This window comes from Nicotiana sylvestris, chromosome 4, assembly GCF_000393655.2.
Source record: "Nicotiana sylvestris chromosome 4, ASM39365v2, whole genome shotgun sequence".
NCBI classification, from domain to species: Eukaryota; Viridiplantae; Streptophyta; class Magnoliopsida; order Solanales; family Solanaceae; genus Nicotiana; species Nicotiana sylvestris.
The window spans coordinates 89,371,165-89,443,253 of NC_091060.1; the positions used below are offsets into that span (position 1 = coordinate 89,371,165).

General features: G+C 38.5%; 1 protein-coding gene across 7 annotated transcripts; it reads left to right on the plus strand.

Annotated features, from left to right (window-relative positions):
• The first annotated feature begins 25,885 nt into the window (after positions 1 to 25,885).
• On the plus strand, positions 25,886 to 39,876 carry LOC104222834 (uncharacterized). Of its 7 annotated transcripts, XM_070172067.1 has the most exons (11): positions 25,921 to 26,048; positions 26,145 to 26,442; positions 27,929 to 27,999; positions 31,980 to 32,039; positions 34,252 to 35,043; positions 35,121 to 35,368; positions 35,620 to 35,817; positions 35,917 to 36,009; positions 36,111 to 36,215; positions 38,394 to 38,784; positions 39,626 to 39,876. In XM_070172067.1, exons 6-10 carry the CDS (start codon positions 35,351 to 35,353, stop codon positions 38,778 to 38,780), a joined length of 801 nt encoding a protein of 266 aa, XP_070028168.1. In that variant the 5' UTR covers positions 25,921 to 26,048; positions 26,145 to 26,442; positions 27,929 to 27,999; positions 31,980 to 32,039; positions 34,252 to 35,043; positions 35,121 to 35,350; the 3' UTR covers positions 38,781 to 38,784; positions 39,626 to 39,876. The 7 variants fall into 7 exon arrangements, with proteins under 7 accessions (XP_070028173.1, XP_070028171.1, XP_070028168.1 ...); XM_070172066.1 differs by lacking the exon at positions 27,929 to 27,999; XM_070172069.1 differs by lacking the exon at positions 27,929 to 27,999 and having other exon boundaries at positions 26,145 to 26,232.
• The last annotated feature ends 32,213 nt before the right edge of the window (positions 39,877 to 72,089 follow it).

The window sequence follows — 72,089 nt, forward strand, 5'->3', positions numbered from 1 at the left end:
AGGGACACTTCCCTTCTAAAATTTGTTTCCTCCTTTCTTTGTTTTACTTTTCTTCGAATTCCTTTCATTTTTAACCCCAGGTTCCAGATATACTGGAAAGGATAGGTGGCAGGATTGGTTTCACGGAGTTCCGTTTCGTAAGGGAAAACACCCCGCTTCAGTGGTACGTTTGTCCAAACCCGATGGATCATGATGTTGACTGCATTCGAAGTAAAGTCACAAAAAAAAAATCCCCACAGGTTTCTCCCTTTGTACAAATCCCCACAGGGCTTCCCTTTGTAAAAAAAATCCCCACAAAGCCTCCCTTTGTACAAATCCCCACAGGACTTCCCTTTGTAAAAAAATCCCCACAAAGCCTCCCTTCGTAAAAAAATTCCCCAGCGAGCCTGCCCCATCCAACCCTGAACTGAACTTTTTCCATTTAGCCAGCATTAGGGCTCCAACCCTGAACTGAGCATTGTCTGTTAGTCAGCATTAGGGCTCCAACCCTGAACTGAACTTTTTCCATTTAGCCAGCATTAGGGCTCCAACCCTGAACTGAGCATTGTCTGTTAGTCAGCATTAGGGCTCCAACCCTGAACTGAACTTTTTCCATTTAGCCAGCATTAGGGCTCCAACCCTGAACTGAGCATTGTCTGTTAGTCAGCATTAGGGCTCCAACCCTGAACTGAACTTTTTCCATTTAGCCAGCATTAGGGCTCCAACCCTGAACTGAGCATTGTCTGTTAGTCAGCATTAGGGCTCCAACCCTGAACTGAACTTTTTCCATTTAGCCAGCATTAGGGCTCCAACCCTGAACTGAGCATTGTCTGTTAGTCAGCATTAGGGCTCCAACCCTGAACTGAACTTTTTCCATTTAGCCAGCATTAGGGCTCCAACCCTGAACTGAGCATTGTCTGTTAGTCAGCATTAGGGCTCCAACCCTGAACTGAACTTTTTCCATTTAGCCAGCATTAGGGCTCCAACCCTGAACTGAGCATTGTCTGTTAGTCAGCATTAGGGCTCCAACCCTGAACTGAACTTTTTCCATTTAGCCAGCATTAGGGCTCCAACCCTGAACTGAACTTTTTCCATTTGGCCAGCATTAGGGCTCCAACCCTGAAGTGAGCATTGTCTGTTAGTCAGTATTAGGGCTCCAACCCTGAACTGAACTTTTTCCATTTAGCCAGCATTAGGGCTCCAACCCTAAACTGAGCATTGTTTGTTAGTCAGCATTAGGGCTCCAACCCTGAACTGAACTTTTTCCATTTGGCCAGCATTAGGGCTCCAACCCTGAACTGAGCATTGTCTGTTAGTCAGCATTAGAGCTCCAACCCTGAACTGAACTTTTTCCATTTGGCCAGCATTAGGGCTCCAACCCTGAACTGAGCATTGTCTGTTAGTCAGCATTAGGGCTCCAACCCTGAACTGAACTTTTTCCATTTGGCCAGCATTAGGGCTCCAACCCTGAACTGAGCATTGTCTGTTAGTCAGCATTAGGGCTCCAACCCTGAACTGAACTTTTTCCATTTGGCCAGCATTAGGGCTCCAACCCTGAACTGAGCATTGTCTGTTAGTCAGCATTAGGGCTCCAACCCTGAACTGAACTTTTTCCATTTAGCCAGCATTAGGGCTCCAACCCTGAACTGAGCATTGTCTGTTAGTCAGCATTAGGGCTCCAACCCTGAACTGAACTTTTTCCATTTAGCCAGCATTAGGGCTCTGACCCTGAACTGAGCATTTTCCGTTTAGCTAGCATTAGGGCCCCAACCCTGAACTGAGCATTGTTTGTTAGTCAGCATTAGGGCTCTGACCCTGAACTGAGCATTTTCCGTTTAGCCAGCATTATGGCCCCAACCCTGAACTGAGCATTGTTTGTTAGTCAGCATTAGGGCTCCAACCCTGAACTGAACTTTTTCCATTTGGCCAGCATTAGGGCTCCAACCCTGAACTGAGCATTGTCTGTTAGTCAGCATTAGGGCTCCAACCCTGAACTGAACTTTTTCCATTTAGCCAGCATTAGGGCTCCAACCCTGAACTGAGCATTGTCTGTTAGTCAGCATTAGGGCTCCAACCCTGAACTGAACTTTTTCCATTTGGCCAGCATTAGGGCTTCAACCCTGAACTGAGCATCGTCTGTTAGCCAGCATTAGGGCTCCAACCCTGAACTGAGCTTTTTCCATTTAGCCAGCATTAGGGCTCTGACCTTGAACTGAGCATTTTCCGTTTAGCCAGCATTAGGGCCCCAACCCTGAACTGAGCATTTTTACCTTTGGCGACATTAGGGCTCCAGCCTCCGAGTTGCATTTTGTAGACTAGAGTTTTTCCAATCCCCTCATCAGGGCTGTAAATTTTCATGACAATTAACTCACGAAATTTTCCTAGTGAAACTGGGGCAGAAAATTTCGTTTGTTTGTTTTGTTGTCTCAGCAGGTCTGACCCTGAGGTGCATGGATCGAGACGACCTACGGGATGAGTCTCAATCCAGAATAAAGAAAAGAACAAAAGAACAAAAGAAAAAAAGAAGATGTTCCCACATATTGGAACAAACAAAGGGCAGGTCGCTCAAAAATTGGATCAAATTCCCGAGCTCCTCCAATCCCGTTTCATTCAATACTGCAGAAATAAACAAGCGCCTACAACTTGCAATCATCAAGATTCGGATCGAAGTCTACAAGCAGAATCAGCTAAGACCCAAGATCAAGTTGCAAAAGAATTATAGATAGGAATTTTGTAACTAGCGGTTGACAGGCATAAATAGTTAGTTCAGTTTCAATTTCCTTTGGTTGTAATAAGGAGGTCAGTAAAGCAACAGTGGCAACAGCAACAGCAGTAACAGCAAGCATTGCAATCCCATGGTAGTCTCAGCTACCAAAATTTCCCGAACTACATTAACCTGATTCCCCTTTAGCCAGGGATATGTAGGAAACCTTTGAAGCAAAGGTTCGGTTAAATCTTTTTCAAAAAAATGCTTCACACGGAGTACTCGGATGGGCAAAAATCGCTCACTTTATCTTTGCGCGAAAACCCTTCGTGTCTTCGGGCAAAGAGGGTAGCTGTAAGCACGTGATTTTTGCCCTATATGAGAATTACTCCCAAAAAAATTCAAAATAAAATGATTTTCCTTGGTGTGCAATTTTGAGTATTTTTGTGACATTTTTGGATGATTATTTGTATTTTTCCTTGCATGTTTATTTGTTAAATTAATAAAAATACAAAAATATGTCGCATTTTACATGTAGGATTTAATTCTACAATCGTTAGTAATTAAGTTTGTTTTACAAAAATTAAAAATTACAAAAATAGGCATCTTTTGCATTTTTAGCATTTAATGTCCAAATATACAATTTTATGCTTAATTATTACTTAATTGTGCGTTAATTATTATTGGGAGTTAATTTGCTCTTTTATAACTTAATTTAGTTCTTAATAATAATTTAAGTATTTTTATAATTTAATTTTAGAAAAATAAAAGAAGAAAAGAGGGCAAAAATACAAAGAAAAATCGGATTGGGCCACTTCTTCAATTTCAAACCACAGGCCCAAACAATTGTCCAACCTTCCTCATGACCCGGTCCACTTCAAACCGGGTCGACCCGGTCTGCCCCATTAACCCAAATACCCAACACCTCTTCTTCATTTTTGTCCAACACAAAACAAAACAAAACAAAAAGACAAACACAAAAACCCTAAAAAACTAAAAACATCCGCCCCCTCTCTTCATCCTCTCCAAACACCAACTTCCCCATCAATGGCTACCTTCACCTCTGCAAGACCAGCTCCCATGGTTGCCCTCACTACTTCCCTTCTCCCTCACACCTCACTCACGCACACACACCACCAAGAAGCCCATCTTCTCCACGTCGAGCTCAAAAGCTCGTCCATGGCTGCTCCCCGTCATCGAACCTCCAATGGTCGCCTCCTCCACCTCGCTTCTTCTGCTTCTGCAACGTCCCAATAGAACCCGTTGCTGCGTCTTCACGTTCATCATCTTCAACACCAACCTCCCCAAGACTGCCCGTCATGGCTGTTTCATCTGCGTCTGCTGATGTTGCGCCCGCTGCTATTCCGCTGCTACCTCGACGCTGCTATTCCAGCTTCATCGAGGTTCATCGCCATGGCTGGCTTCCTCCGAGCTGCTGCTTCACTTCATCTTCTTCGAGCATGAGCTCACCATGGCCAAGCTATTTCCGTCGCTGCTTCTTTTGCTTTCATCTTCTTCGCGCAAGCAAACCAAACGCACCTCCAGCTGCTTCTGTTTCATCACTACTGCTTCGGCGTCAACTTCTTAAATACGTGTTCGTCGTTGTTTGTTCGAGCTTTGGTCGAGGCTCGTCAAAACAGTCTGTACATATTTCGTTTCGATCCGGTTAGTAGATTTTGAGTTTTATGTTTGTCCGTATTTCGTTATGATATTTCTCGAATCTAAAATCGGTAGATATTTGATTTTTTGTTTTGTTCATGTTCATATGTTTTGTTGAATTAATTTTCAGACTTCAAATGGAAATTTAATTAGTTGTTTTTCATGTTTATTTCATGTTTGCTTTATTGTTTAGGTAAATATTTGTTAGTTTAATGTTTGTTAGATTCAAATTGAAATTTAATTGATTATTTCTTCAATTTGTTTCATGTTGTTGTGTATTTTCCAAAAATTATTAATGTTGTTAAATCATTTAATCCGTCATGTTTGTTGTTTAAAATAGATTTTAATGCATGTTTATTCATTTTTTGAAATTCGTCCAGTAATTTAATTTGAGTTTGTTTTGTTTTTGATTTGTTGATTTAGTTTGAATCATGTATTTGTGTTGTTAATATTATTGTTTCCTTGCTCATCCATTTTTTGTCTAAGTTAACCAGGATTGGTTCCCGATATGGTTAATTTATTTCCATTAATTTGGAGTTGTGTTGTTCATCATGTTCATATGATTTGTTGTTGAAGATTGTTGAGAAATTGGTCATCTTGGCTATATTTTGGTTGAGTTATGATTAATTGATTGTTTAGAGCTGATGGGGGTAGTTTGGTAAATTGCAGTACGTTCAGGGGTAAAATGGTAATTGCAATAAGGTCGGAGGGGTAGTTTGGTAATTGAACATTATTGTAATTCTTTATGTTAAGTATGGAGGACAAAATATAATGGGGCGGGGTTTGATATAATTGTTTAACATAATGGGGGACAAGACATAATGTAGTGGAGGGGAATATTGTATTTGTTTATGTTAGGCATGGGGAACAAATTGTAATGGGTTGAGGTTGATGTATTTATTTAATGTAGTGGGGGACAAAGCATGCCATTAGGGAATATTTGGGGCTAGGGTCTTGCTATATATAGAGTCATTCTTGACATTAAAAGGGACCAAGATTTAAAAGGGGACTTGAACATAAAGAGAGAAAAGTAAGACTTGAGAGAAAAAACGGAGACTAAAACTTGAAAGATTTTTTAGGATTATTTTGAGAGAGGAACACATTCCGAAAATCTGAAGAGAGTGCGATAGAGTTTAAAAAGAGAAAACAAAAAACAAAGTGAGAAACGAGTTTAGTTTCGGGTTTTAATAAACGCGTGGTTTGTTGCTGTTTAGTTGGTTTACAAACTTTGGGTTTGTTCTATTTGAGTTGTTCGATTTTTCTTCAAAGTTTTCTGGGCCTTGAATCTGATTCGAATTGCTGCTGTTGGGTTGCTGTTGTTGTTGTGTATTTACACTACTGCTGCTTCTACTGATCTTCATCTTCTTTCCTTGCTTTCCAAATACCAGGTACACAAACTGATACACTGGTTCATCTTGTAAGCCACTCGAAGCATGAATGCAAAAATGAGAAAGATTTGAAGTTGTAATTTAATGTAGCATTTTCTTTCTTTTCTGTCTGTATGTAGAATATTCTATGCGTTGCCATGCAAACTCCTTAAACAACTCACTTTTGGAACTTAACCATAATAACTCGAAAGTATGTAAATAAAGTAGGACCTTATCTTCATTTATTTTAGAAAACAAAAAAAATAGAAAATGTAGTCATGCTAAGATTATCCTTTTAAAAATAATGAGACGAGCCTCGCCAAATAAAAATGCAAATTGAGGGGCCCTCAATAATTGGTCATAATAAATACTTAGAATTTGGGATGGACTGTTTAGTGAATTTCACTGCCTTCCCCAAAGATAATAACGCGTTAGACTCTTTAGGCGCAACTTAATTAAATTACATTCTTAAATTCGGGTGCGCATTTATGTGACCCAAATTCAAATCTCAACGGAGTCGAAATGTGTTAACAACTACGGGTGCATTGATTGTGATATGGTTCGAGATGCATTTTTACGACGTTGCAATTCTATAAAAATAAATGATAATAATAAAAGCGGTTTAAACCTAATAAAAGCACACAAGTCATAACATGTATTAAAATCAGATATTTAGCCATTATAACAATTTAAGCGACCGTGCTAGAACCACGGGATTCGGGGGTGCCTAACACCTTCCCTCGGGTCAACAGAATTCCTTACTTAGAATTTCTGGTTCGCAGACTTCATTTGGAAAGTCGAATATTTTCCTCGATTTGGGATTCAAGATAAACCGGTGACTTGGGACACCAAAAGTCAAACCTTTCCCAAGTGGCAACTCTGAATTAAATAAATAATCTCATTTCGAATATTGTCACTTAAATTGGAAAAACTCCCTCGCGCATTAACCCTTCGGGGCGGGCACGCAAAAAGGAGGTGTGACAAGATCTATAAGCGGAATTTCTGGTGTTGTTCCCTATAGGCATGATATCTACTTGTTTAATACTGATGTTAAAGACTTGCAGGCATGATGACAAATAAAAACATACATAAAAACTTGTTATAACAGAAGCTAGATTTGGATTATATCCTATATGCATGACATCTACTTGTGAAGCTGATTTTAAGACTTATAAACATGATTTCTATTATGGAATCACTTGAAACCTATAGGCATAATTTCTAATATGGTGAGACAAATATGACAAGATGTAAAAGTCCTATAGGCATGTTTTCTACCCGTATTACCCCACAAACATATAGCTACCCACCCTTTTCACTAATTACCCCAATATTCGCTTACACGTTATTATAGACCATACGAATGAATTACATAAGTAGATAAAAAAAATAAGAAGTTATTCTATAAGGATCCTACAGATAGGCCCGGGTTTCCAAAGCCTCCAATAGCCTCAAATGCCCAAATTCCATAGACAATGTCATAGTCTAGGTGCATCAAAGTTTCCTAAGGATCTCAAGGACCCGGGCACCTAAACTTGGTAACCAAAATTGAATAAGTGTAGTGTGGAATGGCCAGCCTCAGTATGCCAGAGTTCAGAGGGTTCTCAAGAGGATCCCAAGGCAGTACGCATACTGGAGGGGGCAGGACCTATTGACTTAGGAGTAGAGTGAGAGTGCTTGACACAATTTGAAAGATTTCAGCAGGAAAATAGCATAAAGAGGAGGTTTGTTTGAAATAGTTTGCGGAGTAAAAGAGGGAGTCATGCAGTAAAACAATTTTGAAAAGAGAGTTGCATGATTAGACAATAGTAAATCAAACATGGAGTCCAAAACCACATCAACAATACTTAAAGAGCACATAACCAAACATAAGGAACAAACCTACATACAGGGGTGATAGGGATTGGGGATATATGGAACACATGATGGTAAACACATAACAGGCAGAGGTAATTGGTACAGACATGCTCAGAAACACATGATCAGACATAGAGGGGGTAACATGTTTACATTGATCCTAAGGAAGGGGAGTACATGACATGCTAATAAGGTAATCATACTAACTGCAAGTTTCACAGCAAAACCATAAGTAAAAGAAAACTAAAAACAGGATGAACTGAAGCAATAAAGAACCATATTGTTTTTGGAACTTGAACTAAAATTAGAACATACCAGTAAAGAAGACAGTAAGCAAACGTGAAAGAGTAGGAGACCACAATAGTTAGCCTTGGTTTGCAGTCGGCTAACTCAGAATAGTAGCAAGTAGCACAAAAGAGAGAAAGTAGAAAGGTTAAGTGTGTGAGAAAGAGATTTTGAACCAAAGTGTTCGTGTGTTTGTGTTAATGAGGGGGTGTGTATATATAGTAGTTTGAAAATTAGGTAAAATAAGGCAAGAATCATAGTAGCATAAAAATTATGGAACTCAGAACTAATTAGAGTAAAATTAGGACAAGTACTCCCTTAAATTAAGGGAATCAATTCAAACAGTAGGAACAAGTAGCATATAAGGAAAATCAATGTATGACTAATAAGGAAAGAATCAAATTCAGTAAGTATAAGGTAAACAATTAGGGCTAAATTTAGAAAGCTCTAATTAAGGAAATAGTCAGCAATAATAAAGTACCACAACAGATAATGTAGGCGAATCAGTCAATTTGAATAGAAGAGGTAGAAATTGAGGGTTTACGGGAAGGCCTTTCAATCAAACCATAAAATAGGAAATCCAGAATCAATCAAAGAGGAAGTCATGATTCAGTACTCAGCATATAAATAGAGTAAAAATAAGAATAACCAGTCATAGCAAACATGCAGGTTAAATAGTATCGATAGAAAGAGGCAAGTCTGAACAATGAAGATGAACATAAACATACAAAGATGATATAAGTTAGGCATAATAAACCCAGTAGAAACACATTCAAAGTGGAATAGTCACAAAAACTTAAACAGGAACTGGCTAGTCACAAAATCAAACGAAGAAACCTAGAAAAATTAGGGCTTTCAACATAGGCAAGTTGAAGAGGTAGTAAAATCATAGAATCCGTCAAAATATGCAAAAGATAGAAGTTTAAACATAAAGAATCAGTTTAAACAAGGTTTTAGAAGAAGTTCCGAAAACCCTAATTTTAGAAGAAGGTGAAAACACTTTGAAATCGATGATTCTTGTAAAGAGTTACAAGGATAGTGTAAAACATCAAAGAAACAGACTCAAATCACTTAAAAATCGTATAGATCTAGGAGATATAAGCAGAAATTAGGGTTTTCAGAAGAAACCCAAGTAGAGATGAAAGAACATGTCTAAAATCTCAAGGATCGTAACAAGCATAACATGATTTTGCTCGAAATCATACTGAAGTATCCAAGAACAGACCAGATGGAAAACCCTAGATGCAAGTCGGTGTGGCCCAGGGCCCTTGAAGACCTTAGAGAAGGCGAGCATGACAATAAAGAAGTCATTGGAGGCTTAGGAGTTGAAGGGAGATCACCGAAGAAGATCGGATAAGAAGGTTGGCATTTGAAGGAGCTAGGGTTAGGTTGAGTGGTTGAGAAAGGAGAGGATATGAGAGAATACAGAGGCGGCAGTCTCTAAATAATGAGCTAGGGTTAGGGGTCGTTTGGAATTAAAAATGGTAAGAACGGAAGATCAACGGCTAGGATTTAATATGGCTTTGGGTCGGGTAGGCGGGTTCAGGGTTTGGGTCGGTTATTTTAATATGAAATTGGGCTGGGGTTGGGTTTAAATTAGGCTACAATTGAAATGCAAATCTGGCTATATTTTAAATAGCTAATTTTGCCCATATAATTTATAATAAATGATAAATAATTTCTAAAAAATAATTTCATGTACTAAAATAATTTAAAATAGATATTTAATATTTTAAAAAATATAGGAGATCAATTTTACACATATAAATGTAATTATACATTAATAGGGCTAATATTGCAATTATATGCAATTTAGCTTTAAAAATATAAAATGCAATTATAAAAATGCATACAAAAAATTTAAACCATATTTTGGCATAAATATAGAAAAATAAATGACTAAATCACCACAAAAATAATTATAGGGATAATTATTGGGGATTTTATGAATAAAAGGGAAGGAAATAAATCAATTTAAATCCTTACAATAATGGGAAAAATTATAAAAACCTTGTGCATGCTTATATATGCATATATATATGCTATTGTGAAGGTATTAGTGCATATAAAAAATATAGAAAAAAATTGGGTATCAATAGCAACAGTTAGATGTAACAATTTAGGAGGCTGATGAATAAAATTTGCATGGAATTGGAACGCCTTGCATCTTCTAGCATAGTCCAAGCAATCTTTTACCATTGTTGGCCAATAATATCTCATTCTTTTTATATGGAAGTGGAGCTTTGGTCCAGACTGGTATGACCTACATACCCAGAATGTACTTATTGCAAAGCTTTGAGTGCTGCATCTTCCCCTAAGCATCGTAAGAGTACTCCCTCGAGTGATATTTTGTATAGAGTATCTTTGTAGTAAAGGAAACAAGGTGCATGGGATTTTAGTCCTTCTAGGATTTTCTAGAAGTATCTCGTAGCTTAAGTAATCGATAATGGGTTGTCTCCATTCTTCCTTATCAGCTTTAGAAACAGCGACAAGATGCTCGAGTTCATTATCTTCACTTTCACCCTCATTTGGTGATGATACTACCTATTTTTGGCAGACAGTAATGTGTGCTTGATCAGGCTGGGTTAACGATGAAGTTATGGAAGCTAAAGTATCAGCCTTCTTATTTTCTTTCCTATGCAGATGTTGAATAGTCACATCACCGACCACCCCATCAATTTTTTTTAGCATAATCATGATATGGGCGTAGTTTAGATTTCTTGACCTCGTAATTATCCAAAAGCTGGTTGACACTAACTAAGAGTCGCCAAAGACTTGCAATTGCAACTGTTTTATTTTGACAGCCATTTCAAGTCCAAGTATTAATGTTTGATACTCAGCAATATTGTTGGAGCAAACCAAACGAATAGGGCAGAACCTCACCTTGAGAAGCGACAAATAATATGCCAGCTCCAGCTCATCCACGATGTGCAGCACCATCAAAGTACATCTTCTATAAAGGTTGAACTTCAATGACGATTGTGTCTTTATCAGGTAGTTCGTCAGCTAGCTCCCAATCATCAGGTATAGGGTGATCTACCAAGAAGTCCGCTAATGCTTGTCCTTTTATAGTTTTTTGAGGGATGTACACAATTTCAAATTGTTGAAACTGGAGGTACCACATTGCTAGTCGATCACTAAGTACAGGTTTTGACATCACGAACTTGGTGGGATTTGCTCTAGAAATAAGATGAACGACATGAGCTTGAAAGTAGTGCTTTTTGGATTGAGAAGACTAGCACCAAACATAACTTTTCGATTGGTGAATAATTCAGCTTATTTGGTATCATCATCCTTCTCAAGTAGTAAAGGGAGTTTTCTTTCCCTTTATTATTTTCTTGGGCCAACAACGCTCCAACAAACCTTTCTTGTCCTAAAATATATAGTATCAACGGCTTTCCAAGTATAGGGGCTGCCAAAACTGGAGGCTTCATCAAGTAAGTTTTAATACTTTCAAAGGCATTGCTACAAGCTTGGTCCTACTTAAAAGGAACGCCTTTCTTCATGAGGTGACTGAATGGTTGGCACCTCCCAACTAGGTTTGAGATGAATCTCCGAAGGTATGCTAGCTTTCCTTACAGACTTTTCAATTCATGAATATCCCGAGGCTTAGGCATTTTTAAAATGGCATCCACTTTGGCTTGATCACTTTCGATCCCTCGATTTTGGAAAATGAAACAGGAACTTTCTAGAAGTAACTCCAAAGGCACATTTCAATAGATTCATCCTAAGTTGGTACTTCCGGATCAACTCAAACACCATTCTCAAGTCTTTCAAATGGTCGCTCATCTTTCTTGATTTTACCATCAAGTCATCAACATAGCATTCGACATTCTTGTGGAGAAGGTCATCAAAAATATTATGCATAGCCCTTTGGTAAGCAGCACCAGCGTTCGTCAAGCCAAAAGGCATTACCTTGTAGCAATAAATACCCTTGGGGGTGTCGAATGCAGTAAGTTATTCATCTTTTGGTGCCATGTGAATTTGTTTATATCCCGATGAACCATTTATGAAAGACATTGCCTCATAACCAACAGTAGGATCGATCATCAGCTCTAGGATAGGAAGTGGAAATTCATCTTTGGGACACGCATTTGAGATTCCTGAAGTCAACACACACTCGAATCTAGCCATTCTTCTTCCTTACAGGGACAATACTTGAGACCCATGTTGGGTATTTAACTTTACGAATAAAGACATCGTCGATGAATTTGTTAACTTCGGGTTCAATCAGAGGAACCAAGTCCTGCCTAAAATGCCTTTGAGCTTGTTTAATAAGACGAGCACCATTCCTAACTGCAAGGTGATGGACTGCTACTTTGGGATCCAAGCCAGGCATCTCTTTATAACTCCAAGCAAATACATCCCTATTCTCCTTGAATAACTCAATATAAGCAATTTCTTCATCAACTTCTAGTAAAGTACTTAGATAAGTAGGCCTTGGTTCTTTGTCTACTTCTTTCAAATCATCAACTGTTGCCTTTACCCCTTCGTCAAGTTCAGGTAGAGCATCTTTTGCATATTCATCTTCTTTAGGGTCCCCATCATTGAAGGATATGTGATAACATAGTGAAATATCCTCCAATTTTTCGTCATCCTTCATTAGAGATGAAACACCATGCTCGCCTTGTGAAATAACATGATACGAAGAACCCACTCTTTCTTAGTCTTCATCACATTCTTTAGTGTAGACCATAATGTATGGATTTACCTTCAGTACCTCAACACATGAAACCATGATTTTTGTTTGTCGCCTCATTCTAGAAGGAACTAGACTTTAGAAATCCTTAGATATCTTCTAGATCCTACACAAAATGGGTGTTCTTGTATTTTGATAATTTCTCCAGAACTTGTTCCCCTTATTTAATGGACCTAATCATTCAAATATGGAAGTCCTCATAGTTGATTTTCCAAGTCGATCAAAGACAGAAGGTGTGTTAGAAGCAGTAGATTCATCTTCTACAATGATAAAATTATTGCTTGCCCTTCTTATGGAGATGCACACTAGTGAGGGTTGTTTATATCCCAAACCTTCACGTGTTTTCCTTGTAGCAGCTTCTGATGGGAGCTTTCCTAACTTTGACAGATCATTGGGATTGTATCCATCCTTTGCAAATAACTTGTAAGCATTGGGATCAAAACCATCATCTGTACGCTTCGTAGGAAGTGCTACATTTTGTGGTGAATTCTGGGACACAGACTTTCTAAGTAGCTTCTAGGACAACTTTATCGCCTCAATCGATTTGATTGGAAGAGTTAACCCCTTTGGAATGTTTATTTGGATATTAGATGATTCACATTCATCTTTCTTCCTTCTAGGCACATATTAGAGCGCAGAAGTTACTTTCTTGCCGTGAGACACAATGTTCCCTTTATAAGATCTATTTGGGTTGAGGTGTACCTACTCAACAACAGCTTTGGTCTTGTCGACAACCACCTTAGCTCTCTTAGTCGTGGAATCATCATTCTTTCCATTCATGACATCATTAGCTTTTAGCTCTTTCACAATGCGGTCCTTCAAGTAGAACTTTGCATCGGCGAAGTGTGACTCAGCCTCGGTGAATGGCTTATCGTCAACAACTATCTTCTTCTCGACTTCACCCTCGTAGTACTTCAAACATTGATGGTAGGTAGATGGAACCACTTTATTCTGATGTATTTAAGGCCTTCCAAGCAAGACGTTGTATGAAGTCTTTACATCGTCACATGCATCCATGCACTTGATTGCATATATTCAGTGGTGGTCCTCAACTTGATCGTGCCTATGGCTCTATGCCCCCTTGATTGAATCCTTGGATCATCACAGGACTTTCCGAGAGTTCGTTCATGAGAATGCCAAGTTCTTTCACAGTGCGAATTGGCAAGATATTCACTGAGGATCCTCCATCAACCAAAATTTGATTTACTCTTTCATCGCGTATATAGCCAACCAGGTATAATGGATGGTTATGAGGAGTGTCACCTAGTAGAAGATCATCATTCGTAAACATAACCTTTTTTTCACAAGCATTAACTTCTTGAGGAATGAACTCGATGAGCTTTTCCAAAGATGGTGCCAATAGTAGGCCATCACTCTTTTCTTACCATTTGTCAATGTGGCAACAAGAGGCATCAATACCCTTATGGGAAATCTTCTTGTGGAACCAACTTGGTAAGAACTCCTCCAAGGTCACTAGATGTCGTGGCTTTTGAGGGTAGTGTACCTCCATTTTTGCTTTCTTCAATTGCTTAGCTGGATTCCACCTCCTTGGTCTTTTCACCATCATTTTCCTTGTTGGTTGTTCTATTGATTTTTTTGTGGGCTCTTTTCGTGGTGCCTACGACGAGTCACCGATGTCCAACCTTCATCATCATTATGGTGATCTACTTTGACTTTGTTATTCTCCAGTAATTATTCATCTCTGATTTCTTTTAAACTAAATAGCTCATCTAGATTGAATGCGCCAAAGGTGATAAAGACTTGGTTTGCACTTGCCTTATCATCTTCAAGCACGATCTTCTTTTTACGGGCCAAGCCTATAACTTTGTCCTTAAAGACACAGCACTACTCAAGAAGATGACTTACAAGTCGATGATATTTGCAGTAATTTAGGCCATCAGTTTTCCCAGCTTCATTTGGCCGCTTCATCTCTGGAAGCTCAATGAGCTTTAACTCGAGAAGCTCTTCAAAAATTGCAGGCACATCAGAATCCAGAAATGGGCCCTCTTTCTCTTTCATTTCTTTTAGAGTCAACTTTCCGCTTGGCTTATCTTGAAAAGAAGTGGATTTCATACTCTGCTTCTTGCTCACCTTTGTCGTGAACTTCACAGGTGATGTGTTAACATTCATAGCTTCTTTGTTTTCAGACTTGGGTACAAACTTGCTCTATTTCCTCACTTCTTGCTTGTTGTTCCCTTTGCGAGGTTCATAAATGGGCAACCTTTCATTTCCAGCGGAGGCCATGCTCAATTCCATGTCATGGGCACGAGTTGCAAGTTCTTCAAATGTGCTAGTTTGATACCTTGCAAGATATATCCCAGTCCCCAATGCATGCCTTGGATGCACATCTCTATGTCAGAAGCTTTACCAAGCCTGTCTTTGCAGTTGAGGCTTGCATTTCTCCAATAATTGATAAAGTCAATAATTGGTTCACCCTTCCGTTGACGAGTATTTGTAAGTTCCACCATGCTCACCGTGCGCCTTGTGCTATAAAATCAATTGAAGAACTCTTGCTCTAGTTGATCCCAACTACCAATAGATCCCTCCTCGAGGTCTATATACCAATCAAAAGCACTTCCTTTTAGCGAGCGAACAAACTATTTGACGAGGTTATCTCCATAAGTTCCAGTGTTGTCGCATGTCTCAATAAAGTGTGCCACATGTTGCTTTGGATTGCCTTTACCATCAAACTGTTTGAACTTTGGAGGTTGATAGCCAGCAGTCATATTCAATATGTCGATTGTTGTAGTGTACAGCTATACCTATGTAAGGGAGGACTTGGAACTAGCTTCATACTTATTTTTTATAGTCTCTTCAACGAAATCCTTTAGTTGATCGATTGGAATCATCCCTTTAGATGAGACCGGCATACCCTTGGCGGATGCAAATTGTCTTGGGGGAGAATTACTCTCTAGAACTTCTGAGAATTTGCTAGGAGCATGGGTGGATTCTTCTTCCATCAAGATTCCTACCCTATATATTAGCTTGTCAATTCTAGCATCTTGGTTTTGCATGCACTTGGTCAGGCTAGAAATTGCTTCTGTCAAGTTTGCTAGTTGCTCCTCCACGGATGAAGCATTCGTCACTATTGCTTGCATGATTGTTGTGGATGATGGAAAGTAGCATGGATTGTCACATATATTGATCCTCGGTTAGCTCATGCTATCCGGTGTAAGTGGTAAGGATCCTTCACTTGAAGTATCATCATCTTCCTTTACAATAGAATTCTTGGATCTGGAGACTTGAAGCAGAGAAAGAGTTTTCTTAATCTTTTCAACAACATTGCTTCCTCCATCGGGTGCATTTATAGAAGATCTTGCTCCTTTTGAGGATGAAGATCCGAAAATAGGGGTTTATGCGGATTGCACTTCGGGTGCTTGTTGTCCAAAATAGCTTTCTTTGCTCCTCCTAACTAGTCCAAAGTTTCCAAAGGTAACATCGAGGATGATTTCCACATCAACATAGAACCTGGAATTAGCAGTCGTGGTGGAAGTTGACATGGGGTTGATTTTCTTTGGAGCCATTTCGATGTTCTTGAATTTTGGTAATTGAAAAGTTGAGATAAGAGGTAGAGATTTTCCCACATGGTGTGCTAGAATTCATAGACAATAAATTTGCGTCAAGAAAATAATCGAGATCGAAAATTATTGCAACAATCATAGTATTTTATTTTAAACAATATGATTATTACAATCTATATGAATCCTTTGATTCTTCTTTCCAACAATAAATAAAAAGCCTTCGAGCTTAATCTCGAATTTCATTTTATTTTAACCCGAGTACTTGAGGTCTGATCTTGATCTTGAAGTATTTTTAATTCAAGGGCTTGCAGCTTGTTCTTGAATCTTCGCCTTGATCTTTTATTCCTTAGAACAATTGAATGCTTGTAGCTTTTAGAGAAATTTGCAGTGTTTGATCCACGAGCTCTCTCTTGATTCTTGTTATAACTTTTGGTCCTCTTTCTGGGTTTTAAAGACCCTATTTATAGTTGTGGGAGGGGCTAGTTATGATGAGAACAAACTCTCTCCGACCAATCAGATTGAAGCATGACAAGGCCGCATTTGATTGGCCAGAACATGTTACTTTCACATGTGACGCGGTTTCATTAGCCTTTTAATTAGACTTGGCATGCCTTGTCATTTTGACACGTGGCATGATTCTATTGGCTCTTCTGTTTGAATTGGCGTGCCACGTCATTTGACACGTGGCACCAAATTGAGCCTATAGAAAGATGACATCTTGGACCTAATGAAGTGGATTCATCACTTGTAACCCAATTAAATGGGCTAGCCCAATGGATTCCGGCTCATTTATTTAATCCATATATATTAGACTTATATAATTAATTCAATTATATTATCCCAATAAATTTATTTGAACTAATACATCTTGAATTCAAAATATAGTCTAAATTATTTTACGGATTTAATTTCAATAAAATTTATGTGCCTACAGTTTGATTAGAAGGACGATATATTTATAGATATATGTTGGTCAAGTGACTAAGTGAAAGAAATGATAAAGATCTAAAAAATGCCAAACACCCTTTAATGCAACAAATATTCACGTAAAAGTTATTCCACAAAAGATAGGAGTTGGCTATTTGCATAAAGATCCCTAAAAAATAGCTTGTAATTGAAGTAGCTCAAGAGGGAATAGTTTTTGGAAAAAGATCACTTTTATCCCCCACTGAGATTATTTATATCCGGTAGTCCAAAAAGTGTAAGTAATTTGTACAATATATTATTTGTATATAAAATAATATATTTTGTGTACAATATATATATACAGAAAAAAAATACACTTTTGGGTTATTATTTTGAGAACGGCTATAAAATATCAATTTCAATTTAGCCTTTTTGCTTTTTCAGTCTTTAACATTTTGAGATAAATAAAATTAGCGTATACGGGTAAAAGTGGGGATAATGCATACCCCGATTTCCCAATGAAGAAAATGGAAGAAAGGCAAGTACACACGAGGTGGAAATCGAGGTCGGTAGCCCTTCGTATCGAGATCCATGAAAGGTAACGATATGTTCATCATCGGGTGTGATAAAGCAATGCTCCCCAGACCCAGAACGAGTTCTAAGACCTCGGAAAACATGTTAAACAGTTAATCATGACGGATAAAGGGTCGTGATATCTGTACCTAACCAGATATCACGATGTAGATCTCGCTCGATTTTGGTTACAGATCAATAAATAACGAGAAAGGAAGATTTTTACCTTTTTTAGACTTGTACTAGGGGTGAAACTCTTCTACTATATAAAGGGAAAGTTTTCTTATGCAACACACATAGTGACATGCGAATCAAAGCAAGACAAATTCATTCTCTACTTTCTAGCTACTGCTAAAGTTCTTAATTAATTGTTCTGCTCTTGATTCACAACTGGGCTCGAAGCAAGGGTCCAATCGAGGGCAAAGTCAACCTAGGCTCGGGCTAGGCCATGACATTACAACTAGTTTGGTCATTTATTTTGTCTTTAACTCGTGTATCTAATATTCTTGGTTATTTGTGTTGAATTAGTCCACGTATCCTTAAAATCACGTACAAATTTAATTGTTATCCGATTTAAGGGTAAACAGTTTGGCGCTCATCGTGGGGCTAAGGATAATAGTGGTGATTTGATACGAATCCATAACACACCATATTTTATGCTTGTTCCTTAAAGTCTTAATTTCCGGTTAGCCCAAAAATGTCGAACTCTCAGTCTGCTTACTTGAACGTTGACGCTGAGTGTGGCCATCATGACGAAAATAACAATTTGGTGCCCAGCAACTAGGTGCCTCCACTGATCCCAGCGGTGACTTAGTTGCTAATCCGATTGATGTTAACTCGTAGGTGCCATCGACGTTAATTTTCCAACTAACCCTGAAAATAGTGTTCGCAGAGGACCCCGACCAACAGCTCGAGAAGCGCCCGGAGGCGAAGGGGATGGGGTAAGCCTGCGGCTGATCTTCTAAATATTACAGGCTCAACATGCCGCAATAGCGCTGCAACAGAATCAATTCCATGCCCCCAGCAAGGTCGAGCCCGAAAAATCCAGGGAAAGCACCCGAAAATACAAACAAATCACTGAGAGACCAGGTGAAGTCGAGCCCGGGGTCAACCGCGAGATAGTGAAAATGCTTAAAGCATTAATGAAGCAGGTGGAGTTAGGTGAGAAGAAAATTGAGGCTAATGACAAGAAGGTGGAAACATACAATTATAGGGTCGATCAAATCCCTGGAGCACCCCAGATATTGAAGGGTCCGGATTCCAAGAAATTTATCTAGAAACCTTTTCCTCTGAGCGCGACACCGAAGACAATCCCAAAAAATTTTGCATGCCTGATATCCCCAAGTATAACGGAACGATGGATCCAAACGAGCATGTGAACTCCTACATGTGCGCAATCAAGCGGAATGACTTTAAAGACGATGAAATTGAGTCGATGTTATTGAAGAAGTTCGGGGAGACTTTATCCAAGAAAGAAATGATATGGGATCACAACTTACTCCCAAATTTTGTTGACTCATTTGCTATGCTTGCGGATGCTTTCGGAAAAGCCTATGGAGAGGCCATCAAGGTCGAGACTAAAAAGTCAGACCTTTTAAAGGTTAAACAAAGAGACAACGAGATGCTCTGGGAGATCATGTCAAGGTTCCAGATGGAACAGATGGACCTGCCTCCAATTGCAGATGATTGGGCCATCCAGGCATTCACTCAGGGGCTTAACCCTCGAAGTTCCTTGGCCTCTCAACAACTAAAACAAAATTTGGTCGAGTACTCGGCGGTGACTTGGGTCGACATCCACAATAGGTACCAGTCAAAGATCAGGGTTGAGAATAACCAACTCGGAGCTCCTTCAGTGTCTGTTTACCACCATCAGGGCCAATGAAAGGTCTAAGAAGGCTGTTGATCATGATATAAGACCAATTCGAGATCGGTACCAACCGTACAACACTAATCGAAGGGCAAATGGGTCTGGTGTCACCCCACAAGGAACGAGAAGAGAAGCGATCGAGGACCCAGTAGCCAAGGTTTGATGAGCAAAAATGGTTTCGACATGCCTCTCGTGGGTAGGGAAGCACCGAGATTATCGGAGTATAACTTTAACGTTGATGTTGCTAGCATTCTGTCAGCCATCGGGCGCACCAAAAAGACCAAGTGGCCCTGACCATTGTAGTCCGACACTACCCAAAGAGATCATAAATCGATGTGTAAGTATCATGGCACTCATGGTCACAGGATCGAGGATTGCCGACAATTGAGAGAAGATGTTGACCAGTTGTTCAACAACGGGCACCTCCAAGAATTTCTGAGTGATTGAGCCAAAACCACTTCGGGGATAGGGACGCCAACAAGCAGGTCGAACAAGAGGAGCCTCAGCACGTCATCAACATGATGATCGGAGGAGTCGATGTCCCCCAAGGACCAATGATAAAGCGCGCTAAAGTATCTATCACAAGGGAAAAATACACCCGGGATTATGTCCCGGAGGGAGCCATTTGTTCAACGACGAGGATAACTAGAGCATCGTGCAACCTTACAATGATGAGCTAGTAATTACCGTACTTATCAATAAGTCTAGAGTTAAATATGTGTTGATTGATCCAGGTAGTTCGACCAACATCATTAGATCAAGGGTCGTAGGTCAATTGGGGTTACAGGACCAGATCGTGCCGAAAATCTGAGTGTTGAACGAATTTAACATGGCATGAGAAACTACTAAAGGGGAGATACCCCCTTCTAGTAATCACCACCGGGACAACCTAAGAAATAAAATTCTACGTGATCGAAGGGGACATGAGACATAACGCTCTATTTGTAAGGGCATGGGTTCTCAACATGAGGGCGGTGCCCTCGACCTTGCACCAGGATTTGAAATTCCCTACACCAGGAGGAGTCAAAACGATCTACAAAGAGTAGTGGACCGCAAAGGAGATGTTCGTAGTCGATGAGGTAATCCTGGTGCTTGTGGCTTCGACATCAAGGAACATGGAGCTGATCAAAAAGGAAGAAATTAAATAGCAATCACTGATTCCAGCCTTGGCCGAATCGGAGGAACGAGGCACATACAAGGAGGACGATTATGGTGTCCCCAAATCATTCATAGCCCCTAACGACACCAACAACACCAAATCAACGGTCAAAGAGTTAGAGCAAGTCATATTAATCGAACACCTACCAGATCGAAAGGAATACCTAGGCACGGGGTTAACCCCCGAGCTCAGGAAAAAACTTATTGATTTTCTTAAAGCTAACATAGATTATTTTGCTTGGTCCCATCTTGACATGAAAGGGATCTACCGGAGGTAACCAATAATAAGCTAAGTTTGGCCCCAAAGTTCCACCCGATTAAGCAAAATGGGAGGCCACAGTCTGAGATCAAACATGCTTTCATCAAGGACGATGTATCCAAACTTTCAAGAATAGGATCTACTCGGGAAGTCAAATACCCGGACTGGTTAGCTAATGTAGTTGTAGTACCTAAAAAGGGGAATAAACTAAGAACATGTGTAGATTACAAAGACCTAAACAAGTCATACCCCAAAGATTCTTTCCCTTTTCCTAACATCAATCAAATGGTCGACGCAACGGCCGGGCACGAGATACTCAGCTTTCTCGATGCCTACTCTGGGTACAACCAAATTTGGATGGACCTGTACGATCAAGAAAAGACTTCTTTCATCACTAAATTCGGTACCTACTATTATAGCGTAATCCCGTTTGGAATAAAGAACGCTGGTGCCACCTACCAACGCCTAGTAAACCGGATATTCAAAGAACATATAGGAAAATCAATGGAAGTTTATATTGATGATATGTTGGTCAAGTCCCTACAAGTAGATGACTATTTGAAACATTTGTAGGAGACCTTCGGCATACTAAAGAAATACAACATGAAGCTAAACCCAGAGAAGTGCGCATTCGGGGTCAGATCGGGCAAATTCCTCGGGTTCATGGTGTCCAATCGAGGAATTAAGTTCAACCCCTACAAAATAAAGTCCATAAAGGACATCGCCATGGTGAACAATTTCAAGGCCATTCAAATACCGACCGGGCGTATAATCACCTTAGGATCGTTCATCTCGAGGTCCTCGAACAAAAACCATCGATTCTTCTCACTGTTAAAGAAGAAGAATAAGTTTTTCTAGACCCCAGAATGCCAACAAACTTTGGAAGAACTCAAATGGTACCTATTGAGTCCACCCCTGCTATACACTCCGAAGGAAGACAAATAGTTGTACCTCTACTTGGCAATTTCCGATGTGGCGGTAAGTGGAGTCTTAGTCCGAGACGAAGAAGGTACGCAATTTCCTATTTACTATATTAGTAGAACTCTAGGCGAGGCCGAATCAAGGTATCCTCACTTGTAAAAATTGGCGCTCGCTTTGCTAAGCTTCTCTAGGAAGCTAAAGTCGTACTTTAAATGCCACCCATATGGGTCATGAACTCTTACCCGCTAAGCAACATCATGCACAAGCCCGAGCTCTCGGGCCAATTGGCCAAATGGGCCATGGAAATTAGCAGGTACAATATCAAGTATCGACCCCAAACAACCATAAAATCTCATACTTTGGAAGACTTCGTGGTCGACTTTATGCTAGCCTTAATATCTGAAGTCGAAAGAGAATTATTCTTAACCTCGGGGACCATATTGGGAATCTGGACCCTTTTTAAGGACGGTGCCTCGAACACGAAGGGGTTTGGGATCGGTATCGTAATAAAACCGCCTACGGGAAATGTGACTAGGCATTCTATTAGAACTATGAAATTGACTAACAATGAGGCCGAGTATGAGGCCATGATTGCAGGTCTAGAACTAGCTAAAAGCCTTGGGGCCGAGGTGATCAAAGCTAAGTGCGACTCCCTCCTCGTGGTAAATCAAGTTAACGGGATGTTCAAAGTAAAAGAAGATCGGATGCGAAGGTACTTGGATAAATTACAGGTAACCCTACATCAATTTAGGGAATGAACCCTGCAGCATGTACCCCTAGATCAAAAACATTGAGGCCGATGCACTGGCTAACTTGGGGCCGTCAGTCGATTATGATAAATTCAGTTCGGGATGAGTAGTGCAGCTAATGAACTCGGTGATAGAAGAAGGCCACGCCGAAATGAACTCAATAAGTTTAACTTGGGATTGGAGAAACAAATATATAGACTACTTGAAGACAGAAAAACTACTTTTAGATCCCAAATAATCAAGAGCCCTGCGCACTAAAGCTGCCAGATTTAGCTTGGTCAAAGGGGTATTGTTCAGGAGAACCTTCTTTGGCCCACTAGCTAGATTCTTAGGACCAGGAGAGACTGAATACGCCACGAGATAAGTTCATGAAGGCATTTGCAGGAATCATTTAGGGGTAGAATACTTGGTTCAAAAACTGATTAGGGTAGGCTACTACTAGACCGATATGGAGAAGGATGCAAAGGACATGATACGAAAATGCGATGAGTGCCAAAGACACACCTCGATTATCCATCAACTGGTGGAAATACTCCACACGGTCCTGTCCCCATGGCCATTTATAAAGTGGGGAATAGACACTGTCGGTCCCTTGCCATGGGCACCCGGTAAAGCTCTATTCATACTATTCATGACCGATTATTTTTTCAAATGCGTTGAGGCCCAAACGTTCGAAAAGGTCTGAGAGAAAGAAGTAATTGACTTCATATGGACCACATAATATGTCGATTTGGGATACTGACCGAGATTGTTTGCGACAATGAAAAATAGTTCATCGACAGCAAGGTGAGTAAGTTTTTCGAAGACCACAAGATCAAGAAGATACTATCGTCTCCTTATCATCCTAGTGGAAATAGAATCAACGAACAAGACTATACTTCAAAACCTGAAAAAGAGGTTGACTAGTTCGAAAAGGAAAAGGAAGGAGGTCCTGCCCGAAGTCCTATGGGCATACTATACGACTTTGAAATCGAGCACCGGGGCCACCTTATTTTCTATGGTTTGTGGAGCCGAAACCTTAATACCAGTCGAGGTGGGAGAAACGAGCCTCAGGTTCCAGTACGCGATTGAAGAGCCAAAAGGTGAGGCCATAATCACGGGCCTAAAACTATTGGATGAAAGGCGAGAGGCCGCCCTGGTTTGGTTGGCCGCCCAAAAGTAGCGAATAGAAAGGTATTACAACCGAAGAGCCAGCCTCCGAAAATTTTAAGTTGGGGACTTGGTGTTGAGAAAAGTAACACTAAACACCAGAACCCCAAACGAAGGGAAAGTGGCCCCAAAGTGGGAAGGACCATATCGAATCATCGGAATAACCGGCAAAGGCTCATATAAACTAGAAGTGGGAAATGACGTGCAACTACCAAACAACTAGAACGAGACACACTTAAATCGGTACAACTGATAAGGTACGAACTCAGTTACTTTTTAATTATGTTATAACTTGGACTAACGTATGCAGGTAATCAGCCAATGATGGATGTGGCTATTAGGTCTGAAATTACGTGTTCCACTCTTTTTCTTTGAACCGTTTTTTTCCCGAAGTGGGTTTTCCGGCAAGGTTTTTAATGAGGCAACAGTAAAACATGCTACCTTAGATTTGAAGACCGGTTTCAAACCAGAATCAATGATCGCTTGCTTCAGGTCAACAGTATTCGAGCCCTTACGAGTTCGACCTTGAATACTAGAGGCCATTACCCTCGAATTAAGATCTTTAGCAAGGGAAAAATAAACTTTTATGTGCTAAAATCTAAGGCTTGGTGGTTAGGATTCATTGAAAGGTCCAAACAGTCGTATGAACCGTGCCCACATAGTCCATTCTAGCCATGGCTCAAGTTTTATGCGCCTTCGATCGTATACCTTGCATACTAAGCAATGAAAGAAATTTTTACTTCCCTTACACTTTGTTGCTGTGCATTTTGCTTCTTTGATCCTGGATCCTAAAGCCCACGAGCTACCCCAACTCGGGGACTGTCAAGCCCAGGGGCTACCCCTACTCGGGGACTATCGCCCGAAAATAATTCGGACGACCCGGGCTACCGAATCTCGAAGGCACTAAACCTATTAGGCGGTGCCCAAATATAAAAGGCTATGGCAACCCTAAAAATGGCTCGGAGATATCCAAAATCCGTAACGAGAAAGTAAGGCCCTTACAAGAATTCAAAACCTACTAAATGGCTACCCTCGGCAAAAACATTGTCTAAAAATACTTAAGCATCTTAAAAACCTTTAGTCTCACCGAGGATTCAAAGCCACAAGTAAACCAAAGTTGCATCGAAGTCGGGCTCTGTTCGAACCTCCGAAAAATGGATGATTCAGAACTACATCTGATTTTATGCTAAGACATCAAAACAATACACAAATAGAAATTACAAGAAGATGCTAGAAAAGTAAAGACACAGTATTGCCAGAAAGGAAAAAAAGTTATATACTCCAAAATATATTTACAAAGGCCCGATAGAACGGCCTCAAAACAAACAAAAAAATACATAAGGAAAAACTAGAAAAATACTAAGGCATCTACGCCTAGTCTGCACTGGGGCCCGACTCATCGCCAGAAACGTCGGAGCCCTCGGAACCCTCAGGCTCGTAGAGCTCCTTTGCCTTGGCCTCGAGCCTCCTAGCTTCTTCAATCTCGGCCGATATGCCAAAACCTCGAGCATGGATCTCTTCTAGGGTCTCTCTTCGGGATAGCCGCTTTATGTACTCAGTCTTTGTCTTTAAGTGGGTCTTGGCTGCCTCTACATCAGCTTACTCATTCCTCAACTCACCACTCTGCCCCATAATCACACTTAAATCTATATATCCCTACAAAAATTAGTTAGTTAGTTCCACAAAAACTCTTTAATTTGTTAATGTTTTCGGCGTTCGCTAATCTTAGTGGAAATGATGGATCCTGTACAACAATTGACACATTGGAACTAAGAAGGAGCTGCATAAAAACATAACTACCGTGTCATGAATAGACATATTAAACAAGTATTTTTTTTTCTTAACCTGTCCGGGGAATATAGGATAGTTTAGGTACTTGAACTCTGGAGAGATCACACTATCACTATAACAATTATGGTCTAACGCAACACTAGTTTTAGACAATGCCTAAAAAGTGTGCCCAAAAATATATTTGGGCACACTTTTTAAGGGGTGGCCTTTGTATGGAGCTTTTGGATACGGAAAATTTGGCTACGCTTGTAAAATATGCTCTTTAATTTATTAGGCCACACTTATTAAACGTTGCTAAATCATAAAATAATTGGCAACATTTACTTGAGTATGTGGCACTCTTTTTAAGCGTGCTCTTATTATAATTCGAAAAGCAACACTTTATAAATGTGCTCTAAAAGTCCAACAAAATATTTGGCTAAAATATAATATTCCCTCCAAAAAAATGTAATGTTCCCTCCAACGATATTACTCTAGGTGAAATATTATTTTTTCAATTTCAAAGGGCAAAAGATCTCTCTCCTCGCTAAAATCTCTATGGATACATTAGTTTAGGGTTTCTGGCTTCAATACTACGTACTGACGAATCTCCGATCCGGATTAAGTACTGTTTCTGCACCTTCTTACCCTACTTTGGGTAGTGTTTTTGTTTTCAAACTATTGTCTCAAAAGAAGAATTCTCGTTTCCCCTTTCTCTTAGGTACTGTTTTGCACCTTCTCACCCTCCTCGTTCCGGCTGATTGAAGAAATTATTAAAGCTAGAGAAACGGGAATTCTTCCAATCTCAGGTTGGTGCTCTTCTATTTCAATATTTTACCATCTTATGGTCTCTGATTGTTGTAGGTGACACTGTTGTTGTTACAAGAAAATTAGTGCCGACAAGGTGGTAATGTCTATTGGGAATATATTGTTCCTGCAACTTCTCAGCAGTCTTATAAATGGCCTGAAACTGGATTCATTTCACAAAATGCATTGATGAGTTCTGTAGTTTTGCGCAGGTACTGACCCTGAAACATCAACTATAAATTAAATGTCATCTAAACAATGTACGATAGAGAAGCTCTTGTTTTGAATAGCACAAAAGTCTTGTAGAGTAGCACATTGCTTGTGCCCTTGATCTGCTAACTTCTTTTTTTTTTCCTAAACAGAAGAGAAATTAAAATGTGTTAAGTGCGACACAGGTTAGCAGAGAATTTATATCTTCCTTTATTGTGATAAGTCAGATGATTTATCATCAATAATTAGGTGGTCCCCGAGGTTATATTTGTATATTTTGCCTTTACATTCCAGAACTGTTCATCATTATTGTTCAATCCAGTATTATGGCATGACTTGAGATAACTGTTACTGGAACAGTAAAGCATGGTTCCAATACTGAGAAAGTTCAGTAGACTTCAAGCTTCAAATATAATAAGCTAAACTAGTGAATATCATAGGTTCTTTCTTACCTCACAACTGCATGAGTGAGCTCTGAAATGCCAATGTTAATTCATCACAGAAGTTTCTTAGCGTGTAACGTGTTCAATAGATTGTTCATTGGACCTGTCATGTCTTCAATAGATTGAACTGGCTCTTTCATTCAATTGATGGTTAGCTTTTAGTTTCAAATTCAGTTTTCTTTTAATTTATTGTTGCTATTATCCTGCAGTGATGCTTATCTCCAAAGTATTAAAACAACCTTAGATTTTCCAAATATGCAGTATTGTTTAACTGATAATAACCAATACATATTGCTGGCATGCATCAAACGTTGCAAATGATTCCTTCAAACATAATAAGAATATGATCCTTTAAGTTTACAACAAGGGATCAATCTGGTAATTCTAATGAGTATTGGTAAATTTGCAGCCAACATATATGAAAAGAACTTTTAGTTGTACCGTTTTGATCAAAGTATCAATTTAACAACCTTGAGTGAACTACACTAATTTGGTATTGGATTGTCAACCAAAGTTTTCACTTTTTGTTGACTTGGTTGATATAATTCCGCATCAAGAAAATCCGGGATATCAATGTGGACCAAAAATAATGACATCAAGAAAAGAGAAACAAAATGTAATCAAATTATTAGATACTACACAACTAGCATAACAGATTCTTTGATCTGACATTTTGAACCAAAAATGTAAAACCAGTTGTGAAGCTTATTCTTTGCTAATTGTTCTGTCAAAATGTAATGTGGTAAATTGTTCCATCAAAGTTACCTTTTAGTAATTTTAAAATATGACTAGTTCTGGAGTTTCTTCTTTTGAGTTGAAGAAATCAAAAATAGCTAGTTAGATTTTTATATCTTAACTTCTTTTAATTATATAATATTTGTATGAACAAAACACCTTTTAGGTGTCACTATACTTGCCAAAGTGCACATGAAACTTTTTGGTGCGGAGAACTATTATATTATCTTCATGAAAAACTTGGTTTAGAATTTTATTACTTTCTGTCTTTGTTTTGTGGATCCTAATTTTACTTTTTTTATCCAAGAAGATAAGTCACGCTCTGGAAGATTTGTGGTGGACTTAAAGTTGTATTTGGCTTAGCTTAAGTGTCATGACTAGGTAAGAAAGTCCTATCATTGTACAACACATGATTTTACAGATTTATTCTTGACATTTATGATTTAGTTTTACCATATAATTAATGCTTAAATGATTATATATTTGAAGATCTAATAAATTTTATTTTTAGGAATTCAAATGTTCCATCCAAGGAATGGATGGATTTACCAAGGTATAGCAAAGAGTATATCGAGGGTGTTCAATCTTTCTTAGATTTTGCTTACTCTTATGGAGATCCTCAAGGCGAAGAAATTCAATGCCCATGTGCAAAGTGTTGTAATATTCGTTGGACTCGAAGGAATGTAGTATATGATCATCTAATATGTTATGGGTTTGTTCAAGGTTATATAAGATGGATTAATCATGGGGAATGGGAAATTTCGATGAATGCTAATTGTGACATGGATGATAATGTTTACTCGTACGATGATATTGATGGGTTGTTGAATGATCAATTTAGAAATGTTGCATATGCTGGAGGAGTGTATGAAGGCCCAAATGAAGATGCCAATAAATTCTATAACTTAGTTGACGAGGCAAGCCAAGAACTATATCCTGGTTGTAAAGGATTCTCTAGATTATCTTTTACAATCCGTCTGTATTTGTTGAAGTGTCTACATGGATGGAGCAATGTGTCTTTCACTTCTCTTTTAGAGCTATTAAAAGAGGCGATGCCTGACTTGAACATTCCTATATCCTACAATAAAGCCAAATCTATGGTAAAAGATCTCGGTCTTGATTATGAAAAGATTGATGCATGTCCCAATGATTGCATGCTATTTAGGAATGATCATAAGGATGATGAATATTGTCATGTTTGAGGATCATCTCGATATATTAAATATCCTGAAGTAGATAGCGATGAAGTAGATAGCGATCTTGAGGCTTCCAAAAAAGGTTATCGCGTTCCAGCAAAAATTTTGAGATACTTTCCATTAATTCCTAGACTTAAAAGGCTATTTATGTGCTCAAAGACAGCAGATACATTGAGGTGACATGACGAGGAACGTTCTAAAGATGGAAAGTTAAGGCATCCTATTGATGGGCAAGCATGGAAAGACTTTGATAGATTGTATTCATAATTTGCAAAGGATTCTTGCAATTTGAGACTTGGCTTAGCAAGTGATGGGTTCAATCCATTTCGGACCATGAGCATATCTCATAGCACATGGCCAGTTATTTTAATGGTGTATAATTTGCCTCCTTGGATGTGCATGAAGCCAGAGTACTGTATGCTTTCTTTGCTTATACCTGGGCCACGATCACCTGGAAATGACATTGACGTTTATTTACAACCATTAATAGAAGAGTTAAATGTTTTGTGGGAGTCCGGGGTAGAAACATATGATGCTTCAAGAGATCAAACCTTTCAAATGCGAGCAGCTCTTTTATGGACAATCAGTGACTTTCCTGCATATGCTATGTTATCCGGTTGGAGTACAAAGGGAAAGTTGGCTTGCCCTTGTTGTAATTATGGCACTAATTCTCGTTATCTTAAACATAGTCGAAAAATGTGTTATATGGATCATCGTGTTTTTCTGCCTATGGATCATCCTTGGAGATCTAATAAAAGGTCTTTCAATGGAAAAACAAAATTTAGGCCTCCTCCGCCTTTGTTAAAGGGAACTGATGTGCTTAATAGCTTACAGAATTTTAACAATGTGTTTGGGAAGAAGCGAAAGAGAACAAATGATGGCCCTTGGAAAAAAGGTCAATTTTTTTGAATTACCTTATTGGCAGCACAACTCGTTACGTCATAACCTTGACGTAATGCATATAGAGAAAAATATAGTAGATAATATAATTGGAACTCTTTTGGACATTCCTGGCAAGACAAAGGATCATGCAAATGCTCGTTATGATCTGAAAGAGATGGGCATTAGGAAGAACCTTCAACCAAAGGATACAAAGGATGGCAAGAGAACAAAGTTTACAAAAGCATGTTTCTCAATGACTAGTGGTGAGAAATCCGTTTTCTGTGGTGTTTTAAAGACCGCAAAGCTACCTGATGGTAGTGCTTCCAACATATCTAGGTGTGTGCAGCTAGATGAAAGAAAATTATCCGGTTATAAAACCCATGATGCCCACTTCATGTTACATTACTTGTTGCCAATACCAGTTAAAAGCATACTTCCTGATCATGTTGCTATCCCTTTGATTCGTCTAAGTTCTTTATTTCGCCGTTTATGTCAAAAAGTTATCACAATGGAAGAGCTAGATTGCTTGGAAGTAGAGATTAGAGAAACAACGAATCAATTGGAAAGAATTTTTCCTCCAACTTTTTTTGATATAATGATTCATTTGCCTATTCATTTGGCAAATGAGGTAAGGTTGGGAGGTCCAGTTCAAAATCGATGGATGTATCCTCTTGAAAGGTATAAGTGTACATTAAAATCATATGTTCGCAATAGAAATTATCCAGAAGGATCTATTGCTGAGGCATATTTGGTTGAAGAGTGGTTGACTTTATGCTCTAGATACTTACATGGAGGTGTAAAGACTTGATTTAATCGAAAACCCCGAAATAATGATGAATATGATTCAATTAATGCACAAGCTTCTAGTTTGTTCCCTAATACAGGTTATTCTTTAGGAGCGAAAAAGAGTGATCCAATTGTTTTAGATGACTTGTCACTAAATCAAGCACATATATACTTATTGAACAATTGTTATGAAGTTCAAGAATATATAAGGTAATTTAATCACTTATAGCATTTATTTATGTAGATTGTTATTAAATTACTTTATTGATCATTTTACTAACAAATAAAAATACTTGTTGTGTAGAGAATATTAGGTTGAGGTTAGTAATCAGAGACGAGGATCTAAATGGAGCAAGGCGAAGAAGCATAGTTAAAACTTCTCTCAATGGTTTGAAACTCGTTCTTTGAAAGAGGATGTGCCCGATCTTATAAAGCAATTATCCTTTGAACCAAATTCAATTGCTAAAAGATATTCTGGGTATCTCATTAATGGATATAGATTCCATACAAGGCAGCGTGATGCAAGACGTAAAACACAAAATAGTGGTGTTACATTAGTCGCCCAAACTACAAGTTTTGCAAGCTCAAAAGATAAAAATTCGGTTGACGCAAATTTGACTTATTATGGTAGAATAGTTGATATAGTTGAGTTAGACTATTATGGCCATTTTAGGATTGTCTTATTTAAGTGCGACTGGTATGAGGTTGAAGAAGATATTTATGGCCTTACTTATGTCTACTTCAATAAGAAATGTTATTAGAACGAGCCTTTTGTCCTAGCATCTCACGTACACCAATACTTCTATGTGCAAGATCCATATGATCAAGATAAATATTATGTCATGAAGACTGTCCCGAGAGATTTGTTTAGCATAAGTGATGAACTTGAATCTAATGCCCCACAGTGTTATGAAAATGAGCCATCTGAATATTTGGCTGGCCCATCTATACCGGAGGATAATGGTGAAGTTGCCTTAGTAAGGAGTGATGTTCCAGCAACCATTCTTGATGTACCTCCAGAAGGATTTCAAGCACAACAACTTGAAATTGAATCGGATGAAGAGTTTGATTTTGAAGACACATCATGAGTTTTTTTTTCTAATTCAAATAGAAAATAGCTTAGCCATTTTTTGATTAATAGCTAGAGACACATTAAAGACTGTTGTTTTAGATTTAAATTGATGTTGTCTATTTCGTCAAGTTCAATATTGAATATTTTCTTGCTGATCGATTTCTTTGATGTGCACATATATTTTCTACTCATGTATTTTCAATGTGTCCCTTTTGGTATCACTAGAAATTACATGATTGGTTATTCAATGTGTCCTTCTGAGGAACCATATTGTTAATATGTGGATCGAGAATTTCCTCTGGTTTTGAATAGAGAAGTGAACGTGAGTAAGTAGAAATTATGCTTCGGAATTTGTATTGTCCTATTACCTGGAGTATTGGAGCAAGTTTTAACGTATATACATATCTGTTTTTTATTATTATCAGGTGGTGCACATAGAAGATATTGGACTAACCAATTTTAAGGAACCAAGAGATATTGAACAGGTATCATTGTTCCATTTTATGTTGATGTTTGAGATAACAACAGGCTTAGTGATTTGAACCTTTGTCAAAAGGATGTTTAATAAGGTCAAATAGATACTTTCTGTTGAATGTCTGTTGGTAGAAGAGGATAAAGAGGATTCTATGATCTGGAAAGCGAACAATGAATTGAAGTTCTCTATTAAAAGCTGTTATAACCTTCTTCTGAACAATCTGAACATCTCTAGAGTCAGGAACCTTTGTATGCAAAATCTATTTTTTTGGTGTTAAAGGAGTATTCTAGAGAGTATTGATCAGTATATGGAATTTTTAGACTCACTTGGAAATATGTAACCAGAGATTGCTGTAGGGTCTGTCTTGTTTTGTTGTAATTTGAGTACCTTCTTGGTACCTTTATTAATAAATTTTATCTTATCAAAAAAAGAAAAGAAAATATGCTACACATTTTTTTAAAAGAGAGGAATGATGCCATTTCATTTAGAAGGACAATTTGGAGTTTTGAGTGTGATTTCTATACTGTGCAAGTAATTGAAATTTAGTATAGTAGTACTGGCTATCTTTAGAGTTAATTGTATTCAAGATATGTCCATGTTAATTTTGTTTAGCTACTTGCTTCGTTAGTGGAGAAGAAACTTCATTCCGTTTGGGGTAAAGGTGATGTTGAGCAGCTATATTATCTCTGTTAATGTGATACATTTTGCTTCTCCTGTATGAGCAGCTATTGTCTCTGCTAATATAATAAATACATCTTGCTTCTGCTTAATTTCGTTTAGCTACTTACTTGATTAGTAGAGAAGGAACTTCGTTCTTTTGGAGTAAAGTCGATGTTTGAGTAGCTATATATTTTCTGCTAATGTGATATGTTTCACTCTCCTATTTGAGCAGCTATTATCTCTGCTAATGTGATACATTTTGTTTCTGTTAAATTTTCTTAGCTACTTGCTTGATTAGTAGAGAAGGAACTTTATTCTTTTTGGGGTAAAGTTGATATTTCAGTAGCTATATAATCTCTGCTAATTTAATACATCTTGCTTTTGCTTAATTTTGTTTATCTACTTACTTGATTAGTGGAGAATAAACTTCGTTCTTTTTGGGGTAACTATTCCTTTCACACTGCTGGCAAATTCAACCATTTCCCAGCTTGAATCTCGTTCAATCCATAAACACGTGCAATTCCATCGACCTTCTAATAGACTTGTTGATGTTTGAGCGGCTACATTTTTTTTGCTAATGCGATACATTTCACTCTCCTGTTTGAAAATCTATTATCTCTGCTAATGTGAGCAGCTATATTTTCTGATACATTTCGCTCTCCTATTTGAGCAGCTATTATCTCTGCTAATGTGATATATTTTTTGCTTCTGCTTTATTTTGTTTAACTGCTTGCTTGATTAGTGGAGAAGAAACTTCGTTCTTTTTGTGGGTAAAGTTGATGTTTGAGCATAATGTGATACATTTCGTTCTCCTATTTGAGCAGCTGTTATCTCTGCTAATGTGATTTTGTTTAGCTACTTTTTGATTAGTGGAAAAGGAACGCCATTCTTTTTGGGTTACAGTTGATGTTTGAGCTGCTATTTTTTCTGCTAAATTGGACTGTTGTTTTTCTGCACTGTTTCTCCATAGTTTCAGCTACATTTTTTGCATCTTTGAGCAGTATTTTGCGTGCAAATTCGGCACTGTTTCAGCTGCTTAGATGAAATAGTCCTGCTGCTGAAAGTTTGAGAAGGATTTTTGTTAAGTTGTGAGTCTCTTTTGGGCTGAAATTCATCTAGATTTTTGCTGCAGTCTTGGGTTGAATTTGGAGGGTGTTGACTGAGGAATTGACTAGTGTTTGAGCTTAATTTATGCTGGTTCAACTGCAATTTACTGGACTGTTCAGCTGCAATTTCCAGCTTCAGTCCATCAGTTTCATTCTAGTGAAAACTGCTCAAATACTTTCAGTGAGGGTCCTCCATCTTTGAGCCATATTTGCTATGGTCATAGACTTAATTTATTACATATACCTGAAAAGCAGTGAATTTGAATGGAGATGCATTTTGGAAAACTCCATCTTTGAGCCATCTCTCAGGATTGAATAAATTTGAATGGAGATGCATTGTTGCAGTTGTATATATTCTTAAATATGTCTAATTTCTAGAATATTTACTTTCTCACATACTGTTATATATTCTTACTAGTTGTTAGGCTAAAGTAATTTAATATTTTTTGTATGTAGGATGAATCAAGCAGCAGCTCTTAAGAGAAAAGTTCCGAATCCAAACAAAGCTCAAAGTCCAATAAAGAATATAGGTTTCGATTTCCAATACCGATCAAGTACTGAACTAGCCAAAAAGTTTCAAATTAAGAGAGAAAAGCTTGCAAGTGATCGCAACGATAAAGCTGCTAAAGAGCATGCATTACTTGGAGTTAAAAGGAAAAATTGTATGCTTGCAACATTAGAAGGACAAAGTAGACAGAGGTTAACTCAATCCGATGTGTCAGTTCAAAAGTTAGGAAGGAATAGATTACTGGTGTACGAATCAATCCAATCATCTTCAAGGGAAGATCTGAACACTTCACATAATATTGCAAGTAAATGACAAATTAAACAAAGGTCAATTCAATTGGAGGAGCCCACTCAAAAGCAAGGAATGAGTAAATTACCTGTGCCCACATCCATGATCCAATCATCTGCAAAGGTAGATCCTAACACTTTACATATGCTCAGAAGAATACAAGGTGAAGGAGAGAAACAATTTGATATTCAGGAGGTACAAAATTGCAAAACGGTAAAAGACAAACTCAGTCCTACCGTCGACGAGTGTTAATCAATTTCTAAAAAAATATGGGATACAAGTTGGTGGTGAAAAAAATCCTGATAATCACCTAGAAAATGAAGTCAGATTTATGTCCTCTCCTATTATTGATGAGCGTGAAATAGAATTGGATAATTTTGCTGCACAAGATGAAGTTGGTGATGATGAATTTATTGGAGATGAGGACATGAACATCGATGGTGCTGCCGGTGGTATGTCTTAAACCTTATAATTATTCTACATATTTTGATTTTTTTCTTCTTATGTCTTGCTTGTTATATCAATCTAGGGACATCAGAGAAGAAAAGAGTTTGAGGGCAAACAACATGTAAGAATATTCATGCAAGAAGTTTTGAAGAAAGAGAGGAGGTGACATTTGATAAAGGACAAGCAGTTGGACCAACTAACAAGAGAGTGTCTGATTTGACCAACTTTTTAGGAACAATTGCAAGGAATCCAAGATTTATCCCCTTGTTGCATACTAGTTGGCATGCTGTGTCAAAGGATATTAAGCAACGAATGTGGGAATATGTCAATGTAAGAATAATTAATTTTTCAATTATATATTTTTTGTATTTTTCCTACTAAGAAAAGATATATATATATATATATGTGTGTGTGTGTGTATGTATATGTATATGTATATGTATATGTATATATATATATATATATATGTGTATATGTATATGTATATATATATGTGTATATGTATATGTATATGTATATGTATATATATATATATATATGTGTATATGTATATATGTTTGTGTGTTGTTTTGCAATCCAAGTTCTTAATTCCAGCTGAAGGAGAGAAGAGGGTAATGTCTGGTCTTCGTGATGCTTGGAAGCGACACAAGAGAAATATTAAGAAGAAATATCTTGATAAAAATGCTACTATTGACGAAATGCTACAAAATCGTCCCAATGAGATACCCGAAGTTCATTTCCGTCAATTGATTGAGTATTGGGATGACGAAGATGTCCAAGTAAGATTAAACCGTGCATTTCTACATTTTCTACCTATTGGTGCAGTATATATTGTTTCCTTTTTTATTTAATTATTAATATGCTTCTTTTGTTGTTAGGCTATGTGCCAATTAAATTCTGAAAATAGGAAAAAACAAAAGTGGAGGCATCAAATGGGACCTATTAATTTTGCAAGAGTGCGTGTGGCATTGGTAATATTTAGTCGACACTTTGTAATCTGACTTTCATTTCTTTTTGTACTTTATCGGAACACAGTGATGTTTTTTTATATCTTCTTTGATGTAATTTGTAGCGGGCAACCAAAGAGAACAACGAGGAACCATCAAAGTCTGAAATGTTTATTACAACTCGTACAAAGAAAGGGAAGGAAGTTCATACGGATACTCAAGTTGCAATAGTAAGTCATGCTGCAAGTTAAGTCTTGTTATTGTATTTTCTCTCTTTAACTGAATGCGTTTCTTTAATATGGTTTTATTTGTACAAGATGTTAGATATTTGTCAACCCTTCTCAAATAATATGATTATACCTGCACAAGATTTTTAATATGATGTTGCCTGCACAGAATTCTCCATTCTGTATCTGTGAGTCATAAATGTGGAAAGAAAATAAATATTCAGAAGTAGATGATATTATTTGTTTCAAAAGTAGCCATTTGGAGCAGATACTTGTTGATTTGTAGTAGATTTCAAAAGCGCGTCAAAGGAATTCGAGCAGAATTCTTTTGAGACAGTAATTCGACCACCTGTAACACTTACTGTTTACTGCTGTTTTGCCGACATGGAGATGTATTTTGTCTAGTAGAAGCTCGAACCACCATTGCCCAGTATTCCCCAGTTGATTTCCTTGCTATTCCATCGTCCTTAGATTTAACATCCTTTGATCCAGTAACATATCCAGCAGTTTCCCCATTACTGCTGAAATTTTCAGCTTGCAAAGCAATCTCACGATCCTCCTTGTCACTTTTAGGTTCAGCAGCTGCTTGTGAATCTTCCTTTTGCACAACCTGCTCGCTTCCATCCTTCAAAAGAGCTATTTGTGCACCAGTAGTAGATTGATTAGCAATTAGCTGAGTAACATCCTACTGATTTATCAGTTGTTTTACCCAATGTAACAGTAGGACGATCACCATCTGTTGCACCAGCTTTTGCCTTCTCATGTGCAAACTGTTGTACATTAGTTTGCCCCTGTCTTTTTGTCCAGCACCTGGACCTGTAGCAACACCAGCCTGCTCGTTAACCTCCACTTGTCGCTGCACCTCGACTTTATATTTCTAAAGATTTTGCACAGCCTCCGACTTCTTTTGATTATTCCTCATAAGCACAACATTGTCCATAGCGACTAGACATGAGTTACTCTGCCCAGCAACAGCTACATCCTATGAAAATCTAGCAAAAACTGTTTCAATAGGAACTATAGCAGTATTAGCGACAGCTGCTACATGTGATGTCTTAAACGGATTTTCAGCATACTCATGATCCCCCTGATGTGATTTTGAAGCCTGTGTAGCAGCTGTAGGATTAATCTGCTCTCCAACCCTTCCATAACCTTCTTTCAAAGCCCTCTTCTCCTTCAAAAATAGACGCAAATCACCACTGTATTTTTTCCCAACAGCCTATTCATGACAGCGTTGTATATGTTGATGTTGAATTGTTGTTTTTAATCATCTCTCCCACAGCTTGAAGCTGGAGAGAGGGATGTGCATCTTAGAAATTCCTCTTTCTTTTGTGATGCATCAGGATGAAGAATTTTGATGGCAACAGGGGTATGATCAAGGTTGCCTTTGTAAACTTTCCCATAGCCCCCTTCGCCAATCATCTTTGAGTCAGAAAAGAAATCAATAGCCACCTCAATCTCTTCTTTGCTTTAGCTGCTGTTTTCCTTAGGCTTTCTTCTCTTTTCTGGGCTGCATTCACTCTTCTTGCTTCTTCAAGGCATTCAGAAGAAGTAGTTGGACCTGAAAGATAGCTAGAGGGTTACGTTCAGATATGGTTGATGGTAACCGGGGAAGTGTTCAGATGGTTCAAAAAAGATCTTGATTATAAATGTAGGATACAACTATTTTTTTCTTTGTTGACTTTTATGGAACTTTTCATTTGGTGAAAGCTTTTTCCAACTATGGGGCTAATATTTCTCTTCTGGATACTTGTTATCCCATCAGTTGCTTTATTCTTTATTTTTGGAGGCTTGAGGGGGTAAGAAATTCCCTTGTCCTTGTGATTATAAAATAATTTTTAGAGCCTATAAAGGAAGTTTTTGCAAATATGCTTCGGTGAATTCAGTTGTGGTTGTCCCAAGGTGTAAATTTATCCACCGGTTTGTAGAGGAAAACATGATAATATGCAGAAGTTTGGCAACAAAATAATGTGGGTACTTGGAAAAAAAATCAGTTCTGTTTATTGGAAACTTCATATAAAAATGGTTATGATCATTGTCACTGAAAAATCTATTGACATTCTTGGCTAAATTTTGAGGTATGTTAAACTTTTATTTAATCTTACTTGACTTGTTAAAACTTATTTTAGTGTTCGATCTATCTTGACTTGTAAGTGATGTGTAATAATATTTTTTTGACAGTCTGAACTTCAGAATCGCCAAAGTTCTGGAGAAACAGCAGATGATGCATTTAGGGTTGTATTTGGAAAGGAGCAACCTGGTCGGGTTAGATGCTATGGTAGATCGGTGACGACAAGCTCTCAGAAAAAAGATGAAGAAATTACCAAGCTTAAACAAAAGCATGCCAATGAAATAAGTTCTCTGAAGGAAGAAATGAAGGAAATGATGAGGGAAGAAATGCGATGTTTTTTTAGTCAATTGGTGAAAAACAACCCTGGACTAGATTTTCATGATATACAAGGGTGTGTTGGATCTAATATTCCTTCACCGGTTGATGCAAGTAGTGCACGAGCTATGAGGCAAAAATCTACAACATTCTTCTGGCTCAACTCATGCCCCGAGTATTGAAAAGGTATTTATATTTTACAATTCCATTAAAACTACCTCAATCTTAAGTAACTTACACAATCATGCTTTCTATAAATGTGTGATAGGAAACTGAATTATTGCCATGACTAAGATTCTAGGGGTCATAATATTTGAAAGTAGACTATAGAAAAAATATTTGCAGAGTTGGTTATTGGTATCTCAATAGATATTTTATTTCTTTGAGGAGATCATTTTGGAACAGTGTTATCTATAAATATTTTAAGTTCATGTATAATGATTTTTTAATAAGCACACAAGGTTTAATGCAATGATTTGAGGCACAAAAAGAAAATATCAAGATTGTTAAGCATGTAAAATTGACTTGTAACAGACACTGAACAATAGGCTATAAAATAAGACATTGTAAACTTAGTTACCATCACCAAATTTAAACTGAAAAATGTGCTCTAAAGAGAAAAAAGAAAACACTATAGAATAAAAATGGTAAAACTGTAGTAACAGAGATTATGTTTAAGCAAAGGCTTTGAGCTTCTTAGCGATAGGAAGTAGTCAAAGATTTGTGTTTGACAAGAGTATTCCAATCCTTGTGAAGGGTCTGTAAATTGTCCTTCTAATTTTTATACTATTTCGTGAGAAGCGATCGTAGAAAAGCTTTAAACATTAAATTTGGAGCAGTGACATCCTTCCCAAATAGGGAAATGTGGAAAATTAATGGATAAGTGATATTTGAGATCTTGTACTAGTTCTAGTACTTGTGCCATGAAAATCAATCTCTGTAATATATCTACTCACTCTTACTCTATGCAGATAACTAGTCAGAGAGGTCTTTTGAACAAGATGTTTATTTCATTTTGAATGTGTAGGAAAATACGGGTGATGCAATTGGAAATGGTGGCCACAAATCAATTTGAATCATTAAAGTGAATGGTGAAGGCCTTTTGAACAAGATATTTATTTTTGTCGACACTATAAATATGAGTACATTTGGTTTTGTAGAGGTCTTTGCTAGTGAACTTCTTGAACCAACACTGCTTTATTACTATAGATAGTACACAAAGTGTGTTTCTTTTGTTGAGATTTATTTCAAGTATATGCATTTGAATTATTTTTATTCTATTACTTATCATTTAAATTAATGCTTCATATATGTGTGTGTGTGTGTGAGAGAGAGAGAGAGAGAGAGAGAGAGAGAGAGAGAGAGAGAGAGAGAGAGAGAGAGAGAGAGAGAACTTGATGCAAACAAATATAGTTTTTTAACCACAAAATTGTGGCTAATATAAGTATTTGAAAAATAACTTTGTAGTGTAGACAAAATTGTCACGCTTAGAAAGTGTGGCCATAGGGATTGTCAATATGGCATTGGTAATGATACATGTTGCTCTAGAAGCCACACTTTGTAAACGTAGCCTATAATGTGACAAAGACCATGCTTTATAAGTGTAGCCTTATGTCATAAAAGCATGGCTATATGAGAAAATATAAGTGTGGCCTTTGTACCGTATCGGCCACACTTTTAAAGCGTGGCTTCTAAGGCAACATCTACAAAGCGTGGCCAATAGTCAAAGGTTACGGTACTTTAGGCCACCCCCTAAAAAGCGTGGCCTAAAGTCGTAAAGTGTTGCCTTTGCCCAAATGCTACACTTCTTGGCATTTTAGGCCACACTTCTCAGGGGTGGTTGTAGGCCTAAAATGCTGTAGTGTATGCACCATCAGATACAAAAACCTATGTTTCTTCTACTGTAAGATCTTTATAGAATGTTTCTACAATTTCTCTTCGTAGTTCCTTTGAAATTAAATGGGAAATTATTATTTGGACCGAAAAAGTTAGGTGTCATACGGAAGCTAGCAAACCTTGAATGACATAAATCAGATAACAAAGGAGAAATCTACCAAAAGAGACACAAACATATAACGTGGTTCGGTCAACTGACCTACATCCATGGCAGAGATGAGCAATCTACTAAATAAAAGAGAGCAAAATATTGAGAGAAAAATCTCACGAAGAGGCAAACACAAGTAATACACTAACACTTGTCCGGTAAAGTTCTCCTCCTAAATACGACTCTCAAATCCCATATGGCTACATTGTGGATGCTACTGAATGAGAATGAAGGATTCTCAATATATATAAGTCCAGACCTTTTCCTACAATAAAAGGGACTAGTCAGATATGGAAGAATTATATTTTCCTTCTAGAAAAAGAAAAATTCAATTATGGTAAATATGTTGTCCTTTCCTTCATGAGATAGGAAAACCAATTGTGGTAAGAAAATCTGGACAAACACTTAACAATTCTCCCCCTTGGCCTGAATTTTCTGACAAAATAAACTTGATCCACCTTCTTCACATAGCCTTCAATAGGTCGCATCTTCAAATCTCCACCAAAAGGTTTGTCTCAACGTGCGTAGCACACCGGTCAAATTTCTCTGTCAAAAATTATGATTATCGTCAAATATGTTGTGGCTAGAACTGAACCCGTCAAGATAAACTTGTCTTGAACCTTTCTCTGATACCACTTGTTTGGACTGAAAAAAGTCAGGTGTCATGCGGAAGCTAGCAAAACAAACCTTGAACGACGATAAATCAGGCAACAAAGGAGAAATCTACCAAAAGAGACATAAACATATAACGTGGTTCGGTCAACTGACCTACATCCACGGAGGAGATGAGCAATCCACTAAATAAAAGAGAGTACAAAATATTGAGAGAACAACCTCACGAAGAGGCAAACACAAGTAACACACTAACACTTGTCCCATAAAGTTCTCCCCCTAAACACGACTCTCAAACCTCATATGGCTACATTGTGGATGCTACTGAATGAGAAGGAAGGATTCTCATTATATATAAGTTCAGACCTTTTTCTACAAGAAGAGGGACTAGCCAAATATGGAAGAACTATATTTTTCTTCTAGAAAAAGAAAAACCCAATTATGATAAATATGTTGTCCTTTCCTTCATGAAATAAAAAAAACAAATTATGGTAAGAAAATCTGGACAAACACTTAACAAATATATTACTTTTGTGCGTAAGTTTTGCTATGCAATAGTTTGCATGTTAGGGCAATAAGTAACACAAAGTATTGCTGTTACTTTGTTTTTTATGGTATTTATGTTATGTTATGGATTTTATGATACTTTATGTTGTTTTATTATGAGTCTATTGATAGTACTAATATAGTGTCTCTTGTTGCCTCTTTGAGCCGAGGGTCTCCTGGAAACAACCTCTCTGCCCCTCGGGGTAGAGGTAAGGTCTGCGTACATATTACCCTCCCCAGACCCCTCTTGTGGGATTACACTGGGTTGTTGTTGTTGTTGTTGTTGTTGTTGTTGTTCCCCTGTCCCAGTCCGTAGCCTGTATAACCTTGATGTGTTGAAAGAGCACGCGCTTACTGCAAATAAAAACGACAAATCATTCATATAAAAAAATTATACGTTTGATTTGATTTAAAATATTTATGTCACTTGGCTTAATGAGATTACTTTTTCTTCTACTTTTAATTATAGATAGATGGATCACCAATCTCTTCCGGAAGACTGCCCAAGATGACCACCCGAATAACCCTTCTACTGCTCGAGCAAGTATACAGGGACAAACACTATTCACACTATCCATAATACTAGGAGTATTTACGTGCTTCTTGTTTACACTTTACAGTGTCCGAAATTTGTTATTTTCTTTATTGACTTAGGCTATTTTTTTTTTGGAAAAATACTCATTTGAACATCAACCTGAATTCGATTCCAACTAAGCTGATGATACGTCAGAGGCAAGCTGGCAACGAGTCGTAGACAATTATGGAATCCGTTGATGAGTTTGTTCTGTTGGCGGCCAATAGATGGAAATGGAAAGAGATACTTTAGTCTTACCGAAGAGGAAGAAATGGTAACTTATTCTAACAAAAATTTGGATATCCATCTTCTCGCGGGAATTAGCTTATGAGATTAAGCAGTCTTAATTTCACAATAAGTTTTGCGAATGAATGTCGGGCTAAGACACCTCGAATGGCATAAGCCGCTTGTCGAGAGATTGCACGTAAGATTGTTTGGGCTCGATTAGAGTGATTGAGAAATTAATTAAATACAAAACTTATTTTCAAACTTTTTCTTATTTTTAACTAGTTAAATGGTTCGCGCTTCGCGCGATGGTAAAAGAATTTAGTTAACTTACAAAATAACTTTTTAAATTATAAATTGAGACATGATAAAGGAAAATATATGAGTAACACTCTAATACTTGTTGCCCTATTTTTCTTTGTATTGATAGAATCTCATAGTCCAATCATCTCTCCTGCTATCCAACTCCAAAAGGAAAAAGATATTATTCTTACAAAGAATAGAAACATGTTAATGCAAAAAAAATTATTTTGACAAATGTAATTGCATACGTATTCCCGTTCTAAAGTAATAAATACTTAAACCAAAGAAATAAAGTTAAATGTATTTTTGGTAATTGTCATTATATTCTTTCTTCAAAAAATCTGGTTAAAATCATAGCTATTCCTGCCAAAATTCTAAAAAAAATAATTTTTAATCAGCATGAGCCATAGTTGATGCTTGACGTCATTATTTTCTTTAAATGAACATTCATTGTGTTTTAAAGCAGAAGAACGGGAAGCATACTGCATACACACCACTTACAAAGTTGCATCGATCTTGCTTCGCTAAACAAAAGGAGGAATATAGCAGATAGTCATTTTCCATTCACATTTTATGAACTTTTATAAATTACTTAAAGGATATTGATAATCTCACCAGGACAAATAAATTGATGAATTTGACCAAGCTCATTGAAAAGCAATTTAACAGCATGAGAAAGGATATCAGAAATTGTAGTTGTGGTATTATAATTATTTCCCTGCTATAGATATGAAGACACTTAAGAATTGATTTCAATCTTTCTTTAACCCGCTCAAAGTAAGCAAAGCCATGATCCTCCATGCCTTCTCCAGCATAGGTATACTTTATGAACTAAAATATCTGATGGAGCTAATAATCTATAAATTAAATAATGAACCATACCAGTGATTCCATCTTGCCAAATTGGGAATATTGTTTATATATCCACACAACAAAGTACAAAGTCTCATAATCATATCATTATGCAGATTTATTCAAACCGATCAACAGCAAAATCTCTATAAGCAGATTTGCAATCTCTATAAGCAGATTTGCTGTCCATCTCTCTATCCTTGTATTGTCGCTGCATTCTTTTCCTTTCTTTGTCAATACACCTCCGACGTTTTCTTTGTCAATATATCCCCTAAACCAACCGGGAAGTTCGCTACAGATTTAGCACCGACTTACGTATTGTCGGAAAACTTCAAGTTGATTAAAAATATAACAATAAAGTATAAAAGAAACTCAAATAAAATGAATACAATATGCAGTCAAAAGAGATCACATGAAACTTCTTTATGGAGGCAGGGAATATAAGAAAAAGATGAAGAATACTCCTCTCCATTGCCACCGCATTCAAGGGTACTTTATGGACATTGATTGGCTTCAGATGCATAAGAATCTATCCGTTTTGTTCAATTTATTCATTTTGAAATTAATCGTCGCCTCATTATGGTCAGCCGTTGTAACTCTTAACTGCTTAACTGCCCTAACATAAGAGACGTGACTTTTGCATCTCTTTAACATGGAAATAAAAAAAATCAAAAAAGGATAAAAAGAATAAATAGTTTTGTTGAACAAAGAATGGTGCCACATCACCTCTCTTATGCCCCTCAATTATATTTATATATGTCACGACCCAAACCCCTCTCCGGTCGTGATGGCGCCTCTCGTGAAGACAAGGCCAGCCAACAAACCCATATCGCCTTTTCAAAAATAGTTAAACATTAATAAACAGTTTAAATATGATTTAATGATATAATTAACGGAAGCACAACCCGACACAGCCCTAACCGGGGTGTCACAAGTCACGAGCATCTACTAGGGTATAAATACAACTGAAAGCCTGGAGTGTACAAATACAGACTAATGAAATGAGGAGAGAGAAAAGCAGTGCTGCGAACGCCGGCAGCTACCTTGCTAAACCCTGATGACTCTGCCTTCGATCGGCTAAAACATACCTGAATCTGGACACAAGGTGCAGGGAGTAATGTGAGTACTCCAAATCAGTGAGTAATAATAATAAATAAAGACTGAAGGCAAGAAATCATGCAAAAACACAAGGAATTCCATACTGAAGCAGAAAAATCACTTTAAACAGTAAAGTAGTGAGAAATCAAGTGAAAATCCCTTTTTTTCCAACAAGTAAAGCAAGTAGTTTACAAGTGAGTAACAAAAATGATAGAAATGTAAACAGTCCCTCGGGCAAAACATGTACAACAAACCGCCCCTCGGGCATAATATCAACAGAACCAGCCCCTCGGGCTCAATATCAGAACAGTGTCAGCCCCTCGAGCTCAATATTAGAACAGTAACAACCCCTCGGGCTCACTCTCAGAATAGTATCAGCCTCTCGGGCTACCTCACAATCACTCATATCAGCCCCTCGAGCATAGTATCAATCACTCAGAACAATGGGTACCCGCGCTCACTATGGGTGTGCAGACTCCGGAGGGGCCCCTTACGGCCCAAGCGCTATATCAAGCCACCTCGTGGCATCATCACTCAGTATATCCTCACATCACTCAAGCCACCGCGTGGCATATAAAGTATCTCAGGCCCTTGGCCTCATATCACTCGGCCTCACATCACTCAAGCCACCACGTGGCATAAATAGTAACTCAAGCCCTCGGCCTCATATCACTCAACACATCCTCACATATGTCCCTCGGCCTCGTCCGAAAATCATCACAAGCCCCTTGGGCATTTGTAAAACAGTAGTTCTCAGCCCAAAATATCATTTAGAAATATCATTTGAGTTTCAAATCTGTATAAAAGTGGCTGAGTTTGTAAAACAATAATCATCAACAGGACTGAGTTTAAATATAAGTCAAAACAGTGAGGAAATAGTGATAAAAATCCCCGAAGGGTTCAAATAGTTGGCACGAAGCCCAAATACGACAATCAACCCAAATCATGATGATAACAAATCAGTTTCAATCAAATATGCAGTAAAATCATCAATACGGGATGGACCAAGTCACAATCCCCAGTAGTAAAGGACCCCGCTCATCATCCAGCGCGTGTTTCACCTCAATATAGCACTACAATGTGCAATCCAGGGTTTCAAACCCTCAGGACATCATTTACAATCATTACTCACCTCGAACCGGCTAATCCTCTAGCTCGCGATGCCTTTGTCTCTCAAATTGACCTCCGATTTCCTCGAATCTAGCCACAATAATTCGATTCAGTTAATAAAAATTATAGGAATTAATTCCATATGAAATTCTACATTTTCCATTAAAAATCAGAAATCACACTTAAAATTCGCCCGTGGGGTCCATATCTTGGAACCCGACAAAAGTTACGAAATATGAAACCTCATCCTACCACGAGTCCAACCATATAAATTTTACTAAAATCCGACATCAACTCGACCCTCAAATATTCAAATTAAACCAAGAGGGTTTTCAAGATTTTCCCAACTAAAATCACCAATTAAATGCCAAAACTAGTAATAGATTCGGGTAATCTAACCAAAATTAAGTTAAGAACACTTACCCTGTTGTTTTCTCTAAAAATCTCCCGAAAATCGCCTCTCCCCGAGCTCCAATTTGGTAAAAATGAAAAATGGGACGAGTCCATTTTCAGAGCTTGAATCTGTCCAGAAATGTCGTGGGCACTGTTCACGGGGCTACTGTACACGGTACTGTTCATCGGGGACTGTTCACGATACTGTTCACGGGGTACTGTACACGGTACTATTCATGGGGTACTGTACATGGTACTGTTTCTGCAATTTTCTGCATTTTTTCCTAAGTCCGAAATCACTCCGAGACACCTCCGAAACACTCCCGAGCCCTCGGGACTCCTAACCAAACACATACACTAACTCAACAACATCTTACGAACTTAACCGTGCGATCAAATCGCCAAAATAACGTCATATACCATGAATTAAGCTTTAAAATCCAAGAATTCTTTCAAATTTCATAAAACCTCAATTTTTCATTTTGAGTCCGAAACACATCAAACGACGTCCATTTCAACCAAACTTTACAGAAAGTGCTTAAACCATATATAAGACCTGTACCGGGTGCCGGAACCAAAATACGGGCCCGATATCATCACTTTCTAATCAAATTTCATTTCCATTTTCCTTAAAAATTTTCAGAAAATTTTTTTACTCAAAAATTCATTTCTCGGACCTGGTACCTCAGAATTCGATGATTCTTGTTCCTATGAGTCACAATAATGATACGAACATAGCGCTTCAGTCGAAACTCAATTCGGAGCTCATTTGCTTAATTCAATACCCATTTCACTCGTTAAACAATTAACTCATGTTTCGTGTCAAAAACCCAATCGCGACTTGATGAAATTAGACCAAACTTTCCAGATCAGTCCTATAATTCATTATCAAAATTCTGGAAGTCTCGAAATCAAATTTCGATCTCTAGAACTAAAAATGGACCTTTGGATCATTACATGCTTATGCTCAAAACGGCAAAATCTTCCAAAAACTCTTCCAAAACTTATCCGAGCCTCATGGGACCCCGACCAAAAATGCCAACATAATTCATAACATCATTCAAACCTGCTCAAATCATCAAAACACCTCAAACAACATCAAATTACCCAAAACTCATCGAATTCAAGCCTAAGTTTCCAAAAACTTCCGAAATACTCTTTCGATCAAAAACCCAACCAAACGATGTCCGAATAACCCGAAATTTCGCACACACATCACAAATGACATAATGAAGCTACAAAAACTCTCGAAATTCCATTCTGACTACTATATCAAAATCTCGCCTATCAACCGGAATTCGCCGAAATACTAACTTAGCCAATTCAAGCCTAATTCTACACCGGACCTCCAAAACCAATTCCGATCACACTCCTAAGTCACAAATTACCTAACGAAGATAACCAAATCATAAAAGTTCCAATCCGAGATCAAATACACATAAGTCAAATTTTGGTCAAACCTTTCAAATTTCAAGCTTCAACTGAGAACTGTTCTTCCAAATTCATTCTGATTAACCTGAAACCCAACACCAATGATTTACATAAGTCATAATACACCACATGGGGAAAGTAATGCCCAAGAATTGGCAAGCGAAGTGCAAAAGCTCAAAACGACTGGTCGGGTCGTTACATCCTCCCCCACTTAAACACACGTTCATCCTCGAACGTACTCAGAGTTGTTCTAAAAGCCAACCAATAGCTGAATAACTTTACCATGCATATACCCGGGGGTGATCCTACATCACCCTATCTCATATAGGTCCGATAACACAATGTAACTGAACTTTCACAATCCAACCTAGCACATAAACCTTAGAACCACATTTCCACTTCTGAAATCATCTATAAGATCAGAATCTCACATCTATACTTTGAATAAGTCCGAAGAAGCAGTATTCACCCATACCTGCATCGTTAGGTGCAATTATATGACATACCACATAACTCAAACATATGTAGAGATAAATTCCATTCATAGCAGTTGTATGCAACAACCGAATACAGGTAGAAAACCTTTTATCAACTAAAGTCTCATTCCAGCACTTTCATATACTGCCAATGATAATGAAACACGCAATAAGCCATAACCACTTCCCAGATCAACCATTCATGAAGCCATTTTTTTTGGCAAATACCAAAGCAAATTTCTGAGCCGAACCTCGATATTATCCTTCCAACATGCTGAAATCGAATCCGTTGTATTCATTGATGATCCCAACGATCTCATCTAATCCAACACAATTACTCTTCCCACTCGACTTCCATTATGAAACTCCGATAGAACCGCACTATAGGTACCTATAACCAACAGATAGTAATGTCTCACAACACTGAAAGGTAACGCATAGATCCCCATAATTGCTAATAGCTCAAAACAACCAAAGCAACACATCCTTCGCCAACAACAACTTGAAGTCAACAAAACCGTCTTGATGCCGGACACATATCCCATATAGGTCTACCAATGGACCATACATCAACTCCAGTTACACACAACAGATAAATAATCCTTCGAAAGTCCACAATGACTGAATCATAGCACATACTAATATCTGAACTAACTTACCCACATTTTGCCATCCACAACCACAATCTAACCTGTATATGAGAACTCCTAATCTCCAAGTCCATAAAACACATGAATTACCATATCTGATCCCAATTCCGCCACTCTCATATATAACTCACCTCTAGTACCCAATCACCCCATGGGAGATACTCTAAGATTCTTTAGTGCTGCCAAGCAAACCCGAATATCAACAGCTAACTTGACGAGAAGTGTTGCAATACTACCGAAGTACCATCAACTCAATCACATTGACTCTTTCTGGAACATACACCCTCGTCAAATCACCTCAATTAGCATTACCATTTCCTTAATCATCTGGAGATCCATTCTCAAATCATCTGAAGTTCATTTCTCTAATTATCTGAAACTGCCCGTGTTGCCTAAGAATTTATGACCTTCCATTCAAATCTGAACTGTGGCCTTACACATGCAAATCTCAGTCTTACCCAACATACCGTATAAACTGTACCACTCTAGGATAACCTTGAGAAATTCATATCCTTTCCGAGCCACAAACATCTACATACTCAATCAGCCAAGAACTTTACATTGGTCCCATCTAGAAGAAAATCACTATACATCCCATGCTACGCATGCCCATAGAAAATATACATCTCCAAACCGCAGAAAAACCATTAAGAACTCTTTGAATTCCCTTTGCACAAATCAGACCTGTCAGGACTGAATCCTCCTAACTCAATCAAGCTAAGCAAGATCAAAACCTAAGAGCATCGCCGCAAAATACCTGAAAGAACTTATTACCTCGAACACATACCAGGAATTAATCATATCCTTACCATACCGATTCGGTCTACTATCAAGCTACCCTATCTGTCTAAATTTCCTTCTGATTCATCTTCAACTTGATATTCTCTCTTAAATATTCCCAAAAGCACCACATTCGAAATAATTCGCTCTGAAAAACTTCCTGGGGATCTAAATCCATTACCTCCTGATACTGATACATAGAATCCCACAATTAATATGGAAAACACCACAAGTCTTGACATCTTCCAAGGAAAACTCAGTTTCTATCCATAAGTACAACTTGAAAGCCTCCAATTATTGCATGTAAAATTTTGAACACAATAGGACCATTCTCTATAGGCATCCACTCTACTCAAATCGCAGTTAGATTGATTAAACGAACCGAACAACCTATGCTTCATTTGCACTCCGACACTGCAGAATGTGACCTCATTCCAATATAACCAAGCAACTTCCTGCTCTATGCACCGGGCATTCGTTACCAACCACAACTCAAGTCATTCTCCGATTCTCATACACCCATAAAACATAACATAGACTTTATTGAAATTTCCTTTACTCGAGCCACAACTGATTTACAAATACGCCTCGAACTGGGACCATTAGAGCACATAACCATGCAATCAACTATTCAATAGCGGACTCCCCCACTTGGCTCAAAGACATAGGTCAAACACGCACCATAACTCATAACACATACGCTTTATTGCTTCCATAATACCATAGTGAGATTAACTCAATCCTTCATAAGCTCGTGGAACACAGACCATCTGGTACTTCATATCTTCTACAAATCTCGTATTTACTCTCATAACAATTAAACCCACTCTCTTAAGCGACCCAAATTAAATTCACATATATATTTCACTTGTAAATGGGATCTTCTAACAGACAACATAAAGATCACACAACTCTAGAACACTTTGCAGGAGATAACCCACCTGCTTCCCCTTAACTAACATTTATGTATACCTTTCACCATCATAAACTATACGCAATCACTTAGTCTTCCTGAGTCTGAACTCATACCGCAACATGAATTTATTATTATTTTTTAATTCACTCACAACTGGGAAACATGAAAAGATTCTTCACACGCCTATAACTCGGGGCTATACCTCGAATCAAGATGGAATTCAAGCACCTAATAGTTCTTCTATCCTCCAACAGACCCTTCTTGTCGTTTCCAAATCATATGAATACATCTTGCAGTACTAACATACTCATCACATAGTTACTCAACCGTCACTTCCACTAATAGGGATAATACCAAACATATAAGTTCAAAACACTTGCTCACACAATCAGCACCTCGGTGCTCAATCCATAGGAAAAGATCCAGCCTCAAGTCCTTCAGACTGGCCCAACATCGACTTACAGAGATCACACCTCGCCCCTCGATCGGGAAATCACAAATCATCAAGTCACATCTGATACTAAGCGCTCATGCGCGCATACGAACGTGTGGAATGATTTCAAAAAGTTACATTTCAAGCTGAATCAAAGGACACACGATAAGAATTCAAGAATGTGAAGTTTTCCTAAAGGTTCTACAGCCTCTCGAGGATAAATACAGACGTCTCTGTACCGATCCGCGAGACTCTACTAAACCTGCTCATGACTCGTGAGACCTATGTAACCTAGGCTCTGATACCAAATTGTCACGACCCAAATCCCACTCCGGTCGTGATGGCGCCTCTCGTGAAGACAAGGCCAGCCAACAAACCCATAACGCCTTTTCAAAAATAGTTAAACATTAATAAACAGTTTAAATATGATTTAATGATATAATTAACGGAAGCATAACCTGACACAGCCCTAACCGGGGTGTCACAAGTCACGAGCATCTACTAGGGTATAAATACAACTGAAAGCCTGGAGTGTACAAATACAGACTAATGAAATGAAAAGAGAGAAAAGCAGTGCTGCGAACGCCGGCAGCTACCTTGTTAAACCCTGATGACTCTGCCTTCGATCAACCAAAACATACCTGAATCTGCACACAAGGTGCAGGGAGTAATGTGAGTACTCCGACTCAGTGAGTAATAATAATAACACAAGACTGAAGGCAAGAAATCACGCAAAAACACAAGGTATTCCATACTGAAGCAGAAAAATCACTTTAAACAGTAAAGTAGTGAGAAATCAAGTGAAAATCCCTTTTTTTTCCAACAAGTAAAGCAAGTAGTTTACAAGTGAGTAACAAAAATGATAGAAATGTAAACAGCCCCTCGGGCAAAACATGTACAACAAACCGCGCCTCGGGCTCAATATCAGAACAGTAACAGCCCTTCGGGCTCAATATTAGAACAGTAACAGCCCCTCAGGCTCAATATCAGAACAGTAACAGCCCCTCGGGCTACCTCACAATCACTCATATCAGCCCCTCGGGCATAGTATCAATCACTCAGAACAATGGGTACCCGCGCTCACTGTGGGTGTGCAGACTCCGGAGGGGCCCCTTACGGCCCAAGCACTATATCAAGCCACCTCGTGGCATCATCACTCAGCATATCCTCACATCACTCAAGCCACCGCGTGGCATATAAAGTATCTCAGGTCCTCGGCCTCATATCACTCGGCCTCACATCACTCAAGCCACCGCGTGACATAAATAGTAACTCAGGCCCTCAGCCTCATATCACTCAGCATATCCTCACATATGGCCCTCGGCCTCACTCAGTCTGAAAATCATCACAAGCCCCTTGGACATTTGTAAAACAGTAGTTCTCAGCCCAAAATATCATTTAGACATATCATTTGAGTTTCAAATCTGTATAAAAGTGGCTGAGTTTGTAAAACAATAATCATCAACAGGACTGAGTTTAAATATAAGTCAAAACAGTAAGGAAATAGTGATAAAAATCCCCGAAGGGTTCAAATAATTGGCTCTAAGCCCAAATACGGCAATCAGCCCAAATCATGATGATAACAAATCAGTTTCAATCAAATATGCAGTAAAATCATCAATACGGGATGGACCAAGTCACAATCCCCAGTAGTAAAGGACCTCGCGCTCATCATCCAGCGCGTGTTTCACCTCAATATAGCACTACGATGTGCAATCCAGGGTTTCAAACCCTCAGGACATCATTTACAATCATTACTCACCTCGAACCGGCTAATCCTCTAGCTCGCGATGCCTTTGTCTCTCAAATTGACCTCCGATTGCCTCGAATCTAGCCACAATAATTCGATTCAGTTAATAAAAATTATAGGAATTAATTCCATATGAAATTCTACATTTTCCATTAAAAATCAGAAATCGCACTTAAAATTCGCCTGTGGGGTCCATATCTTGGAACCCGACAAAAGTTACGAAATATGAAACCTCATCCTACCACGAGTCCAACCATACAAATTTTACTAAAATCTGACATCAACTCGACCCTCAAATATTCAAATTAAACCAAGAGGGTTTTCAAGATTTTCCCAACTAAAATCACCAATTAAATGCCAAAACTAGTAATAGATTCGGGTAATCTAACCAAAATTAAGTTAAGAACACTTACCCCGTTGTTTTCTCTGAAAATCTCCCGAAAATCGCCTCCCCGAGCTCCAATTTGGTAAAAATGAAAAATGGGACGAGTCCATTTTCAGAGCTTGAATCTGTCCAGAAATGTCGTGGGCACTGTTCACGGGGTACTGTATACGATACTGTTCACGGGGTACTGTACACGGTACTGTATACGGTACTATTCATGGGGTACTGTACACGGTACTGTTTCTGCAATTTTCTGCAATTTTTCCTAAGTCCGAAATCACTCCGAGACACCTCCGAAACACTCCCGAGCCCTCGGGGCTCCTAACCAAACACATACACTAACTCAACAACATCTTACGAACTTAACCGTGCGATCAAATCGCCAAAATAACGTCATATATCATGAATTAAGCTTTAAAATCCAAGAATTCTTTAAAATTTCATAAAACATCAATATTTCCATTTTGAGTCCGAAACACATCAAACGACGTCCGTTTTCAACCAAACTTTACAGAAAGTGCTTAAACCATATGTAAGACCTGTACCGGACACCGGAACCAAAATACGAGCCCGATATCATCACTTTCTAATCAAATTTCATTTCCATTTTTCTTAAATATTTTCAGAAAATAATTTTACTCAAAAATTTATTTCTCGGGCCTGGGACCTCAGAATTCGATGATTCTTATTCCTATGAGTCACAAATAGTGATACAAACATAGCCCTTCAGTCAAAACTCAATTCGGAGCTCATTTGCTCAGTTCAATACCCATTTCACTCGTTAAATAATTAACTCATGTTTCTTGTCAAAAACCCAATCGCGACTTGATGAAATTAGACCAAACTTTCCAGATCAGTCCTATAATTCATTATCAAAATTCTGGAAGTCTCGAAATCAAATTTCGATCACTAGAATTAAAAATGGACCTTTGGATCAGTACATGCTTATGCTCAAAACGGTAAAATCTTCCAAAAACTCTTCCAAAACTTATCCGAGCCTCATGGGACCCCGACCAAAAATGCCAACATAATTCATAACATCATTCAAACCTGCTCAAATCATCAAAACACCTCAAACAACATCAAATTACCCAAAACTCATCGAATTCAAGCCTAAGTTTCCAAAAACTTCCGAAATACTCTTTCGATCAAAAACCCAACCAAACGATGTCCGAATAACCCGAAATTTCGCACACACATCACAAATGACATAATGAAGCTACAACAACTCTCGAAATTCCATTCTGACTACTATATCAAAATCTCGCCTATCAACCGGAATTCGCCGAAATACTAACTTAGCCAATTCAAGCCTAATTCTACACCGGACCTCCAAAACCAATTCCGATCACACTCCTAAGTCACAAATCACCTAACGGAGCTAACCAAATCATAAAAGTTCCAATCCGAGATCAAATACACATAAGTCAAATTTTGGTCAAACCTTTCAAATTTCAAGCTTCAACTGAGAACTGTTCTTCCAAATTCATTCTGATTAACCCGAAACCCAACACCAATGATTTACATAAGTCATAATACACTACATGGGGTAAGTAATGCCCAAGAACTGGCGAGCGAAGTGAAAAAGCTCAAAACGACCGGTCGGATCGTTACAATATATAGATTGTTAGGGTGATTGCGAGTTCACTGAATGGAATCCTTCGTTTCTTACGGTTACGGAAATGCCATTCCGCAGCGAAACAAGAAAGTCCAAGTAACATATGGAATATGGAGCTGGTTAACGTTTCCTTCTTCTCTCACAAGCTGTGTTATTCATTTGCCTTAAATGAAAAAAAAACAACTGGGGATAATCTCTCGTTGACTCCAAATTTCAATACTAAAAGTCTAAAAATGTCAATTTTTATACGGACTCAAATTAATCTGAACAAAACTACAGTTGCATAAGTTTATCTTAATTTTGCAATTACATCTTTTTCTTAATTAACATTTACTTAAAAAATATTGAATTTAATAGTAAAAACTTTTGGCGAATGACAAACCGAAGCATCCACTGGTGCCGATAGTGTATCAAGGAGCTGAAGTGGTCAAGTTGTAGGTAAATATGAAGGTTAATTATGAAAATTTCCCCAAAAAGAAATAAGGCAAACGAAAGAAACTCATTATTGTTATAAATAGAATTGTGTTTAAGGTGAATGTCGATATTTTAGAGAGATTTTAGGATTTGTTACTTTGTGGCTAAGTCACTTTTTCCCTATAAATAGAAGAGTTCTATTTCATTGTAAATCATTCCAAATCGATAAGAATTGTCTCTCTATACTTTTCTCTGCAATACTCTTCTTCTTCTCTTATTGTTTTATTACATGTTATCAGCACGAGACTTTAACTATTGAGTAGAGGCATCTGCTTTGGTCACCAGGCTTTGGGATACGTGCGCGGTGCTCAATTTGTTCATAATATTGAGTATCATGAGTGTCAATTGATCCATGAACTTCCTTGAGTAATAAGTTTTGGATTTAAGGTAAGTAGTTTACCTTATTTTTCTCTTTTAAATTCTTGAAATTTTATAAATTGATTTTACAAGCAAAGATAATAAATTTTGATTATAACTCTAATAAAGTTGGTAAGAAATTATAACCACCCCAAGTGGTAAAACTTTATATGTCTTGCCATGATTAAATTCATGTATGATTGTGAGCACAAGAAGTGAAAATCCACCCCATGAAATTTGCTTCATTCTCGTTCCCTAAAGAGAATGTAGTAGTAATATGTGATAAGTCTGAAAGAGGACAAAATTATTACTGTGAAGGTATCAATTGATGTGGACGTGACAATAGACGAAATTATAATCGTCATCATTGTGGTAATGAGAATAATAAGGATTCTCAAATAATCCTTCACTCTGTGAAAGTAATGTTTGTCATCGATTGACATGAGATTTCGTAAAGCATATATAGATGACCATGATCCAGTCATGATGTGAATGTGATACCATGTGATTTTATGAATACATATTTATTCTTGAAAAAATATGAACGTGCTAGTGGCAGTGAATATGCCACACTCACCTCCAGAAAGAGGTTTGAGATGAAATAAGAAAATAAATTTCATTATTATGGCATGAATGGTCATTGATCACATACCTATTATGATTATGTCAAAATATTGTGGCAATGTGATTATTATAGGGCAAAAGTAATAGAAACAACATATCTTGCTTATAATGATTTTCACCATGACCATAATGGTATAACTTTCTCCTTGAAAGAGATATTCATCATATGGATGTTGATGAATTGTGATAGTATAAAATTAATTGAAAGCTCTAGAAGAGCCAATTATACTATTTTGGAGAAATAAAATTGATTATCAATAAGGTATTGAGTCGTTGTAAGTCTCAAGAAACTTATTGAGTTTCTAAAGTATTCGCGAAAGCCGTTGGTTATATTGAAACTATAAATAAAGCAAAGATTTAATATTTTCTATTACTACAACTTGTAGTGGGGTATGTATATAAAAGCTACCCACTTTATTCTTCAGTTTGTACTATACAAATAAAAGTATGCAACAATAAAATAAAAATTTGTTGATATAAAAACCCATATCATATTAAACTTGGAGTTAATTGATAATTGCACACGTTATGATGTAAACAATATTGATAATTTATTCAGTTGATATAATTGGCTTAGGAATGTTAATTTAAGTATGATATGCAAAAAATAAATGAGAATTCATATGAGTAAATGTTGAAGAAGATTCTTCGTGAATTTTCTTGTGATGGTTGTTCTCGCGATTATTATACCAACTAAAATTGGGATTGAATCCATGAATGTTGGAAATATCAAAGGTGAATGTGGGCCCATTCACCTGCCATGTATTCCACATAAGATGCATCTATGAGATGGTTACATATGCGATTATTATTAACCCGTAACCTGGTGCTTGCGAGGTAATTTGCTCAATAATTTAATTTCGAGCATAATTTTCAGATTTTTTATTCAAGACCGTTCATCTTGATAAGTTGGTTTACATCACAGCCAGTTTAGCTAAATAATTTATTGAGTGCCTCCATGATGATAGGCTATAATTACGTATTTTAGTCGCTTATTACACTCAAATTTACTGCACTTTAATTGATTTTGAGCTTTAATCGCTAGTGTCTTGCACTAATTGTGTGTTTTATGCCTTGTATGAGTGATTCCGAGCTATGTAGATGTTATGGAATGAATTCAAGTGATTTGGAGATTTGAAGTCTGAGTAAAAGCCCAAGGAATTAAGTCGGGATCGTATTCGGGGATCAATGGATGATAGAGCAACAAAACGAATAATCGAGTAGGCATATTGCGCACTGTCTAGTAAAATGCACATAACCTTTTGCTCAGAACTTCATTTGGGCTCCACAATAAATAGTTATAAAGCTAACTCAAAGGGCTACAACTTTCTTGTTTAACATTTTTTTAAATTCCAAATAGAACAGGGTGAAAAATGCGGTCGAAAATATGACCGCGAACCTGAGGTGGGCTGAGGCAGTACACTAGGAAAGTACCGCGCCCGGGCCGCGGCCGCGGACGTACAGGCCTGGAAATTTGTCCTTTTTCGCGTAGGAGAAGGTATAATAGTTTGGGCCCGACCCTACTTGGTATATATACATGCGAAAACGGTATTTTGAGGAGAGAAGACCAATTTTTTGACACAGATTCGACCTAAGGAGGCAGAGACACAATAGGAGCAAGGCGGAGAATTCTTCTACGAGTTTTTCCTTCCTCTTCCTATTTTTTCATTGTGGTTATGACTTTTAGTATTGTTATTTTACATACTATTATGAATAACTAATTTGTTATCTAGGGTTTTGATAGAACCTTTTGTAGGATAAATTCTTGTTATGTTTTTATATAATTGAGCCGTTGGATTTCTCTACTTGTTCAACTACGTATTGTTGTTGTTGATTGAATGGCCATGAATTGACTGTGCCTATTTAGTGTGTAGTGCTGGATAGAGAGTACATATTTAGGTAGTTGTTGGACAACGTCACTCCTAACGTATGTGAGAAATCAATACAGTGGGTTTAAAGGCAGGTTAAATTACAACGCCTTGACGTGGTCATAATGAGCGATTAGATAAAGCCAACTAGCGTAGTTCGAGAGATTATGTCTAGTAAATATTTGTAGTTGCTCGAGAGAGAATTACGACATCTAAAGTGCTCACGATCAGTAGAGAATACATTGGCAAAATTGTATAAAATATAGCTAGAAGGATTCCGACAATTGGGAAAATCATAACTCTAGACCTCCTTAATTTAGTCTCTAACCCTTTGTCTCGTTAGTTGATAATTTTACCGTTTTCTAGTATTTACTACTTAATTAGTTAGAAATATAAATTTCAATCTTTATAATTTAGAAAATTGTTCAAACTTGTCTTTTTAGTGATATTAAACAGATATAGTTAAGCCTTAGTTCTCCGTGGGATTCGACTCCAGACTTTTAGACCGGATTATATTTGCAGCGACCGCTTATCCTTTTTAGGACTAGAGTTGGGCGTGATCAAATTTTGGCGCCGTTGCTGGGGAACTAACGGTGTAGTTGTAGCTGTATATATTGGTAGGTTGCGAGTTTGAACTTTTATTTTGTTTTGTTTTGTTTTTTTTGTATTTTTTATTTTATTATAACCGTTGATTTGAGAAACATGACATCATGGAATTATGGGAATTTAGGTGTAGATAATTCTACTATTGATCCTCATACATATTGTGAAAGAAACCACCCATATCAAAATTATCAAAATATTTCCGAGAGCGAGTTATGTGCACCAACTCAATCTTATTTGTGGAATGTGTGTGATGTGTGTGGTGGTAAAAATGGTCACTTTAATGGTTGTTCTTATATTTCTTATCTTCCCCCAACCCCTTACTATTATGGTTCTACCTTTTCTTGTGAAGTTAATAGGAATGAAGAACTTGGGAATGCGGACCTGAATGAGATCAAGGATATGCTAAAGTGTCTTCTGGAACAAAATAATAAAAAACAATTGCAGATAGAAAGGCAAGAGGCAACTATTCGCAAGTTGAAGGCTCAATTGAGTCAAGTGGTTAATGCTCAACAAGCCAATATTGAGGATAGTAGCCAAGAAGAGCATGAATTTGAGATGTTAATTGGGGAGGTAAGAGTAGAACATCAACAACCTAGCCAACTACAATTTGAGGATGTCAATGTTGAAGAAGTGAGACTAGAGCCAGCCAAGGACTTTGAGGATATAAATTTTGTTGATTCTAGTATCATTGATGTTGAGGATGTTGAAAGTCCTGAAGTTCATGTGTTTGAGCACATTGATCCACACTCCAAGCATTTTTTCACATTATGTTTGGATGATGGTATGGAAATAGAGTCATCCGAAATAATTGAAGAGTCAAGGAATGAGGAACAAGGTGCATATATTCTAGAATTTTTCTTGTTAGAAAGTCAGGATTACATACCTCATACAAAGGCCAAGGAGTGCAGAATACTACATTATTTTCTTGGGCCAGTTAGATTCATTCCACCGCCCATGACCATAATCATAAGCTTGAATCAAAACTTGGGGTTCAATTCATAAGCTCTAGGTGAAGACAAAAAGTGATTCATGTCGTGCCGCGACATTAAATCAAGCGTTTGTTGGGAGGCAACCCAACTTTACTGTTTTTTTTTAATTTTATTTTTTTAATTGTATTATTTTTATAGTGTCAATTTTTGATCTTCTAGGAACATGGAAAGCAAAGTTATTGGAAAGAGGCAACAACAAACCAAATGGTTGGAACTAAGTGTGAGGTACTTGCACGAAGGACCAAGCTTGGGAGAAGTCTGAGTACCTCATGAGCTGTTAGTGCTTCGGTCTTTGGCCTACCAGGGAGTCTCTTTTACCCTTTTATTACTTATGGTGTGCATTGGGGACAATGCATAATTTTAAGTGTGGGGTGAGGAGGAAGTCTGTGTGACTTTTCATGCTACTTTAGCTGTGTTAATTTAACTAAATAATATTTTTTTTAAAATTGGACTTTTCCCGATGATGGATCTATCAGACAATTTTTTTGATGGATTTAAGTCTAAAGAAAAAAATGATTTTCTTCTATTAGGTAGTGTATCAACTCCCCTTGGTTTTTCTTTGTGACGCAGTTCTTTTCCAAGGGTTTTATTTGAACCGGGTGTAGTTATTTTTTTTAGAAATAGGAGTAATTGTGTTGTGTTTTGAATTGAAGCAATATCTCTTGACTTTGTTATGCCTTGAGAATAGTGAGTACTTTGGTTGTGACGCTTAGGCTCAGTTTTTGACTCTTGTATAAGTACCTTAAATTGTATGATTTTAAATTTGCTTAACTGCTTTGACTAGAGTGTTTTGATAAATCCAATCCTGAGTGAGTTATGTGCCATGTGTGTGTGAGGTTTGGGTGTTATTTTGTGCATTGCATTTGATGCCTAGAACTTGCCCCGTGTGTTTGCAAAGCGAAATAGTAGTTTTATTCAGTCTAGGAAGTGATATAGGCATTTCTTTGTTGAGCCAGATATGTATATTTTACCTGCCTAATTATTATGTATCGTAGTTAACCCTTTTGAGCATGTAATCTTGTTTCTTTGGCAACCACATTACAAGCCTTACCCATTTGTTTGAATTAACCATCTATTTGAACCACTGTAACCTCTTATGAGCACTTGAATTGTTTATGAACTTTGTAAAGGTTAAAGTGTGGGGGTGGTTGGTTTGGATTTTGAGTGGAACTAATCAAATAAGGAGAAAGGTGCACTGTTAGTAAGAGCCACTTGGATTGAAAAAAAAAACAAAAAATAGTTGGATTGTTGCGAAAAAATAGTTCCTTGATAAGTGGTGGATCTTGATGTAAGCATGCTTAAAGAAGAATGGGGTAATATATATAGATGTGAAGGTGGAGTTTTGGTTTGACATAAGTATGAGGTTTGAATGTTAAAGTATATATATTAAAGTGCTTAGGGAGGTGTAGTCACTCTTATATTTCAATGTATTATACCTATCCCGTAGCCTACATTACAACCAAATAAAGTCCTAATTGATCCTAGATTGAATGAGCTCGATTAGTGGAGTAGTACACTACGGGCAAGCTTATGGTGCATCTTTTGTGGCATATGAATATTATTTCTGAGAGTGAGAGAATTCTTTCTATCTTGAGTTCCTAAGTGTTCTTAAATTTTATTGTGTGGAACTACTCGCTTTTGTTGTGTGAGGGCACTTGATTCATGAAGGAAAGGTAATGTCAGTGACCTCTATGTTAGAGTAAGTGGGTGATTTGTGAATAATGCGTGGTACTTGTGAGTCAAATCTTGAGGTGAAGATGTTACGCTTTTGTGCTTAGTCTATTTTAAATATTCTCGGTGTGATGAGTTAGGAGAATTGTTTAAAAAGGCCGTGTCTATAAAAAAGTGTAGTTTGATTGATCGAGGACGAGCTAAGTGTGGGGTGTTGATGATAGGCTATAATTACGTATTTTAGTCGCTTATTATACTCAAATTTACTGCACTTTAATTGATTTTGAGCTTTAATCGCTAGTGTCTTGCACTAATTGTGTGTTTTATGCGTTGTAGGAGTGATTCCGAGCTATGTAGATGTTATGGAATGAATTAAAGTGATTTGGAGCTTTGAAGTCTGAGTAAAAGCCCAAGAAATTAAGCCGGGATCGTATTCGGGGATCAACGGATGATAGAGCAAAAAAAACAAATAATCGAGTAGGCATATTGCGCACTGTTTTGTAAAATACACATAAAGTTTTGCACAAAACTCCATTTCGGCTCCACAATATATGGTTGAAAATCTAACTCAAAAGGATACAACTTTAATGTTTTACATTTTTTAAAATTCTAAACAGAACATGGTGAAAAATGCGGTCGAAACCGTGACCACGGACTTGAGGCGGGCTGAGGCAGTACACTAGGAAAGTACCGTGCCCGGACCGCGGCCACGGATGTCCAGGCCTGGAAATTTATCTTTTTCGCGTAGGAGAAGGTATAATAGATTGGGCCCGAGCCCTACTTGGTATATATACATGGAAAAAGAGTATTTTGAGGAGAGGAGACCAATTTTTGACACAGATTCGACCTAAGGAGGCAGAGACACAATAGAAGCAAGGCGGAGAATTCTTCTACGAGTTTTTCCTTTCTCTTCCTATTTTTTCATTGCGGTTATGACTTTTAGTATTGTAGTTTTACATACTATTATGAATAACTAATTTGTTATCTAGGGTTTTGATATAACCTTTTGTAGGATAAATTCTTGTTATGTTTTTATATAATTGAGCCGTTAGATTTCTCTACTTGTTCAATTACGTGTTGTTGTTGTTGATTGAATGGCCATCAATTGACTGTGCCTATTTATTATGTAGTGATCAATAGACATATTTAGGTAGTTGTTGAACAACGTCACTCCTAACGTATGTGAGAAATCAATATAGTGGGTTTAAAGGCAGGTTTAGAAATAGCAACACCTTGACGTGGTCATAATGAACGGTTAGATAAAGCCAACTAGCGTAGTTCGAGAGAATATGTCTAGTAAATTGTTGTAGTTGCTCGAGAGAGAATTACGACATCTAAAGTGCTCACGATCAGCAGAGAATACATTGTCAAAATTGTAGGGAACATAGCTAGAAGGATTCCGACAATTGAGGAAATCATAACTCTAGACCTCCTTAATTTAGACTCCAACCCTTTGTCTCGTTAATTAATAATTTTATCATTTTCTAGTATTTGCTAGTTAATTAGTTAAAAATATAAATCTCAATCTTTATAATTTAGAAAATTGTTCAAACTTGTCTTTTTAGTGATATTAAACAGATATAGTTAAGCCTTAGTTATCCGTGGGATTCGACTTTAGACAGGATTATATTTGCAGCGACCGTTTATTCTTTTTAGGACTAGAGTTGGGCGTGATCACTCCACTTAATAGTTAAACTATTGGTTATGAGAAAAAAGTTATCTATATCAATTTTATATACGTTATATACGAAAGTATATTACATTCTCCCCTCACAAGTGGTTCAGAGTCATGAACCAAATAATTTCATCATTATTGATGTGCGGTGTATATTTTGATTAATCCCATAACGCACAAAGGTGTGTTTCCAAAATTTGAGGAAGCAAGTTAGTTTTACTAACATGAGGGAGAGACAAGATAAACAATTGAGAAAAAGTTACATGGAATGAATTACCATTTGTACATCTAAATCCCCGAAGGATTTCAATTGCTTAAAGCATACACAATTCTTGATCTTGAAGTACCACTTTCTCAGTGCAATTTATGCACAAATGTATCTTACTATAACTATAAGCAAGGCAATATGACAGAAAAAGTTCTCACCCCTATGAAAATATTGAAATGATGATTCCAACAAGATCATATGAAGACAATACATCTATCAGGGATGATGATTTCAAGGTGAAACAAATTCGTTCAAGTTAATATGGCTAATTTGTTTATCAAATCTCTACCAACGATCATGGTACACAAGATTGGAATGCATAGGTTCAAACATGTGAGTTGATGCTCTCATCAGATCCCGGTAGCCCCCCCGATATTGAAGGGACGGACTCCAAAGAATTTATCTAGAAGCCCTTTCCTCCTAGCGCGACACCAAAGTTGATCCCAGAGAGGTTTCGTATGCCCGACATCCCTAAATATAATGGGACCACAGATCCAAATGAGCATGTGACCTCCTATACATGTGCAATCAAGGGGAACTATTTGGAAGACAATGAGACCGAGTCAGTGTTACTGAAGAAGTTTAGAGAGACTTTGTCCAAAGGAGTAATAATATGGTATCACAACTTGCCACCGAATTCCATTAACTCGTTTGTTATACTTGCAGATGCTTTGATAGAGGCCCATGTCGGGGCCATCAAGATCGAGACCAGAAATTCAGACCTTTTCAAAGTCAAACAAAGGGATAACGAGATGCCTATAGAGTTCGTGTCAAGATTCCAGATGGAACGAATGGACCTACCATCGGCAGATGATGGGGCCGTTCAGGCATTCACTCAGGGGCTCAACCCCGAAGTTCCTTGGCCTCTCAATATCTAAAACAAAAATTGGTGGAGTACCCTACAGTAACCTAGGCCGACGTCCACAATAGGTACCGATTGAAGATCAGGGTCGAGGACAACCAACTCGGGGCCCCTTCTGGGCCTGTTTATCCTATTAGGGTTGATGATAGATCTAAGAGAGCCATTGATCAAGAGCCAAGATTGGTCCGATATCGGTATCAACAATTCAACATGGATCGAAGGGGAAATAGATATGAGTGTCACCCCTCAAGGAATAAGAAGAGAAGCGATCGACGGCCTAGTGGTCGAGGTTTGATGAGCAAGAATGGGTTTGACAGGAAGCTGGGGAGTAGGGAAGAACCAAGATTATCATAGTACAACTTCAACGTGGATGCTGCCGGCATTATGTCAGCCATAGGGCACATCAAAGAGACCAAGTGGCCCCAACCATTGCAGTCTGACCCTACCCAGAGAGATCCTAACTTGATGGGTAAGTATCACGACACTTATGGTCATAGGATTGAAGATTGCCCACCGCTAAGAGAAGAAATTGCTTGACTATTCAACAATGGGCACCTCTAAGAATTCCTAAGTGAACGAGCCCAAAACCACTTCAGAAATAGGGACACCAACAAACAGGTCGAACAAGGGGAGCCTCAACATGTGATCAACATGATCATTAGGGGAGTGGAAGTCCCCCAAGGGCCAATGATAAAACACACTAAAGTGTCTATTACGAGGTAAAAATGCACCCTGGATTTTATTTCGGAGGGAGCCATTTCATTCGACGATGAGGTTGTCGAGGGCATTGTACATCCTCACAATGATGCAGTGGTAATATCCGTACTTATCAATAAATCTCGTGTTAAATATGTATTGATTGGTCCAGGTAGCTCGACCAACATCATCAGATCAAGGGTTGTAAAGCAATTGGGGTTACAATACCAAATCCTACAAGCAGTCCATGTATTGAACGGATTTAACATGGCATGTGAGACCACGAAAGGGGAGATAACCTTGCTAGTAAACACCAGCGGGACAATCCAATAAATGAAGTTTTATGTGATCAAAGGGGACATGAGGTACAATGCTCTATTCGGAAGGCCATAGGTTCACAACATAAGGGCAGTACCCTCGACCTTACACATGGCGTTAAAATTTCCCACACCAGGGAGAGTCAAAATGGTCTACGGAGAACAGTCAGCTGCAAGGGAGATATTTGTTGTCAAAAGGTAATCTCGGTGCCCACGATTTCAACCTCAAGAAATATTGAACTGACAAAAAAGGAAGAGATTAAATAGCAATCACTAATACCGGCCTCAGCCGAATCGGAGAAACAGAGAGAACGAGGAGGATGCTTACGGCGTCCCAATATCATTCATAGCTCCTGATGACACCAACGCCACCAAATCAACAGTTAAAGAATTGGAGCAAGTCATATTAATCAAGCATCTGCCATATGGAAAGGTATACTTGGGCACGGGGTTAACCCCCGAGCTCAGGAAGAAACCTATTGATTTTATCAAAGCTAACACCGATTATTTTGCTTGGTCTCATCTTGACATAATAGGGATCACACCGGATGTAACCACTCACAAGTTGAGTTTGGACTCGAAGTTCCATCCAGTTAAGCATAAGAGGAGACCACAGTCCGACATCAAATATGCGTTCATCTAGGATGAGGTATCCAAACTTCTAAAAATAGGATCCACGCGGGAAGTTAAATACCCGGATTGTTAGCTAACGTAGTGGTAGTACCTAAAAAAGAAAATAAACTAAGGGTGTGTGTGGATTATAAAGACCTAAACAAAGCATGCCCAAAGGATTCTATCCCTTTGCCTAACATCAATCGATTGATCGACGCGCGGCTAGGCACGAGATACTTAGTTTTCTCGACGCCTACTCCGAGTACAACCAAATTCAGATGGACCCCGACAATCAAGAAAAGACTTATTTCATAACCAAATTCGACGCCTACTGCTATAACGTAATGTCATTTGGATTAAAGAACCCTGGTGCCACCTACCAACGCCTGGTAAACTGGATGTTCAAAAAACAAATAGGGAAATCAATGGAAGTCTACATTGACGATATGTTGGTCCAGTCCCTGCGAGTAGAAAACCATTTGAAACAATTGCAGGAAACCTTCGATATACTAAGGAAATACAACATGAAGTTAAACCCGGAGAAGTGCGCACTCGGGGTCAGTTCGGATAAATTTCTTGGATTCATGTATCCAATCGGGGGATAGAGATCAACCCCACCAAAATAAAGGCCATAGAGGGCATCACTGTAGTGGACAACATCAAGGTGGTTCAAAGACTGACCGAGCATATAGTCGTATTGGGTTGGTTCATCTTGACGTCCTCGGACAAGAGCCATCTATTCTTCTCACTATTAAAGAAGAAAAATAATTTTTCCTGGACTTCGGAATGCCAACAAGCTTTGGAAGAACTCAAACGGTACCTGTCGAGCCCCTCTCTGATGCACACTCCAAAGGCAGACGAACAAAAGTACCTATGCTTGGAGTTTTCGAGGTGGCGGTAAGTGGTATCCTGGTACGGGAGTAAGAATGTACGCAATTTCCTATTTACTATGTTAGTAGAACTCTAGGCGATGCCAAATCGAGGTATCCTCACCTGGAAAAGTTAGCACTCGCTTTGCTAAGCGCTTCAAAAAACCTAAAATCGTACTTTCAGTGCCACCCTATATGTGTCGTAACCTCTTACCCGCTGAGGAATATCATGCATAAGCCGGAGCTCTCGGGCCGGTTGGCTAAATGGGCCGTGGAGATTAGCGGGTACGATTTCGAGTACCGACCCCGAACTACCATAAAATCTCAGATTTTGGCAAACGTCGTGGCCGACTTTACGCTGTTCTTAATACCTGAAGTCCTTAATTCGAAAATCTGGACCATATTCACAGACGGTGCCTCCAACGCGAAGGGGTACGGCCTTTGCATCATATTAAAACCACCTACAGGAAGCGTAATTAGACAATCTATTAGAACTGTAAAATAAACTAATAATGAAGCTGAGTATGAGGCCATGATTGCATGTCTAGAACTGGCTAAGAGCCTTGTGACCGAAGTGATCGAAGCCAAATGCGACTCCCTCCTCGTGGTAAATCAAGTCAACAAAATGTTCAAAGTAAAAGAAGAACGGATGTAGAGATACTTGGACAAAGTGCAGGTGACCCTGCACTAATTCAAGGAATAAACTCTGCCACATGTTCCCCGAGATCAAAACAGCAAGGCCGATGCACTAGCCAACTTGGGGTCGGTTGTTGACTCCGATGAATTTAGCTCGGGGGTAGTTGTACAACTGATGAACTCGGTGGTAGAAGAAGGTCACGCCAAAGTAAACTCGACAAGTTTGACTTGGGATTGGAGGAACAAATACATAGATTATTGAAGACATGAAAATTGCCTTCGGATCCCAAGGAATCGAGAGCCTTGCGCACCAAGGCTGCCAGATTTTGCTTAGTCAAAGGGGCATTATTGAGGAGGTCCTTCTTCGGCCCATCGGCCAGATGCTTAGGGCTAGGAGAAATCGAATATGCCATGAGAGAAGTTCACAAGGGCAATTGCGGGAACCATTCGTGGGCAGAATCCTTAGTTCTGAAACTACTCAGAGCTGACTACTACTGGAATGAAATGGAGAAGGATGCGAAAGACTTCGTGCAAAAATGCAACGAGTGCCAAAGACACGCCTCGATGATTCACCAACCGGAGAGATGATCCAACCAGTCCTGTTGCCATGGCCATTTATGAAATTAGCGAATGGACATCATCGGCTCCCTGCTATGGGCACCCGGTAAGGTTCAATTTATACTATTCATGACCAATTATTTTTTCAAATTGGTTGAGGCTCAGGCATTCGAGAAGGTGTGAGAGAAAGGGTCATCGACTTCATCTGAAATCACATAATATGTCGATTTGGGATACTAGCGGAGATCGTTTGCGACAATGGGAAATAATTCTTCGACAACAAGGTAAGTAAGTTTTTCGAAGATCACAAGATCAAGAAGATATTATCAATGCCTTATCACCCTAGTGGAAACGAGCAAGTCGAATCAACGAACAAAATTATACTCTAAAACATGAAAAAGAGGTTGACCAGTTCAAAAGGAAAGTGGAAGGAAATCTTGCCCGAAGTCTTATGGGCATACCGCACGACGTCAAAGTCGAGCGCTGAGGCGACCCTGTTATATCTAGTCTACGGAGTTGAAGCCTTAATACCAGTAGAGGTAGGGGAATCGAGCCTCAGGTTCCAGTATGCTATAGAAAAGTTAAACGGCAATACCATGACCACGATCATGGAACTGTTAGACGAAAGGCGGGAAGCTGCCCTGGTCCGGTTGGCCGCTCAAAAGCGACAAGTGAGGAGGTACTACAATCGAAGATCCAACCTCTGACATTTTCAAATCAGGGACTTGGTATTGAGAAAGGTAACACTACACACCAAGAACCCAAACAAAGGGAAACTAGGCCCGAATTGGGAAGGACCGTATTGAGTCGTCGGAATAACCGACAAAGGCTCGTATACACTCGAATCGGAAAACAATGTACAACTACTGAGCAACTGGAACGTGGCACACTTAAAGCGGTACTACTTCTAAGGTACAAACTTAATTCACTTTTAATTAAGTTATATTACGGACTAATGTATGCAGGTACTCGACCAGGTACGAACAAGATTATTAGGCCTGAAAGCACGTGTTGTACACTTTTTCCCTTGAACCAATTTTGTCCCGAAGTGTGTTTTTCGGCAAGGTTTTTAACGAGGTAACAGTAAAACATGCCACCTTAATTTTGAAGACCGGCCTTAAGATGAAATTGATGATCATTTGCACCGAATCAATGATATCCGAGCCCTTATGAGCTCGGCCTCAAATACCGGGGGCCATCACCCCTAGGCTAGGATTCTTCAAAAAGGAAAATAATATATGTCAAAAGCCAAGGCTTGGTGATTATGATTCATTTGTAAGGGTTAAACGATCATGCGAACAGTGCCTGCATAGTTCACTCTAGCCACGGCATAAAGCTTATGTGCCTCCGATCATGTATCTTACACAATAAACAATGAAAGAACTCTCCATTTTCCTTACACTTTATTACTGTGCATTTCAATTCTTCGATCTTGGATCCTAAAGCCCACGGGCTACCCCTACTCGGGGACTATCGACCAATAAAAATTTGGACAACCGGGGCTACCGAATCCCGGAGGCACCAAGCCTATTAGGTAGTGCCCGAATACAATAGTCTACGACCGCTCTAAAAACAGCTCGAAGACATTCGAAGTCCGTACTCAGAAAGTAAGGCCCTTACATAAAATCAAAACCTATTAAAAGGTTACCCTCGGCAAAAATATTGTCTAAGACACTTAAGCATCTTAAAGGCCTTCAGTTTTATCAAAGACTCGATGTCACAAGTAATCCAGAGTCGCCACCTAAATCGGTCCACATTTGGGACTCCAAATAATGAATGCTCTCAATTACATTTGATTTTATGCTAAGGCAAATAAAATATTGCAAATAGATGCTGGAAAGTAAAGATACAGTATTGCCAAAAGGGGAAAATTTTATATATTTCAGAAAATATTTAAAGGCACGATAAAATGGCCTCAAAATAAGCAAAAAGAAAATATACAAGGAGAAACTAAAAAAGAACTAAGGCATTTACGCATAGTCTTAATTGGGGCTTGACTCATCACCAGAACCGTCGGAGCCCTCGGAACCTTTGAAGCCTTCGGGACCCTCAAGCTGATAGAGTTCCTTTGCCTCGGCCCTCGAGTCTCTTGGCTTATTCAATCGCGGCCGACATATCAAAACCTCGAGCATGGATCTCCTCGAGGGTCTCCCTCCGGGATAGCCGCTTTACATACTAGGTCTTTGTCTTTAAGTAGGCCTCGGCTATCTCTACATCAACCTTATATTGGGCTAGCATTTCCCCGACGTCGGAGGAATTAACAGAAGTAACCTCCAACTTGGACCTTAGCACATTATATTCTTGGCCGAGAGCATCCCGTTCCGTGACGACTGAGTTCAGTTGTGCTCGGAGTTCGTCATTGAGCCGAGACCACTTGTCGGCCTTGTCCCTTTTTACCCAAAGTTTGTCCTTGGCCGATGCCAACTCCTCTCTTGCCGCCTCCTTTTCCAAAGCCAGCAGGTCCATCCTGCCCTTCTATGCCTCGGTCATTGCCTTGACCTCATCCATCTCGGCCCAGAGTTGGTCAATCAGGTCAACCTTCTCCTTGACCTGCGAAGTTGCCTTGTTAGTCACCACGAGTAGCTTCTCATTTTTAGCCTCAAAGATCCTTACCTTCTTCACTAGGTCGGCGAGCTCCCACTTCAAGGACAACGCCTCATTCTGAGCATTTTCCATCTCGGCTTGGAGAATTGGGAGATCCTTGAGGAGCTCGTTTTATTGTTCACTAAGAGCCTTGCACATGTCCTTCTTCTGAACTTGCTCTTTGAGCTCGAACTCGAGATGGCTGATTTCCAAGTGGGACCAAAAGAAGCTTTCATGATGAAGCAACAAAGCCTAAAAAACAACGAAGTCATTAGAACGTGTCTAAAATCAAGTGAAATTCGCAAGGGATACGAAGGATAGACGTCTTACCCGGTTCAGTGCTTGTTGCACCTCGTTGAAGAGGCTGACGTGCCTACTTCGTTCATCTTTTCCTGGTCCTCCTCGGTCACCAGGCAACGAAGATAGCTGGCCACACCCACCAGAGCAGATAACGCCCGTGCTCCACTGGGATCGTAAGAACGATCGTTCTCTTGTACTCGGGGTCCACGCTTGGGGTAGGGAACTGCTTCATTAGTTTTGGGCTCGAGCTCGGCCAGCTCTCTCCCAATGACACATCCTTTTTTGGGACCTCCAGGTTACTAAGCCCGAAAAAGTCCTCCAACGCGGCCATATCTATACCATCGAAGAACGTGTTGAGGGCATCATTTGTGCCCGCGCCATCTCGTTTGATTTCTCTTTGCCCGCTTGAGCCTCTTAGAGCACGGAATCAGTGTAGGACGGAATTTCCATGATGTTAATGATGCCAGCTACCTCCTTTGATACAAGAGCGGCTTCTCGGGAAGTTACGACCTCCGCCTGCTCCCCCTCGTCGAGAGTCAACTCATGAGCAATAAACTCAAGGTCATCATCCTTTGGATATTACCTAAGCCGGTAGAGGGAATCAGATTCTGTTCCCTAGACTTGGTGTTCTTTTTGCTCTTCCGGACCTGGATGATCACCTTCTTCTTCTTCACCTCGGCATCCGGGGAGCCCGAGAATTTCCTCTTCTTTTTCTTTTTCTCCTCCTTTGCGGCAGCCCCGAGCTACCCCGAAGTAGAGGGTTCAGCAAGTGAGGACCGATCGTCGTCCTCATCCAATGGCCTGAGCTTGGTGGTCTTGGACAAACCTATAAGAAGGAAGAAGATTCAGCGAAATATAAGTGTCGTGCATGAATTTAATCATTCGGAAGAAAGTCTCACCATGGAAACGGGCCTCCCACTTGCCCTTCGACAGCTTACGCCATGTGCGCTCGAGGTAGGGCATCTGTTTGCATATCCCCTTGATCCACTCCTTGAAGCGAGGGACTACATTAGGAACCTGGGCAACCGCTGCACGATGACAAACACAGGCAATTAGAAAAAGAATAAAAGGGAATGCCAAATACTCGAGAAGGAAAATACTTACGGGATGCGTTCTACTTTTCGGGGAACGACAAAAATTTCGAAGAGATGATGTCTTTGATTTTCACACTAATGAACCTCCCCTGCCAACCTCGATCTTAGTCCTCGTCGATGCTCGAGAAAGGAGCCTTGCTTGCTCAGCGAACGAGCTTGATCAACCCCCCTCAAAAGATTCAGGGACTGTATAGACGAAGCAACTAGTCGAGAGTGAACCGAGGTGCATCGGTGTT

Excerpts from the sequence above, each read along its gene's own strand:
- LOC104222834 (XM_070172070.1), top strand. Across the intron at positions 35,818-35,916 it reads GGGATGACGAAGATGTCCAA|GCTATGTGCCAATTAAATTC; the intron begins GTAAGATTAAAC and ends TTTTGTTGTTAG. Across the intron at positions 36,216-38,393 it reads CGGATACTCAAGTTGCAATA|TCTGAACTTCAGAATCGCCA; the intron begins GTAAGTCATGCT and ends TTTTTTTGACAG.